Here is a 72,089-nt window from a genome sequence, read left to right on the forward strand (position 1 = left end):
GCTGTTGTTTAAAGGTGATTTGCAAGTCAGAGCTTGCAGCATGCCGTTGTGGATGTGCTTATGATATCAGTGTGCTGCACAGGAGCATGGTGGGTCTTACTGCTCTGGAAATTAGTCTGGAGAAGGTTGGTTCGTAGGGGTTCATTGCAGGCTGTCAGAGCCACCCCCGGGTTTTTCTTCTGTTGTAGGAACAGCTCACATGCAGAGGAGGGAGAGGGACCAGGCAAACTGGTGAGATTTTCTTCAGTGTGAGATCTTTGCCTGGCTCTGCTATGCTTTGGCTGTCCAGTGTTTCTGACATGAAATGGATATTTCATTACACACTACTCAGTCATGTAATACGTAATGCTGTGAAGAGCTTAAAAGCATATTTCATTATACTAAAATTTAGGTAGTTTCCACACTAATATTTAGAAAAGGATTTAGTTACTGTCATGTGAGAAACTCATTGCTGCTCATGTGAAGCTCATAACTCACCAGATGGGAAAAGCCAAAGAAGTGCCTGAAGGAGCATTAAACCAGCCAAAGCACGTTTAGCCAGCAGGCAGACTGCTCCTGCCACTCTTGACACTGAACCCTCTTTCCCTTGAGCTATTTGGTGATTTGTTCTTATCTTTTATCTCAGTTTTATTCCACCTCTCCTGTGTACCCTGGCTAGCAAAGGGGATTGAAATAAAAACTGAAGATGCTCCTGCTTTCTTCTCCCCCACCCTTTTCAGCTCTCTGAATGATGATGGTAGAGCAAACTGTCCTTCTGCCTATCTGTTATATTGGGTTTCTCTTACCTCCCTCTCTGTTCCATCCTGGAGAGTGCAAGCCCTTTGGGGAAGCTTTCTTTCTTATCCTCTGTTCTTCTTTATTCCTGGAACCACAGTGTCAGAAGGCTCCAGCCCTTGTAGGAACCAGTCCTAGGTACAAAGAAGACACAGAGATGCAAAGGGAAAAATGCTAAGCAGCCAGGAGCATTCTAGAAGAAAAATTCCTGGCTGCATTACCTATTTCTCTCTGCAGACTTGAGGTACCAGGATAGTTTTTGGCCAGTGCCTCACAGTGACTGAGGCCATGTTCAACCTTGATCAGAAACATGGCTTATTCTACCTAATCCCGAGTTTTGGAGTGGACTCCATGGCCAGTCTGTACATATTGCCCATGGCAGTGCTTGCCAGGTGTGTCTTTGCCACCAGCTTCTGTGGAAACATGCTCAGCAGAACAGGACTGGCAACCCCAGGGTGGATGCTTAGATATCCTGCCTGTGGAGATCTGAAGAAGACTTACAATGCAGCCTCTTTGGCTCTGTCCTTGTGCCTATGGAGTATGCAAAACACTGCCAGCAGCGTGGGGTGTTGGAGCTGTGGGAGGAAATCATCTCATGCTGATGGTGCACCAAGAAATCCTACAGCTCAGGTGATACTCTTGGTGCCCATCCCTCCTCTATGTGCCCTCAGTTAACCCCTGTGGGGTGTGTAAAGGAGAGTGAGGCAGAGAATAAGCTTCCACGAATGACTCTTGGGAAGCCCGTCTGGCTCCATCCTTCCCCAGCCCCTGGACCACCTGCTTTCCCCTTTCACTCCTGCTGCTGTAGGACAGACGCCAGCTCACCGGGCGATCCCAGCCCAAGGCTCCCTGCACACCCATGTCTTGTCCTTGGCACAGCTTCTGCTGTCTGGCCAGGGGGAGTGATGGCAGGGCTGCTGGCCATGCCTCGGTTGTCCATACTGGCCAGTCCATACTGCTTCCAGGTGACAACGTAAGCTGTCCAGTGGTATCATCTGCAGAGGTTTCCTTCCTCTTCAGTGTGTTCAGAGGTCTGTGCCTCTGCTGCTTGGAAACACCTGAGCTTGGAGGTGATGGAGTTCACCATTCATTGCTTGAGGCACTGATAAATATCTGAGAAGGGGCTAAATGTATCTGCCTGAGACCATCTCCAAAGCTGTCATGCTCATCGGCTCAGCTGTATAATGAGGGATGGAAACTGTGCAGCAAAGCTATCCCTTTCAGGGTTTCAGTGTAGGGGATGGGTTGTGTGCTCTTGCTCCCTACAAGTCAGTGAGTGCCTGGGAAAATGGACATCACTGTTGACTTGGGGGTAACCTGCAAGGATGCCCTGTGTGATGCAGAGCTGAATATAACTGAATGCTATTGCTCCTTGGGTTGTTTATGCAGGGGATTTCTAGGCAGCTGCCTGGAAGTGTTTATGCTTTTTCCATGAGGAAAGTGCCCCAAAGAGGGCACTTGCTGGGATAACTGGTGTGCATTACTTGGGTACTAGCTTTCAGTGTTCACTGGCCAGAACAGAACAGAAAATGGAGTAGCTAAGTGAGGATGTAGAGATGAGAAACTCCTCTGCTTGTCTGAGGATGTGTTCTGCCTGTTTCCTAGCAGAGCAGGCAGCTCCTGTGTGATACCCTCTGGTAACAACACAAACAGCACTTGCGTGAGCAAACTCATGCCACCTGATACGCATCTGAAACTTCGCACTTGGGTACTTGCTTTCGAGTGGTGGATCTTCTGTCTCTCTGTGTTGCCTCAAAGGTTTTTCACTTTAAGCAGTTGGCAAAATTAAGTCTAATTTTCTCTTTTACAACATGTGCCTTCTGTATGATTGTTAACTACTATCCCAATATAGAGGGTCTTCCTGACTGTATTTTAGTCAGGTACTAAATATGTTGTTTGCTAAAACTTGTCCAAGCTGCCTCAAACTTTTGCTCAGTTGTGCAGAGCCTCTCAGTCTTAGCCACTTTTACTGTCAAAGCCCAGCTACTGCTCTATATAGACTTCTTAGAATAGGAACATGCCTTTGGATGAAAACCCTTCAATTGCTTTGTAGAGCATATCCACATCCCTTCAACCTTATTATCTCAGCTGAGCTTCCAAGAGGTATCAGTGCCAATCACAAGGACAGGAAGGTGACTGGCAAGATGGAAAAAAAAAAAGAAAAAAAGCAAGGAAAAACTTGGTTTTGCTTATTTGAGATAAACAAAGCTAATACTGAAAACATGAAGGAATCATAACTGGGTTTTGGGATGAAGCAGAATTACAGCTAAGACCAGGTGTAACTGGCGTTGATGATTGCTATCATGTAGAGAGAGGCAGAAATGTCTCCCCCTTCCCAAGGTTTTTCCCCTCATATTTGTTAGTTTACATATGTCATGGAAGGGATTCATCCCAGATACAAGCTCTGACTCAGAGGTTTTATTAATCACTGTGTAAAAACATTACTGGGACTACATTTGTTGGAAAAGTGTGGCCTTATAGGCATTCCTTTTCCAAAAATAGACATTCCAGGTAAGGAGTTTGTTGGATTCAGGACCTTTGTTGAAAGCCTGACTTCAGATACCACTGTGTTTAATTTCCAGCCTAATGTCTCCACCAAAAAGACTTCCACCCAATCTTTGTTTGGTCTTCCTGGTCAATGCAGGACTTGTTCCTTCTGAGCAAAAGACTGTCCCCCAGCACAGGACACGGTCAGCCCAGCGCTGGCTTTCATACTGCACCCATGAGAGGTTGGCAAGTCCCCCCAGTGCAGAGCCAGAAGAAGGGCTGTCTGCAAACACAACCGTGGCAAGGCTGGAAATGAACCCCCCTCAGTTTGGGCATTTGATATCCAGATTCTGCACTGAGATTTTTTTTGGATGTGCTGTAAGAGCACAGCAAGTTCCTCCTGAGGGACACAAACTTCCTCTCTTCACAGGGAACTAATAACTGCTTGTACAGATATTTGAGCATCAGTTTCTATGCAGAATTTCAGGCCATTTATGCCCAGGATTGGAAGATGCTGGCGGGAGGCTGCAAAAAGAAGTGAAGCTGAATACCCTTAGAAATATTATGAAGAACACTGGCAGAAGAGCACTGCATGAGAGCAACTGATCAGAAACTGCTAGGGTAGGAGTCAGGGAGTAACAAAATGGCAAGAGATAGAGGAAGAAGGAAAAAAATACAGAAAATCTGCAAAGGGAAAATGAGAGAATAAACGGAAATATGCCATAAAAAGAGGAAGAGATAGAGGAATATAGCTTTTAAAGAAGCTGAGTCAAAAAAATGAAAAATGAGCTAAAAGCAAAGCAAAGAGCATAGGAGGTTAAAATTTCCAGCATTTAAAAACATATAAAATCAAAACATGATAGAGTATTCAAGGAGGTATGTATGCAAGTGAGCCTGCATGCACACAATGTTGTGTTCAGTCCTACACGTGTTTGTGTGCAGATTTTCATCTGGATCCAAAGGAAATGGAATTATTATTTTCTTGGCAAAAAAACTACCCATGAAGAACTTGTTCAGGAGAGCAGCTTCATTTATAATCGTCATAGTTTTTTGCTGCTATCGCACCAGTTTGCAGCAGAAGACAGGTTCTTGAAATTCTGGAGGTGGGATGGTGGCACCAGCAGAACTTTGCCCCGACAGCTGCCTTTGGGCACACAGCGAAGCCCTGCACCCAGGTAGCAGGCAGGGGCGGGGGCCTGGGGAAGCCCATTTTGCTACTATGCCAAAGCCACCTACAGTTCACTTACCAAAAACTGAGATTGAGGCTGTAAGTGTAATAGATAAATGTGAAGATTGGTTAACTATGAGACAGATTTTACCAGATCCAGATTTTCAAAAATCATGACTTTGTTTCCTTCCAGCTTTGCAAAAACAACTGTCATTATAATTAAAAATAAAATATTTTTTCCATCTGTTTCTCCATGCTTTTTACTCTTTATAAGCCTCTGGCCACCTGAGCCACCAAAGTCACATTTTCATACTTTTCCCCCCCATCACAAAGATGAAATATTTCCTGAAAGAGAACTAGAACAGCTAGAAAACAGATTTTGGGCCAAGTCAGGATCTAGCCAAGACTCTGGTTTTCATAGGGGTGCAAAAAAACCCCAACAACATGATAGCCAGTATTGTTGCAACAGCCTCTGCAAATGGCACTTCTAGACCCATATGCGTCCTGAGATGGGTTTATCAGCTGGGGCAGTCACTGCTGGTCTCTGTTCAAAATGTGGGATTCAGGTGCTTTCCTGGGAGAGCAGGTGCCCTGTGCCTCCTCCTGCTGCAGTCAGACCTGGGGGCTGGCCGCAGGCTGTGGCTCAGTGGCGAGGCTTTTCCCACCTCTTCTTCTCTCTCTCCTACCAAGTAAAACCTAAGATTAGCTCATGCACTGTTATTAATATTTCACTAGTACTCCTCATTGCAGCAAATGGATGGTTCTGCTCAATAATTCATGGCTGGGTGTAGCCTATTAAATTTGTAGTGGGGTGTACACTTTCCTGTTATTTATTTATCATTGTTTTCATTTTACAGGGTTTTCTTCCCCTGCTATTTCATTTTTCACTTGCTTAAATGACTCTCCTTCAAAGTTCAGACTGCTTGAGTAAATTAATCTTGTTCCTTACACCTTTTAAGTAAGCTCTTACTGCAAGGGCCTGCGACTGGGCCGTAAGGAAAACTTTCAGACAGAGTCACTTCAGTGTGAGAGATCTCTTTGAAGAAAATGACTCTGGGAATTTGGTACCAAGTCTGACAGCCCAAAGTTCATCCACAGCCTCCAAGCTTTCTGCTTTTTATTTCACAGGGATGTTTGGCTATTTCTGCTGAGGGAACAACCTGCTCCAAGACCAGTGATTGACTGTTGCCCCACCTCCTCCTCTGCCAGCAGACACTGTCTCTCCTAGGCCCCTGCACATATGTTTGGGGAGTGTAAATCTTTCTAGGCTGGTTGTGTGTTGTACCCCGTGCTTAGGAGTGATCTTTTGCTTTGCTTTGTGGAAACAGTCTAGTTTATTTGATCTTTGTGGCTCATTTTGGTCCCTAAATAAGACACTTTGATAATGAAACTGAAATACAGATTTCCTTAGAAGACTGACAAGACAGGTTTTCACAGTTAAGGGTTTGGAAACTGAAAGCTACACAAGCATGTAGATCATAAACCAGCTTCCCAGCCGAGATTTAATGGAGATATCATCCTCCTGGTCATACCTGTGCCCAGCTCCAGGGGAAAGGGTGAGGTTTGGAGACCCACTGCTTCTGAGACTGACCCCACCAAAACCATGCTTTTCAAGATGAAGGAACTTCTTTCTACATTCCTCTGTCTCCAGATGTGCCAATATACAAGCCTAGATGTCCCTCTCTGCCCAAGTGTAAATGCCTTGTTGCAGGTTCACACTCAAGGCTGCCAGCTCTGCTGTGTGGCAGAGGTTTCTCTTAATTTTCTTCGCATTTGGATAGGTATGGGCCATCACCCTCCTTGCTACTGTCTCTCTTCTCTGGCTCCATGCAGCAGCTGTGCAGGGTGTCACTGGCAACACCAGTACAAGAGGTCCATGGGGGTTGGTGGGTCCTGGCATGGAGGGCGGTGGTTGCATGGGGGTGGGAGATCCCGTGTCTCAGGGAGGGAGAGCACAGTGGCAGACTCCAGCTGGAGGTGAAGCCCTGTTGGGGTAGGTCTGCCCCACTCCTTCCTGCACAAACGGATTGAGACAAAGAGTGAGATGCTCTTGTTGCACCAACAGTTATTTCATGATACCATGATTCCAACCCCAGAAGACCTCAGTATCCATGTTAGGAAAGGTTCAATGTGGTCACCCACCGTTGCTTTGTATTCTCAGTGTTCTTTCTGGCAGATGTAATGCAGGAAGAATACAGCATAAAAGGTATTATTTTCACATGCGTTCTGCAAAGCCCCCAGTCTTTAGTATTATCTCTTCTGCAGAGATCACACGTGGCATTTCAGGATACATTGCTAATATAGACAGTCCCAGCAGTGGTTCAAATTACCTCCCCCCACCTGAGCACTTGTTATCACATCCTGCTTCACAAAGACTCATTTACCTTTCAACAGCATTTAAGTTCTCGGGGTCCACTTTCAGAAACAAGGCAGGGACTTTGGTACCTAAATCACTAGTGGCTACAGGAAGTGTCACTGGCTTTAAGAGGAATAAGAACAGGGTCACATGGAATAAAGGTGTGATTCAGATCTCATCAAACTAGTGGGAATTAGATCAGGTCCTCTGTACTTATACAGGAGCAATGTATTATTTGTTTAAATGAGATCAATTTGAAATAATTTCCATTAATTTTTATTTGCTCTAGTTTTTCATGGACCAGGAGGTTCCCCTCAAAGGGTTCCTTTAAAATTGTGCTGTCATTAAAAGAAAGCTTCTACTGTCAGCTTGGAAGATCTGGGCTGCTGTGTCTGCTCAGCTCTCCACCACACCCTTCCCATCCTTCCCATGTGTGTTCTTGGATGGAGGACATATCCACAACCCATGACTGTATCAGCAGTGGCAAGGAAAGCGTTGCATTATATGAATGTGATTTTGCAAAAATAATGTTTTTTGGAGAAACTCACACCCTGAAGCAGAAGCGGCCTGGAGGAAGGCAGAGGTCTTGGGAGTCTGCAGTGGGCAGTTACAAGTGCAAGAGCCAAGAGGTGATCATGCCAGAAAAGGCCACCGCAGGAATACCCTTCCCTAGTTCCCGCAAGTAAACTGTTCACCTACAACAGACCCCAACTCCCTCCTCAGTTTGGGATCTCTGCAAACCCCCTCCAGGCTGCCAGAACACAGTGCTGCCAAGCAATATGAAGCTGCTGTACCTCTTCTTAGGCAGATGCCCTAGTTCCCCTGAATATAATTCCCATTCATTGGCAGAAACTGGATCAATGGTTCCTGCAGGCTTTTTGAGTTGCTGCTTACCTTGCTAAGAAATTTCCAAGCTTGATGATGAGGGAAAGCAGGCAGTCACCACACTTCCTAAGGCTCCCCAAGACACCAAGGATGAAGGGGAGGCAGGTGAGAGGCCACCGGCAGGCAAGGAGGCAGGAGTGAAGGCGCGCAGCCTCTCTGAGCTGCGGGGCTGACCCAGAGGCAGAGGAGAGCTGAGGCTGCAGGGGAGGAGGAAAAAAGCGGTGAAAGGGTTTGAAGCCTGTGGTGACACGGTCTGGCTGGCTTGCAGTGAAGTGTGGCTGCGTTACAACGGCAGCAGGATGAGAGTGTCAGTGTTGCAAGTGTTAAGTGGAAAGAAAGGTCCCTCAGGCACAGGGACGATAAGAAGCAAAGCTTTTGAAGTATTTTAGTTGTGACAACAGAGGGGAAAGTATTGGTTTTGACCTGTTCAGCTGTGGCTCAGGGGCATGGTCTAATTATAATTATAGTCCTTCCTCTGTGAGAGATTAGACACGGTGGGTGTTAATTTATGGTACTTAATTTGCAGACAGTCATTTCAGCTGTTTCCTAATATCTTTTCCTGTAACTGGAGAAACACCCATTTCTAACACTTCTGCCTTTCATGCAAGTAAATCTCAAAGTAGCTGCACTGGGATTTTGGCCCCAAGAGTGGTCAAGTGTATTATAACTCGGTATCACAGTACATCCTATTGTAACACCAGCTAGCCCGTTGCTAACCCTAAGCAGACTTCATTGCAAAATGCAAGCTATTTATATTGAAGAATTAGGATTCAACACACTTCTAGGAAATTGCTGCTATAATGATTGCCTGAAGTATCCTGCCCCATGTAAGAAATGACATTAGAGAGATTGTTGTCATATAATTGTACACTGCCAGCAATACCATAAACGGACATGACCCAGGTACAAGTTAACCAGGTACAGGTAGGAGTTAACTATTGCACCAGACTAGTTAAATGTATTTCAATGCTGCCTAATAAAATTGTTAATTGTGTGGTGGTTCAAGGATGCACAGGGCAGAATTTAAATAGTGTGTGGTCATGACAAGACTTCAGCTGGAGTTGTATGTAAAGACTACTTCAGTTTAATAACATTTGGTGAGACGGCGGCGTTACTAGGTATACACAGTGACATTCCAGTAGGTCTTGAAATGAGTCAGAAAAAGGGAAGTGCATCCATGGTCTACATGGCAAATATATCAGAATCTTTTGTTTATATTTGCCTTATAAATCCATCATACTTTAATTCCCACTGTCCTTTTATTTCTAAGCTTGTTCAAGCACTGTTTTACCACAGCTGGTGCCTACTGGTATGAACAAGTGTACTGATGACACAGTATGGAGCTCAGTCTGAGATGAATACACTAGTGTGGAAAATCTGAGTCCCTTGCCTACCTTCTGCATAAGCTATAATAACTCAAGAGAGGACATTAAGAGTGCTTAGCAAACATCTCTGATAAGGAAACACCCACCCCTAGTTTTCCTGTGTAAGTAAGATGTTAGATGTAAGGCATGCCCTTACATCTATTTGGTGCCCTCTTCTCCATCACAGAAAAGATATTGCAGCATTCAAGGAGATGTGGAGAGAAACAGAAATAAATAGATCATAAAAAGTGCCTAGAACATGTTACAATGTAATTCTGAATACAGTGAATGTACAGTGCTTCAAGGATGGATCTTAACTCTGGAGTTGATGAGAAGGTTTTCCTGAAGCTTTCTACATCAGCATGTACTTGATGGTCCAGCAAGTCTGATGAATCATGAATGACAGCTTTTTCGTTAAAGCCATTCAGTTTGGTTATTTTTTCAGCTGCCTGTTTTCAGAGGTAAAAGAACAGAAGTTGTTAAAAAAGCTGAAGGTTGATTCTTCAGGCTGTGGAAAGTGGTGGGAATTTTGCTGTAGGGCAGGACATTTCTTAAAATCCCCATGGGGTTGATGAATCACTTTAATCTATTGATGCTGTGTTTTCAGTTCTGTTAAAGCTTCTGCAACTCTGCATTACCGGGGTTGAAAGACAGCTAATGTTTGCATCCATCGAGCACTTTTACACTTGACCCTCATCTTAGCTGGGAAACGTGTCCTTGAAATCAGTGTCAGTTGTGAGGCAGCGTGAGGAGCCCTGTGTCCTGTTTGAGGCTCCCCTGTACGAGAAAGGCTTTGTAGAGAGCCACCAGGATGGTCATGGGCTGGAGTACATGATATACGAGAAGAGGTGGAGAGGGCTGGACTTGTTCAGCCCGGAGAGAAGGCTGAGAGGGAACTTCTTGGTGTTTAGCTCTATCAGAGCTTGTAGAGATGATGGAGCCAGCCCTTTGTCAGAGGTGCACACTGAGAATAAAAAGGTTGCAAGTTGCATCAAGGGAAATTCCAACCACAACGCAAGGAAAAAAGTTTTCACAGCAAGGACAGAGGTTGCCTAGAGATGCTGAGGAGCCTCCATTTCTGGAGACACTGCTCCGAGCACCCCAGCCTGACTTTGCAACCACCCTTTCGTTGAGCTCGGAGCAGGACTGCAGACCTTGTTGTTATGCAATTTTAAAACATGGCTACTTTTATCACCGACGAGAGAAGGCGTTTTGTCTATGCCTTCATGCATGCCTGTGCTTAGTGAGAGAGAACGGAACCAAAGGGGGTAAAACTGAGAGGAAGTGGTACCCAGCAGTGGACCTATTGTAGGAGTAACAAGGTGAAGAGGGAGACCAGAGAATGCTAAATTTCCTTATAAAGACAAAATCTATTTCACTATGACGTTTTGTCACCAGTCACTTCCCTCTCTGAGCTCAGTCTTGGGCTCACAGTCTTGGGCTTGACTAGTTGCTCTACAGGAAAGGAAGATTTTCCTAGTCACGCAGCAACCTGTTTCGACATACTACTTTGCAGTTCCCCAACCTACAAAAAGTTTGGTTTTTTTAAGAAGTTCTTCCCTTTCTGTTGGATTTGCAGCTGTTGAGCTGTTGCTCTGGTAGTTTGGACCCACCGCTTGAGCCTGGGAGGTAAGATCACAGCACCTGCTGTTTTTTTAGCAAACCGCCCTCACTCACTGAGTGTACGAGCAGTTTAACTGCACAGGAAATTGTGGTCGCCATGAAAAAGCAGCGCAGGTTCTGTATTAGCATGAAGCATTTTCCAGTTGTCTTGTGCACAGCATTTCTACTAACCTTCAGGAAAGTGTTTGATGGATTTAATTGGGCAGAGTGGCCTTTGGCTGAGTGATAGTCTTTGAATTTGCATTAGTTTGGCAGGGTGTGATAAAGGAAGAAGCCATTATTTAGATTACAGAGTGGATACCTGTAAGAATGTAATTATAATTCCAGTGATGAAAAGCACTGATTCATAAAGCTAAAGTGGTTTGGCCTGTAGTGTTTACAATATACTCTGCTGACTTAGAACATTTATACTAGGCTTTTGTAAATGTAATTTTACTCACCGGAGAAAAAAATAAAACTGATTCGTGATGGAGCTTGATTGTAGTAGGGACTTTTGCTGTAAACTCAGTGATGTGGGATGGTCCTAACATTACATTTGCCTTTTAAGATCTTGACTGTTGAGGCTGGTCAGGCTTGTCCCTTGTTTTGGAGATTTCAGCTCAGGCTGCAGATGAACTGTGACTTACAAACGTCTACAGATATTTTAGCTGGTAGTGTTGTGAACAGGGACCTTTGGGATTAACTTTTTGCTCTGTAAGAGCAGTAGACTTGCTGGTTTTGTCAGATAGTGGTTTCAGTACGTGGGTTTAGTGTGAATGCTGTCTGTATAACTGACCCTTAAGCCTGTGAGCAACTTGATTTTTCAAGCGAGTGGGACCTCAGGTCTTTGTTAGAGTAGCCAAAGTCACAGACAACGTTGGCTGGCTGATTCTTTACTGCTGCAGATATCAAGTGAAGATAATCTCTAGCAAATGGCAAGCGAGATTGTGCCATCAGCAGTGCAGATGGGTGCTCAGGAGATGGTTGGTTGATTGTCTTGATAAAAGCAGATCACACCCTGAAACCTCTCATGTAGAGAAACTCCAGCATGTATCACCTTCCTCCCCCTTCCTGGTCACACAGGAGCAGTTTGCCCTCCCGAGATGGGGCCAGAGGTTCTGCAGGGGTTCAAGGATGAGGCCGGGGAAGCTCTCCTGAGCGGACAGAAGATGTGGAAACCCCCTCTGTGGTGGGAAACTCCATGGAGGAGGGATGCTCGAGCCAGGAGGGACTGGGAAATACCTGCCCGCCTGCTGGTAACAAGAGTGGGGATTTCTACTTCAGTCCTGACCATGAAGTCCAGATTTACTTCGCTCAGAAGCTGAAGATAGGGCTCACACAATAGATCAAAAAAATGTTGTATTGTTCCTGGTTTTGAATCTTCTTCCTTAGTTGAAACCAAGTAAGCATTTGGACTGAATGTTGTTATGGTTATAAAATATTTGGGAGTCTCTATGAAACTCATTATACTTAAACAAGTCTAGTGGTGTTGCTTCTCTCTCCCTGCTCACAGAACGTACCACACACTCCATCACGTTGTATTATGCTACCAATTTTTTTAATCCCATGTCCTTCTGATTTCAGTCATGAGCAGCTTAAAATGCAGCTGTGTAGCATGGAGCAGAGCTATCTTGATAGAAATCGTACAGTAAAAGTAATCACCATTTTTTTTTTATGAAGTGTGAAAGAACTTTAGAAAGAGATTGAGTAAAGGGGAAGGAAGGAGATGGTGAAGGTCAGGAGAGTACAGTGCATTCAGAAATGTAGCTGATTTTCATACTCTTAGCCATTTCATACAAAACAGCACACTCCAGTGAAATGCTGATACAAAAATGTAAAATATCTGTCAAAATGAAAAATACTTATTAAGAAAAATTAAATAGTACTTAGGACACTGAAACCAGCTGTGCTGCAAGATGAAGTAGGGGGCTTTGCATTGGTCACTCTGTGCATCTTTGCAGTTATCAAAAGGGAAAGCTGTAGGACAGGAGATAAATAGCCACCCCCAGGTGAGACAAGTAGGGTGTCCTGGACATGGAGGCAGTGCCCATGGGGAGAAGAGTGGCATGCGAGCCATGAGGGGTGCCCCGTGGCGGTGGCTAAGCAACCATGCTATTTATGGCTTTAGCCAAATTATTCTTCAGAGTAAAGGGGCACAGGAGGACTGTGTGTCCTGCTGCTCCAGTTCCTGCTTTGGTTCCCCATTGCACACCAGAGACCCTACAGCTCCCAGCATGGCACCACTGCAGGAGGGAGTCCCAAGCAGCAGGACAGTCAGTAAGGAGGGCTATGTTCAGATGTGTTCTCCACTTTCTGGTCTGGTTTGGTGGGTGGAAGGGCGTGATCACTCAGGGGCTTGCTAAGCCCCTATGAATCCCTGCTGAAATCAGTGAAGAGTCTTGCAAAGCTGAGGACAGAACACAACTCCTGGCATGGAAGCAACAGCAACAGATTCATAAATCCAGGTGGAATCAGTCAAATGCAAATATAATTTAATCTCTAAAAATAATATATCCACCTCCTTTTTACAGCTGGAACATGTTTTTAATATTTTCCATCTACAGAGGAACTGTTCTCCTGCTAACAAGCTGGAAACACAGGCCGTGTTCTCCTTTTCTTGTATCAGATACCAGCTTTCACAGGGTATTTGGGACTGAGTCAGTACTTCGTGACCCAACCTTCTGCTATCAGGATGCAGTACCATGACTACCTCACAGGAATAGCAACAGATGCTTTTACCTGTCTGCCCAGGGTTTTGTGTCCCATCTGCCACCCCAGTCATGATGGGAGAGAGGTGGGGTAGCTCCTCATGCCCATATCCAAAGCAGCCCCTGTAGATGCTCTCCTCTTCCCCCATCTTACTGAGCGAAGGTGGAACTGGGTGGGGCAGGGCTTTCCTCACCAAGTAGGACATCTGCCGCATGACTGAAGCTGTTTGTCAATTTGGCTTCGTTTGAAAACCAGCTTTGGCCAAAAAAGAAGAAAAAAAAATCACTGGAAAACATTTGAGAATCAAAATGTTCCTTTTTCTATGGGAAAATGTTTTTACTTTAAAACTAGCTAGCTTGTGTTGGTAAAGGGATAGAAAAGATAAGTGACTCAACAAAAAATGTAGTGTACTGGATAAATTTTTTCTTTTTAAAGAAAAATTCTACATACTCTGATTGAAAAATAATATGCACATATATACTGTGTCCCTTGTAGGATGTATGTGACAGATAAATGACAGGAGAGTATTTATGGGTTCACAGCTCTGCTTCTTCAGTGTCTTTGTTTCCTTGAAGGATTAGCACTCCCTGCCACTGTGAGGTATATTGGAAAGACATCTCCATTTCTTTACAAACTCTGTGGATTTTCCCATCCTAAACCTTGTTGGCTCATATTTGATTTAGGACTCGAGTATCACATTGACAAATAAGGTCTTTTATAAAACAGAACATTAAGAAAATAACTCATGGGCATCACCATGTTTCTGAACAGTGATAAATGTCTTTTTTCTGTGTTTCTTCAGATTGTATAGGAAATAAAATATGTGAAATGCAACAGTTTAGTAATGCCTGTGCCTGCATACACGATGAGATTTTGCTGTTGCAGGCACCAGTTTTAAAATGCCTTTGAGGCAAAGATTGTCATTTATTGTGGGCTAAACTGTGAATCTTTACCATGCACCAGGGAGGAACTATTTGCCATAACTTCAGAAAGGTTCCTCTCTGTGTTTTGTATGCTGATTTAAACAGGAAGATCCCACCCAGATTGAAGGTACTGTAATCCAAGTTACACCTTGCTAATAAAGCCAAGTATGTTTCTGTCTACTCTGGGATATAAAATTTAGCTCAGCATCTTTGAGGAAATTAGAAAAACCTCCTATTCATGTGTTATCTATAGCTGTTTAAATAGGGAAATAGTCATAACACTAAGTGCACAACTTGAAATACAAACTTTTTTTTATATGAACCACCTCACATGTTCAAAGATTTCACGATTTCTCCTTTTAAATTATTTTCAAAGTTGTTATGTAAGAAATGCATCAGGTTCAAAACCTGATGGTATTTGCTGATGCTGTCAGTCATGGTGAGTAGCTGCCTAGCTGAATAATGCAACAGGGAGGAAGATGCATATGGATATTAGTTTTTATCTTACATCATTAGCAGAAAAAAACCTGTCACAAAAAAAATGTCCACACAGTTTGCCTGGAATCTGTGACACCAGCCAAGAATAAAGAACATAGATGGGAATGATTGTTTGTTTGTATAAGATGGCTGGATATTGCCACTGCTCCAAACTGACAGTAAGGCTGGGGAAATTTAACATGAATGCTACTATCCTACTTTGCTCTGTGTGCACTATGCATCCCCCTGCTAATGCAGGGATACAAGCACGTAATTTTGATCAGAACTGTAGGAATAACAACAGAATTAAAATATATATGAGAGAAGCATGGTAATAGCAAGTCTGCTGAGAATATGAAGTTTGATTGGGAGATGAACTATTCTCGATTATGCAAAAGAATATGTTTGGCTGACTGTCAATAAGATGGCTTTGCCTATTGCATTTTAGTTGAAGTTTTTTGCCAATGAGCACAAGATGGAACTTTAAAATTGAGGAACTTCCAGGCCACACTGTTGTGGTTATAGCATTGATTCTTCTTTCAACATGAGATCCACTGAGTAATTTCTCTTTTTCTCACCCCTTAGTGACAAAAACTTGTCTCCAGAAGGAAAGTGTTTATCACAGTCTAACTCATACATTTTCTCTTTCCTGTCTCATCCTCAGCCCTTCCATACTGTAGAAAATCAGGTGACTGAGACACATAGTTTGAACAGAAATGCATATAGATATATGGACTTATGTGTGGAACCTTATGAGAGAAAGGTAGAGGGAAATATTTCTGAGGACGAATATCCTATCAGGGATATTCTGATGTGTGACCAGGAATAAGGAGGGCCCCAAAGGTGCAAGAAATATGGAAAGAAAGATTGCATATGCTCAGGATACTCCCTTTTCCTTTATATTTTTCTGGCATGCAAGACACTTCAGATCTATCACAAGAGTTTCTTCACAATTCTGAGGCCACTTCTCTTATTCCTGCATGCTGGTGTCATTGTCCCGGGCAGGCTGAGCATTGGGGGAAGATTGCTGGTGGTCCCTCTTTGATGTCAGCTAGGAAGGGAAGGCTAATGAGGAAAAGAGCTGGTATTTATTCAACTTTCTCAGCACCAAATTCACAGTTAAATTGTTCCTGATGACTTAAATATGTGTTTGTGAAATATAGTGTTGCCCCATGAAATTTGCTTTTTTTTTTGCTTTGGGGAAAGGTACAACTTTATGTCTAGCTGTAAAGTGCAGTTTCACATCTCTAAAGTTTTCATTGCCTTGCTTGCACCAGCTTAAACACCAGAGAAGTGGAGGAAAATATGAAACAAGGTAACAATTTAATACAAGTCCTGGAGACCTTTAGGTTTTAATGGCTTTGCCATTTATTATTTATATTGCATTGTGGGTGCACACTTTGCCAAGTAATACATAACCAGTCAGCTTCTCAGTCTATGGATTCAAAATCGAAAGGGACGAAAGAACATCAATATCTCTGTGTTTCAATTTAGCAGTAACATTCAGGTTTGTGATTATTTTAGATCTTCCTTTATATTTCAGACTGAAAGTAGTTTGTTATTACATCTCTTAAAACATCAGTGTGATAGTCAGGTTTCCTCTGAGGATAAGGTCAAATAAAAGGAGGCTTTATGGCATGGCCGTAATGCATTGGTTTGGAAATGACAGCAGGAAAGGGAGTGCTTTGTAGAGGCTCTTTTGATATCAGTTTGTTACAATTCTCAGCAGCTTAGGTTAGACCATTTTCCCTTTTTTACATTAATGTGTAACTCAACAGTCTTCTGGGGAGGAAGGAGAGTATTTGCACAACTTTATTTTTGCTTTTGCAATAGCAGGTTTATGCTGTTTGGCAAACAAGTATGAAGTGTCACTTCCAGGCAGTGTCTAATCCCAATGTCCTGATGCCTTCTGAAGCTCAGCCTTTATCATGGAGTGTTTTATTTTCCTTCTGAATTTTTATTACCTTCCATTTCTTTCTTGTTGGCAGTTCCCTGTCTTTCTTGCCCTGACCTGTGGAGCTGCCTTCCCCTCACTGTCCTGCCTCCACATCTGAGCATGTGCTGGCTTTCATCTTGTTCTCTCTAAGGAACATCAATTCTTTCACTGATCTTTGATCATGCCAAGTTCAAGACCTTTCCTCACAGCTGCTGCTGACTTTCAAAATCTTGGTTTTGCTGATAGCTAATCTATCAGAGAGTGGACTTTTAGTCAGTGATACCAGGTGATGTTAGGTACTGGAGCTGACAGGCTGAAATCAAGAGATGCTGCAGGGATGAAAATGCAGAAGAAACTCAGTTGCATGTTGGAATGGGCAGTCGTGATACCTCCATCACCCAAGTACAACTACTTCTAGGGTGACTGAGGAGCAGTTCTCATGCTTGGTGCAGAGATTCATTTGAATTCTCAGCTAAGCATAGCCATATTTACAAGAGTGGATAGTATTGACCTAAAAAAAATGTCAGAAGGGTTCATTACAGCAAAGCCCTTCAATACAAAAATGTATTATTTGTATAAATGCACACGTGGAAACAAATATGCTATTAAGAGGATTCTCTGTATTTAACAGATCAGTTAGTTACTCATCAGAGGTCACAACTTCTTATGCAATCAAGAAAAGTCCATTTTATGTTGGTGATATTTTTTTGTCAATGTTATAAATCTGTCTGCAAAAGTAATGTTATAGGCAACAACCTGTGGTGTTTCTTATCTGTTAGGCTTTCGAACAGTCTTAATGCTATTAAAAGTTTTGTTGCCAATTATATTGCTTGATCAAGTGACTGAACTGGAAGGGGTGATCTTCCAGTGGAATGTAGATTTTCTTGCTGGTAGTGTAAGATTTTCATGTGTCCAGGTGCATTTTAGGTAATCCACATGTTGCAAAAATATACAGCATGCAACAGAATAAGATTGGTAGTGAGGAATCAGAAACAAGAAAGATACCAGGATGAAGGAGGAAGACTATGGATCTAATTTTACCCTACATAACACACATTGCTAGTGGATCACAGGGATTTTTACAGGTAATCCTTGAAAGTATGGTGGCTAGATTCACTTTCAATATTTTATTAGTATTTCAGTAGAAACCACTGTCACTGTTGTGCTGAAAACTACACTTGGGTTCTCGTGCCCCAAAAGCGACTGTGTTATGGATTATGCTGCATTTCTCTATTTATGAAGGTTGGAGTGAATGAACAGATGTTTCTCTGGAAGCTGTTCTCACCCTAAAATCACAGTGATGAGGCAGAAAAAGGGTGCGTGATACTACAGGGAGACAGCAGACAAAAAGCTAACCCCATGAGATTGCCTTTGGACTGTTTCAAAGCCTCAAATCCATAGTGGTTCTCACAGACAGTTCAGGATAGCATTAATCTGAAGCCTGGAGAGGCTGTACACAACTCTGTGTTTTTGTAGAGGGCTAGAGAAAATCTGTAATTTTAAAAATTATCCCTATATATCTTTCTATATCCAAGAATCCAAGCCTCCAGGATGCCATGTTGGTTTTAGTCTGGGAATGAGGTATTTCTGATTTTTTTTTTTTCTCCTCATTTGAGCACTGTAGCTACAGCAACCACTTTCTAGGATCAACTCAGGTTTCCATTCTATTCTATTTAAATAGTTGCTTGGTTAATTAATACTTAAAGAGACATAGGACACTAGAGTCATTCTCACAAATATAGAATAATAGATACTCTGTTGCCTGAACAGTTTCCTCATGAATACATGCAAGGGACAGTAGGTGCGTGAAAAACAAGAGAGGTATAATGTACATCTTCTGGCAGTGTATTAAATGATGTGACAAATGGAAGTAAACTTTCTCTTTCTGATTATTAAGAAAAGTGCCTAGAAAGGGGAAGTCTAATCCTTTCTCCTGCTTTATATCTTTGATGAGACAAAAGTCAGGAAATCTCCTTCCAGCCACCCATTCCTAAAGTGTCACCCAACCTCAGGCACTGACTTAGGTACCTTGGGGGACAAGTCCCTAAACTCTCCCCATAGCCAGGAAGAGAAGTAGCCCTCTGGGAAGCCCAACCTGGTGCTCTGAACACTTTGTGAAGGAGCTTCTCTCCATCCATCCACCATAAGGGTGACCAGCCTCCTCATTAGGTAAGCAGAGGTAGGCAGTGCGAATATCCCTCCGGGCTCCAACTCCAGCCCAGAACCCCAGGAGCAGACAGGGCTGCTGCTTCTCTGCCAGCGCTGCTGAAAAGGCACGTGGTGAATTGTGTTTCCAAAGGGGGAACGAGAAGAACCAGCACAATTTTGTTTGTTTTCTCCATGAGAAACAAAAGTTAGCAGAGGTAAGATTTAATAGTTAAATTAGTATAAATAAAACTCGCAATTTTGAGCAGGGTGTGGCAAAACAACAGGAGGGACATGGATTTGTATCTCATGTACGCAGGATTTTACCCCTTCACTTGCTTTCGGGATGCTGAGAGGAACTAGGTTTTCAGCTATGGGGAGCTGCTCCGAGACGCTCAAAACCAAGTGAAACCCCCTCTTTTTCATCACAATTACAAACTCAAAAAAGGCACCAAAACCCCCAAATGCTTTCTTCTTGCAGACCTGCCACTTGGAGAAATAAGAAATGGCGTCAACAGCACACTTCTCGGAGGAGGAGATGGCAGAGCTACAAGAGGCTTTTGGCAAAGTCGGTGAGTACAGCAAACAGGAAAGACATGGCAGAAGTGTGAAGCGGTAGCAGGCTCTTTTCTTATGTACCAGTCAGCCATGAGGAAATGGTGTTTACTCCAGTGCTGATCTGCTGTGTCACAGAAACCACAGAAAGGCCTTTTCCTGCCACTGCAGGGCTCCTAGATGAAACCACATCAGCACGCAGCAGAGCAATGGCCTCTTACCGGAGAGACATGGCAGGGCAATGAGCAGAAGCATTTATGAGTTGACCTCAAAAGCTGTACAGAAAACAGAAAAACATGTTGGAAATATGTTTTCCTAAGAACTTTGTTTATTCCTAACAAATTATTTGGAAGGTAAAAAGTTTTTATTTTAATGTAAATTGATTACTTCTGAGGAGAAAGAGTCTGCAGAGGATAAATGTGCAAAGGGCTACAGAATTTGTAATCCCTTTACTATGACCTCTCAAGCCCATATATTTTTAAAGTGTGTGTTTCCTTTTCAAGCCTTTAAAGGTTTCATTTGATTTGTCTCCTTTAAAGTCATGCAGATCCATCACTTTCTACCCAAATTCTAAGAAAAGGTCCTTGTGCATCTCACAACTCAACTTTTATTAGCAGATCTGTCAGCCTTGTCGGCTTATGCGTTAGTCAGTTGTCCTTGCTGTTTCAGGTGATGGTGGTTTCACTTCTGAGCACACAGTAGTCCAGGCTGGAAATCTTAAAGCATCTGGTCATGGTGTGTGCTCTGTACACCTGGTGCACTGACAAGACAAATCCTGGAAGGAAGCTGTCCTTCCTCTCCCAGACATTTCTCTTTCCAAGTCCAGATCCGTCTGTTGCACAACTTCAGAAATGGATAGGGTGCTCTCTGCCATCTGTATTAGTCCATGCCACTGATGCGGAGAGCTGAGTTCCTTTGAAATCACCTCGGCATCTGGGCTGGGGAAAAAGAGCCTGCAGAACAAGAAATACACAGATATTTAAAAAACAAATATAAATATATAACCATATATAACTATATAATTATGTACATAACCGTAGTGTTATAACACAAACTCTCCACATGATAGATTCAGTTTCCTTTTTTATCTGTGGAGATTTACACAAACTGGTGTTGAAGAAAGGACGATTTAACCTGTGTTGATGATCTTCTCATAAAATCCTCCCCTGGATCTTGCAACAGGCTCAGCAAGACTATCCATGTTAGCATCATCACAGAGAAACACCCAAGTTTTTATTCTAAGGATGACCATATGCAGTTCCAAGCCTCTAAACTCATGACTTCTGATGATACTAGATGCAGAAAACAGGCCAAAATCACAAGTTATGAATACATGTGTAAGGTGTAACTCTGTATTGTGTCAACTCCATTTTCTTTAGCTGTTCTGTAGACAGGATGGTCCCTCTATAAATCACATTTGTCTACATGTTAAGCTTGGAAACTAAATTACATACATCTAAACCTAGCTTTGGTAGGATATTATTATATGTCTAAAACATATAAATTCACCGCTCTGAGGGTTTTTTTGATAAATAGTGGTCGTAACTTTTTTCTTGAGTGTGAATGACACCACAGTGGTTGAAAATACTGGATTTCAGGATAACAAATCTTTGTATATAATGTACCCTTCTCTGGTAAAATAAAAACAACAGCCTTTGTGTGCATAAAATTTCATTGGGCTGATGTAGAATCTAAATGTTTGCTTTAATCTTTGCAGATATCAGTGGGAACGGCTTCATCCATGCCAATGATTTAACAGATGTGTTGAAGGCAGCCAATCTCCCTCTCCCAGGATATAAAGCCAGAGAAATAATTCAGAATTTGACCACAGGGGATGGCAGGATCAGTTTTGATGAATTTATTTCAGTAAGTAATATGCCAAATGGGATACTCAAGGTGGTCCCCAGGGCACAGCAGAGGCACAAGAAAAGGGTCTCATGGGCACCTAGTTAATCACTGGAGAAGATGAGAATGAGAGCAGGGGGTAACCAAACTAGAAATCCTGCAATTAGGTGGGGCAAGTTACATGAATGCAGCTGCCTATTGAGTAGACATAATATCATCTAGCAGGATAAAGCTTTTCAGTAGTAAGATGCAAAAAGATTATGTTCTGGCTAGATGGTTATGAAAAATTTCAGCAGATTGAAACTGAAAAGTTATGGGGCATTTTTCCTATTAAAAAAGCTTCTTCTTTTTCTGGTCTTAACTGGGGCAAAAGCAAATGCTAAAATAGTGGAATTTCTCTTGAGATGGAGAAACTGATTTTTACTTGTCCTTTCTTCAAACAAAAACTCTTAAAGGCCCTCCTACTGCACATTTTAACTCATACTATATACATTTCTGTTACTTAGCTTATCTTTGTTCACTGCTTTGAAAACATAAAAGCTGTGTATGGTCCTGTTCTGCCATGGCAGATACACAGATTTTGCACAGAAACCTGCAGAATAATGCACAAGCTGTGCTTCCCTATGTATGAATCAGGCAGGACGTGGCTCCTGGCCCAAGAGCTCACTGTTTTGATTTGGTTTAATTTTCCAAAATTTAAAAATTGTCTCTCATGCTTGACAGATTTTCCAAAACCTGAAGAGTGACGATGTTGCTAAGTCGTTCCGAAAACAAATCAACAAAAAGGAGGGCATCTGTGCTATTGGTGGGACATCTGAGCAGTCCAGTGCTGGCACACAACACTCTTATTCAGGTAAGTATGGCTGTCCTACACTGATAGCAACTAGGAACAAGTGTGCCCTTGGAGATCTGCACCTTATCTTGATGCAAAACCAGGTGCTCTGGCCTTGGTGGGCTTTGGTAGCTGTTCAGGCAAGGCTGGTGCAAGGCAGAGTTGTAAAGGTAATGAACACCAGAGCAGCATCTCTCTTTGTCAGAAATAGTGTGAGCTGGTTTACTGGGGTGGACAGAGCTGTGGCTGCTGGAGGAAGCTCCATCCATCTTAGCTTCCCTTACCTTAAATGCATTGGAACTCTGCTGGCATGCAGCCTCCCGGCATGGCTGCAGCAGCACAAAGACTGGCCTGTTGCTGTCCCTGCTCACCAGTGAGGCAAGGCACAGGTTTCCCACTGTTGCTAACCTATTTCCTTTCATATTTTACTAGTCTGGTAGTCTCTCTGTAAACACCTGTAACCAAATGGTTCCAGATCTTTTTCTAAAGTACACATAACCCCACTGGGGCACTTCTCCCAGAATGTTTCTCCAAGCTGAAAGTTTGGGGCAGCCACGGTTACTTCTGCTGCCTCCTGAGCATAGCCCGCTCTGAAGCAACTCTACAGGGAGGAGGTACCACCCTTGGCTGTCTTCTCCAGGGGCAATGGTGGGGAACTGACTCTCTCTGGGGAAGGGAGAGTGAAGGATGCTTCCAAGGTCTCCACCCACTTGAGCACAGATGACAACTTCCCTGAGCTTCTGGGGCTGGTGTGAGCTGCTGCTGGTACAGGATAGCTACAGTACGTTATAGCCCTGTTGAACTATAGGGAACATTTGCCTATTACCCTCTGAATGCTCCTTGTCAGAGTGCAATCCTGGCCAGGATCTTCTAGATATTCCACATATGGAGAGTGTCTGGTGCAATACAGAATTCACTTACTTGAACTTATTTGAAGTTACATGGGATTTCTATTTAGCAGAGTGACAGCAACAATGCAAAATTATGGTGTAAGTACAGATTACTCTTAGCAGAGCATATCAACTGCAGCATACAGATGAATCGTGAACTTCATTACCAGTCTCTATAATATGCCTGTTCTCATGACACAGGACAACCCCAGTCAATGGGAAGAAATATGGAAGGAGTATTAATCAGCTCAAGCCCATTGCTGTCTTCAGCTCATTTGTCTGTCTCCTCAGAGCCTTCTTCCCTTGTGGGGGTTTGTTGATCAGTCACACTGATGGGAGACTCTTCTCCCCCAGGAGTTCTGCCTTTGTAAGTAATATTACGGTAGAGGTATTGCACAGCAAACTGATGGATTTGATGTTGTGTCCACAGAGGAAGAAAAGTATGCCTTTGTCAACTGGATTAATAAAGCCCTTGAGAAGGACCCTGACTGTAAGCACGTGGTCCCAATGAATCCAGAAACAGATGACCTCTTCCAGGCAGTTGGTGATGGCATAGTGCTTTGGTAAATAATACCTATCTTCCTCACAAATGGGAACCATGAGTCTGCAGAAACTCAAGTCTCTGCTTAAATGGAAGCTGCTGACTTTTACATTAAGCTCATGAATCTTTGCAGAATCAGGGCCTTAATAATGCTAGGTTTTTTGCTTCTTTTATCTTTAAAAATGCAATGCTTCTTTAATGTTAAATGAGGGTTTTTCCTTGCAATAAGATGAAGTCAGTGAAATTCAAAGAGTTACTTGGTTTTAGTTTTGTCCAAGGACTTTTGCGGATTCACATAAAGTGTCAGGAGATAGCTAGTTTTTTCACAGAAATTTTCTACACAATAAACTTCTCGCACAACTTCACCTTGTGGCATTCTTGACCTCACATCTATAGTACAATCTGCATGTGACCCAAAAGAATTGCTCAAGTATTGAGCATGTGCCTGTGTGTGTACATGTAAAATCAGAGGCTATCTATATTTGTTCAGTAGCTTTCCAGCTCTTTGACTTGTCCTACAGGATGACAAAAGTTATTTCTGTCTTTTGTGTGCACGTAGCTAGTAGTCTATTTCTTGCTATTTTTTCTTTTATTTCCAGTAAGATGATCAACTTTTCAGTGCCAGATACCATTGATGAGAGAACAATCAACAAAAAGAAACTCACACCCTTCACAATACAGGTACTAAAACACAGCAAGATTCTTTGCTTTTCCCCTTAGGATGCTTTGATATAATCACTTAGTGCAGAGGCTGGAGATACCAGCTGTTTGCTGTTTGTGTCAAAGTGAGATGCTCAGGTCTACATCATAAAAACATAAAGACATGTTTCTGTTTCTTTCCAAACGTATGAGCAATCTGAGTAAACAAACTGTGTTTGTATTTGCACTTAACCCAATGTATGTTTACCAGTTCAAAGTTTCAGATACTTTTGTGGTAGATGCCATACAAATGCAAGAGCAACTAGATAATACCTATTCCAGTTGGAGTAGCTCTCAGAAGGCAGAACTCAACATCCAAGGTCACACAGGCATGTTCATGGACTTGAATTCACAGCTGCTGTGTTGCAGTCTGATGTCCTCACCAAAATATTAACTGTGATCCAAGAAGTACTGTGGTATGCAGCATGTCTGAGATGGGACCATAGCCTTTGCCTGCCTTTTACAATCCATGTTATTTCACCTTGAATATTAAATCCATTCTTTATTTCCATTATGTGCACATGTATATGATTTAAAAACTGGACAAAAAAAGCTAATTTTCACCTATTTATTGTGTTTCTCACACAGCAGTGTGTAAAGCGATATTTTTATATGAACAGCATCTATGTATTTGGGTACAGAACATAAATAGATGTATGGAATAGATATGAACCTAACCCAGTTTAGCCCTCAGCTACTCTGATTTGATGGAACATTAGCCAGGCTCAAGTAAGCTCAGAAGCCATTAAATTGGATTTTAATGCTGTATACCACATTTTTCAGTTCTAATCGTTTTGGTCAGCAGCATAGCTTAGTGATGCAGCTCAGATCAATCCTTGTCACACATAGACATGATTTGATCAATATAGCTTCCACTTTAATGTAACCCTTTTACAGCTGTCTGGTGGAGAAAAGGTAATTAATTTGAAATGCTCCAATTTTTCTAGCTTATGAGAATTTACACTATATCTCTCTCTGCATTTAGTATCTAATCAAATCTCTCTGTCATGCCAGCAGTAATGAAATTCATGTGAAAGATTGCGGATCTGTGTGATAAATGATATTTTCCAGGCTTCTTTGCCTGCTTTACTTGCCCTCTGTTTACAAAGCCACCTTTTTGAATAGTGCAGACCAGTGGGTCAGATTTTCTTATACCTTTTGTTTTAAGTGGGAAAGAAGTAGCAAAAGAACATAACATTCCTGAAACATCACTTTCTTTCTGCCCCTCTCTGGAATCACAGAATCCCTCTGCTTCTATTGAACACTCCCAAGGCAGGACTCTCTACTCCACATTTCAAAAATAAAATATCCAGAATTGACTAGTTCTGACATTGACTGAACTGCAAGGTTAAGAACTCAACAGCTTTATTCATACTGATTCCTATGACTGTGTGTTTTTTGAATACATTGCCAGCTAGCAACTTACTTGTATCTTAGGTATTACGGCTTTTGCATAGAGCTTAGGGAGTGCTGAGCATGGAATATCTTCCAGTTGATTCGGTTGTAGCTCCCTTGTTCTTCCATGTGTGGAAGACTGAGTGGAGGAGAGTTTGCCCCATGCTGAAGTTATGTCTGCACTTGTGCTTGTGCATTAGCTATAGGTAGAGCCTGGCCTTGATAACCAGGATTGAGCCAGGACATCACTGTGGACGCAGACATATGCTCTGAGCTCCAGTGCCTTGTGATATGGTGTCCTTCAACTTTGACAAAGAGATCCTTTCTGTCTTCGTGTTGGGACCCAGAATTTACCTGTAATCCCAGGACACTCTGTGTTCCCCTGCTCCCTGTGATCAGACACATATCCTGGGCTGCATGAAAAGCAGCATGACCAGCAGGTCGAGGGAGATGATTCTCCCCCTCTACTCTGCTCTCATGAGACCCTACCTGGAGTGCTGTGTCCAGGTCTGGAGTCCTTAGTACAGGAAAGACCTGTTGAAGCGGTCCAGAGGAGGGACACAAAAACGTTCAGAGGGCCAGAATGCAACTTCTTTGAAGAAAAGTTGAGAGCTGGGGTTATTCAGCCTGGGGAAGAGAAGGCTCCAGGAAGACCTTATTGCAGCCTTTCAGTACTTAAAGGGGGCCTATAAGAAAGATGGGGTCAAACTTTTTTAGCAGGACCTGTTGCAATAGGACAAGGAGTAATGGTTTTAAAGTAAAAGAGGGTAGATTTAGCCTAGATATAAGGAAGAAATTTTTTACAGTGAGAAGGTGGTGAAACACTGGAACAGGTTGCCCAGAGAAGTGGTAGATGGCCCATCCCTGGAAACATTCAAGGTCAGATTGGATGGAGCTCTGAGCAACCTGATCTAGTTGAAGATGTCCCTGCTCACCACAGAGGCATTGGACTAGCTGACCTTTAAAGGTCCCTTCCAACCCAAACTGTTCCATGATTCTATGTATGTGAATGCATTCGTAGTGAAGCTGCTCACAGGTTTCACTAGTGTTGGCTGTGCTTCCTTCCTGTAACCTCAGCTGTCCGGTTACTGCATCATTTGTAAGTTCTCTTCTTTCCCTAGGAAAATCTGAACCTGGCCCTGAACTCTGCTTCAGCCATTGGGTGCCATGTTGTTAACATTGGAGCTGAAGACTTAAAAGAAGGGAAACCTTACCTGGTTTTGGGTCTTCTATGGCAAGTCATCAAAATTGGACTTTTTGCCGACATAGAGATCAGCAGGAATGAAGGTATGTATGGCTCTTTGTTTCAGTGCTCTACTGTTATCACTGAACAGTCTTTAGGATAAAGCTCTTCTAAAAAAAATAATCTTAATTCAACTTTTTATTCAAGTATTTGTTGCCTGTCTTTTTGACTGCTCTAATTTCCCTTGTTCTTCACAAGTTTCAGCACTCCAAAGTCCAAGGCTGTATGTAGGCTTATATGTGCAGAACCAGTTTCATGCTCACTGGGTCAGGAATAATGGTCTACACCCAGGTATATTGGTACTTTGGCACTAAATATGGGATAAGGAAATGCTACACTGCATTCGGGAAGATTTGCTCTTTTCTTGCTCTTGACTGCCAAACATCTCCTCTTTCTTTGTGAAATCAGAATCATAGAATAATTTAGTGTGGAAGGAACCTCTGGAGGTCCTCTGGTTCAGGCATCTAACTACCTCCTTACAGCAGAACCTGTCTTAAGCTTAGACAAGGTTGCTCAGGGCCTTTCGAGTGCTCTCCGGCAACCTGTTCCAGCGTCCAACCACTCTTGCTGTGGAATTTTTTTTCTTATATCTAGTTGGACTTTTCCTTCCTCCACCTTGTGACTGTAACATCTCATCCTTTTGCTGTGCGTACTGAGAAAATACAGCTCTGGCCCCTCTGCATTTGTTGAAGACAATACGTTTTCATCTCTCAAACCTCTTTCCAGGCTAAACAAACCCACTTTTCTCATTTTCTTGTCATATATCACATATGCCAGCCCAACCATCTTGGTCTCCCTCCATTAAATTTACTGCAGTTTGTTAATGTCTCTCTTGTTCTGGGGAGCTCCAAACTGCACACAGGACCCCAGATGTGCTTCGTCAATGCTGACATTATCTGTGAAATAGCTTCAGTGTGAGGCTGTGGGTGCGTACATGCAGTCCACGTGGCACCTCATCTTGCTGCTTTGTTCCCTGTGTCTCTGTTCACTCAACCAACAGTGACACTTCTTCAGTTACCGTGCAGGTGTTACCTTCATTGCTTCACCCCTTTCACATTTCTATCCCTTTCATAGTCAGAACCACCAGTTTCCAAAGTTCCCACTTCCCATTCCTTTGTAAGTAGCTGCTTAATAGCTAATTTTCCCTTTCTAGTATTTTCTCTTTCACTTCTCATCTCAGACTTCGGTTTGTCAGGGTCAAGCCAAGATCATTTTGATGTCTTTTCAGGCTCTCTCTGATAGCCCTTCTCCGCAGCTGTTCCAGGTGAAATTCCCTTTTCTTGAATATGGGACACTTTATTTCCAATGAGCATTCATAGCCACATGATATCAAGGCAGTAATACATCCCAAGCTCTATGAGAAATACCTGGGATGCACTGATATAGAGTCAACATAGCACGGAGGGATATGGTGTAGTTGGGAACTGTCAGTGTGAGGTAAATGGTTGGACTGGATGATCTTCAAGGTCTTTTCCAACCTAGACGATTCTGTGGTTCTGTGATTCTGTGATACCATGTTTGGTTTTCACCTGGTCATATCCCATGGTGGCTCACAGTAGCTCAGAAGACATCTAATACACTCAAGTTGTTCTCATCCTCTATTCATAGAAGCTTTTAGCTAATAGCAGTTATTCATATAAATCCCCTAGTGAATGTCTTTGAACATGGCGCTATTAAATTACGTTTCATATATATTACTGTCATCTAGTTCTTTCTGTCTGATTTCCCAATAATCCTCTGTATTGACTATGCCACCTAGTGAATATCATCATCAAACTTTTAGCACATTACTAGTATTTTTGCCAAGATAATTGATACCAAAAGAAATTAAAACATTAATCCAAAAACCAATCCATGATCAACTTCACAAGAATCCTTCTTCCAGCCTACTTCTCTCAGTGTTAACATTGTTCTTTTGATAAAATCCACTGTCTGTTTCAAATGATTCTATTATCCCCTTCTGGTTCATCTTAACCCCACAGCACCCTATGTCAAACTATCTATGGAACTCTGAGGAGACGGAGACATGGACTCTGTGTACAGTGTGAACAGACAGAGACCTTTATTGTTATTAACACTGAGGATTTATACTATCTTCAAAGCTATGTCAGTAAGCACGAGTTAGGCTGCATTATATAATTGGTTACAATGTATTGTGCATTTGCTGTCCGTGTGCTCTAGTCTATACACTGATTGGCTAAGCTAAAAGATTAACTCTACTGTCGGCATCCTGGTTATCAGTCCTTTAGTTCCTTAGTTCTACAACTCTGCATTTTTTTTGTTTACCAGCTTCCAACTTTCTTCAATCATTCTTTATTCTTCAATCAAGGATATCGTCAAGCCGAGATGTCCATTTTCTGCCAAAAAGCTCTCCACAGAACTCCAGATAAATTAGGTCTCCACTCTTTCCTTTATGTAGCGAATCCATATTTCTTTCAAAGAATGACTAAAGATATCAGAAGGAGATCAGACTAGTGTGGCACACTCTCATTCTATGATCATCTTTTCATTAAGATCTGAGGCAAGGAAATTGGGTGGTTTTTAGACCACACTGAAATTGTCTTGCATTTCTATATGACCCACTACTAGATCCACAACTAACAGCCTTATCTTTTTGTTGATGAGACCTTTTTTCTGTTTATGTATATCCTATCATGATAACCCAACTTGAATTTTGGCAACACTTTGGTTACTCACTTTTAGAAACTAGGGTAGCAAAATGTGTAAGAGAGAAACTATTTACACATTATCCTCTACAAGTATTCACAACATCATTAATTTTTTTTTCTTTTTACCCTGCTTAGCCTTGATCGCTCTTCTGAGAGAAGGAGAGAGCTTGGAGGATCTGATGAAGTTGTCTCCAGAGGAACTGCTCCTCAGGTGGGCAAACTATCACCTGGAGAATGCAGGATGCAACAAAGTTAACAACTTCAGCTCAGATATCAAGGTATGAGAAACACTGATGAACAATAGCAAAACAGCATCTCCACACCCAAATCCCTGTCCTCCAAACAAGGATTGTGCACTGAAACAATCCAAGCAGCTGAGACTGCTCTGCTGAACACATGGAGCTGGGTAACTTTTAGTGGGGTTTACCTTTATGCTCAGTAGTATTTCTCCTTCTGACCTCCCAGTCACCATTGCCAGCCCCAGCACACCAAATGTTTGGGAAAGGAATAGATTTTGGATCTGGACAGGGCATATGGATTCTACTGCTGCATTTTCAGTTCCCTGCCTCTATTGCTCTCTTCCTTCCTAAATGCCTCTTGACCTGGCTTTGGTTTGGAAAAGACTGGACCTTACCCAGACATGTAACTAAGTGTAGGGGAAGAAGATAGGGCTCACTTGATCTTTTCTTCAGTACAGCACCTGGGTTATGCTCCTCTGTCCCAACTTTTGCTACAACCCTGCATGCACTTACCTGCAATTTTTAATTCAGTGGGACTATCAAAAATAATATAGCTAGATGGGGAGGCACTTGCAAGGATGGCTCTCTAGTCCATGCAGCATATTTCCTGTACTTCGGAGTTCATGGGCAGATTTCAGCAGAACTTTTCTTTGTAGGACCTTCATTCTTCCTAGACAGATGTATTTGAACCTCAGTGGTGCACAGTGATGAGTTTCAGACACTAAAGTTACAGTGTGAGGCCCAGCCAGCATCCCAGGGCTGTAAGGGTATGTCAGGGCAGGTGTCTAAGCTGGTGTCCAAGATAGCATGAGAAAAGCCCTACTCCAGAGATGCCTGGTTGTAGGCTTCACCAGGGACTGAAGCATGAGAAGTTATTTACCATGACTTACTTGACATACAGTAAAAAACACCAGAGAAGGCAACAGGAGAGTCTGAGAGTCACAGTCAGTATGTGGAGGTGACTGGAGAATATCCATGGAGATGGAAGGGAATGCAGTATTTCCCATATTCCTGTAGGCTGACTGAGAGGACTATAATGCAACTGATTAAATCCTATCTGCAACTGAAAGAGAAATCGCACTTACTGCACTTACAGTTGGAAAATAAGGCTCATATTTACCTCTGAGGCCAAGACTTCTGATTTTACAGCCATTCTCTAATTGTGTCTCCCCACCTCACTTCTGTTATAAATAACCACTTTCTACACATGGTGGGTGGTAATGCAGATGTATAAGATTTACAATAATTCAGGTAATCTGCTTTATATTTTGAAGAGAATTCATTGAGTTAAGTCCCTAGACACTGACATGTAGCTTTATTTTCAATTCTTTGAGTTATTTCTGAAGTGAGATTATTATTTCCCATGCATGTACTGGGTCTGGCTGAGCTGGAATTGGTTTCCCCCTATAGCAGCCCTCACGGTGCTGTGTTTATGCTGGGAGCTGGCAGGGTGTTGGTAGCACCCTGGTGTTGTGGCTACTGCGGAGCAGGGCTTACACAGCACCAAGGCTCTCTCCGACATTTCCCCCCTGCCCCAGTGGGACGGGGTGGGCAAGATCTTGGGAGGGGACACAGCCAGGACAGCTGCCCCGAACGGACCAAAGGGATATTCCAGACCACATGACATCTGCTCGAGTATAAAGCTGGGAGAAAGGAGGAAGGGGGGAGGGGGCAGGGGGCAGGGTGACACCCTTGGTCCTCTGAGGCAACCACTACGTGTATTGGAGCTCTGCTTCCTGAAGGCCTGACATCGCCTGTTAATGGGAAGTAGAGAATAAATGTTTTATTTTTTGCTTCTGTGCACGGACCTTTGCTTTGTTTTGCTTACATTAAAACTGCTTTTTTTTTTTCTTTTTTTTTTTACCCCCAAGGACTGGGTTTTTTTCTATCTTATTTTCTTTCCCCCTTTTTGCCCTGTTGAGAAAAAATGGGGAAGGGGGAGAAGTGATAGAGTGACTTGGTGGGTACCTGGCATTTAGCCAAGGTCAAACCACAATTACATTTCACAAAAGATTAAAGACGCAACATGTTAAATCCTTGTCTTGTTCCTGCCCCTTTGCCTGAAAAATGCTGATACTGTTGTTGGTTTCAACTTCTGTCCTTGAAAACTATGCTTTCTCTTCCATAACTGTTCCAGCGTTGCTTTGAAATCCACTCTAAACATCTGCTTTCTTCTTCTGCATTTTCTTTTATTAAATGCTCAGCAGCTTGACTTCTACAGCATTATAAAGGTATGCATTTTCTTATCTCAATTTAATGTTCAGATTAAGTCAATTCTAATGTCTCTTTGTTGTTTCTGTCCTTTTTGTAAGTGCAACATACAGCATTCTGTCTTGTGTGTTGTGTGTCCTGCAGCATATATATTGGCTCAGGGAAGAAACATCTGGCAAATACAGGATAAAGTAGGAATTGCTAAGTGCTTCCAGTTTAATTAATTTAATTATGTAGACCAGTGATTGATGTAATAAAAACGAAGCATGCAGGCCCATTGTTCAGGCATGCAAAACCTGAGCTTTAGATGTGATTTTTTCTCCCTTTAATTTCTCTGTCTGTCACAGGACTCAAGAGCTTATTACCATTTGCTGAACCAAGTTGCCCCCAAGGGAGATGAAGAAGGCATTCCAGCTATTACTATTGACATGTCAGGATTAAGGGTAAGATGAGATAAGTTTAGAGTAAATGCCGATATTTTCTGTCTGTTACTTGCTTTGTTGGCCAACACACAGTTGCACCGGGATGCCAGAACAAGCAAACTCTTTTTAGCATTGCAACATGATCTTGTATTTCAGAAAACAAAGCTTTCAAATAATAAAATGATTTGCCTTCCGTTAGATATTATTGCTGAAACTAATAACCACTGAACCACACTGAACCAAACTACTAGCATGTAACAAGTATATTTAAATAGAATTATTGGGGAATTTCATCAAGCCATCCCCTTTTTTATGGAATATAACTGTAAAAGCAATATGGTGAGATGGCTGGATTGTAGGTAAAGCCCATTTGAAAACACAGACCTGCCGTTAGTAAAAGTGTGAAAGGAAATAGCTATAAATCCAACAAGGACCTGCTTTAACAGCCCCACACCTAGCTCCACACGTAGAGACCCTGAATGGGTCTTGCGTGCAGTGCCAGGCAGTGGGGTGAGGCTGATGGCCCCATTTTCTGCCGGCGCAGGAGAAGGACGACGTCCAGCGAGCAGAGTGCATGCTGCAGCAAGCAGAGCGGTTGGGCTGCCGGCAGTTCGTCACAGCCACTGATGTCGTCCGAGGGAACCCAAAGCTAAATTTGGCCTTCATTGCCAACTTGTTCAACAAATACCCTGCCCTGCATAAGCCAGAGAACCAGGACATCGACTGGAGCTCTATTGAAGGTAAGGAAAATGCAAATAAAGGATGTTTCTGGACACCTGTGCTACAGTATCCCCAGCTCTGAGTTGATCATTTGTTAACTTAACCTTATGTCGTTCAGACATATATTCACTGCAGCGTTAGCACAGGCACTCTTGAGAAAGGGAGGCAGCTCTTTACATTCAGGTAGCTTCTGGTATTGTGTATGTCTGTTCTGTGGATAGCACGTGTTAAAAGACAAAATTGTTTGTGGGATGTCTGAACCATTATGGACTATTGAATGTGCTTGTTAGTTGAAATTAGAGTTGACCTGGCATTCCCTTAATTGAGAATACAATTTAAAAATCAGATCTTGAATAAACTTGCCGCCTGCTTGCTCTGGGTTGTGGTCAGGGCCACAACTGTATGGATCATTTGCTGAGCTTCACGTTCTTCTTTCTCAGACTCATAGGGAAACTGTTCATGCTGGGGCACAGGCTGTTCTTGAATTCTTGAAGGCAGCCCAGCCTCTTCCATGTATAACATGTATAACTAGTGCAACTAAGAAAAGGTGACCGGTGATAGTAGTAGGCAACTCTCTTCTGAGAGATATGGAGCCATCCATCTGCTGACCTGACACACTCTCTAGAGACCTGTGCTGCTTAACAGGGGCTTATATCAGGGATGTCACAAAGAGACTACCAAGCCTCATACAGTCCACAGACTGTTATCCACAGCTGTTGTTTCACATGGGCAACAATGATAACAGCCAGGAGCAGTCTGAGGCGTAACAAAAAGGATTACAGAGCCCTGGGAGTGGAGGTAAGGGACTGGAGCACAGGTAGCTTTTTCATCAGTCCTCCCAGTCAAAGGGATGGGGTTTGAAAGGGCCAGTTGAATCTTGCTGATCAACAAATAGTTATGGGACTGGTGCCACAGCCAGGAGTTCAGCTACTTAGACCATGGGACTCACTTTGAGAAAACTGGTCTACCGGGGGCTAATGGGGCCCATCTGTCAGAGAAGGGGAAGAGCACATTTGATCATAGGCTTGTCAAGCTGGAGAAGAGGAATTTAAACTAAAGTTGCTAGGGGAGGGGAGCCTCAATCAATCCCACTCCTACCAGTTTGATACCAGGGCCAGCAATAGATGCCCAGAGCCTGGAGAGGGATCACAGGTCAGCAGGAGAGCACCTGAAGAGCAGCACAAAGGAATTTCATTCAGTAAATCAGCTTCATCAGGGACCAAACTTAAATGCCTCTATACAAACACATGTAGCACGGGGAATAAACAAGAGAAGTTAGAGACATGCACACGTCTGCAGGAATATGATCTTATTGGCATCACAGAGAGTGATGGGCTGACTCCTGTGACTGGTATGTTGGAAGGAAGGACACAGGCTCTTTAGGAAGGACAGGCAGGGGAGACAAGGTGGGGGTGTCACCCTCTATATCAGTGACCAGCTGGAGTGCAAGGAGCTCTGCCTGGGGATGGATCAGAAGCCAGCTGAGAGTTTATGGGCCAGGATTAAAGGGAAAGCAGAGACAAAAGACAGTGGGGGTCTGCTACAGGCCACTTGACCAGGTAGACCAAGCGGATGAGGCCCTCTATAGACGGATAGGAGTAGCTTCATGTTCACAAGCCCTGGTCCTCATGGGGGACTTCAACCACCCCAATATCTGTTGGAGGGACAACACAGCAGGGCATAAGCAATCCGGGAGGTTCCTGGAATGCACTGGTGATACCTTCCTTCTCCAGGTGATAGAGGAGCCAGTGAGGAGAGGTGCTGGGATGGACCTTGTTCTCACCAGCAAGGAGGGTCTGTTGGGGGATGTGAGGCTCAAGGGCAGCCTTGGCTGCAGTGCCCAGGAAATGTTGGAGTTCAATACCCTTAGGGCATCGAGGAGGGCGCACAGCAAGCTCACTATCCTGGGCTTCAGGAGAGCAGACTTTGGCATCTTCAGGGATCTGCTTGGCAGAGTAGCATGGGATAAAGCCCTGGAGGGAAGAGGGCCCCAAGAAAGTTGGTTAACATTCAAGGATCACCTTTTCCAAGCTCAGGAGCAATGCTTCCTGACAAAGAGGAAGTCACACAAAAATGCCAGGAGGCCTGCATGGATGAACAAAGAGCTCCTGGACAAACTCAAACACAAAAAAGGAAGCCTACAGAGGGTAGAAGCAAGGACAGATAGCCTGGGAGGAATACAGAGAAATTGTCTGAGCAGCCAGGGATCAGGTTAGGAAAACTAAGCCCTGATAGAATTAAATCTGGCCAGAGATGTCAAGGGCAACAAAAAAAAAGCTTCTGTATGTATTTCAGTGGTAAAAGGAAGACTATGGAAAATGTGGGTCCTCTCTGGAAGGAAATGGGAGACCTGGTTATGTGGAAAATGGAGAAGTCTGAGGTTACTCAATGACTTTTTTGCCTCACTCTTCACTGGCAAGGGCTCCCATCTTACTGCTCAAGTCATAGAAGGCAAAGGCAGAGTCTGGAAGAATGAAGAACCACCCGCTGTAGGAGGAGATCAGGTTTGAGTCCATCTAAGGAACATGAAGGTGCACAAATCCATGGGACCTGATGAAATACATCCATGGGTACTGGCAGATGAAGTAGCCAAGCCACTATCCATTCTATTTAAAAGTCATGACAGTCTGGTAAATTTCCCGCTGACTGGAAAAGGGTTGGAACTATATGATCCTGAAGGTCCCTTCCAACCCAAACCATTCTGTGAATCTATGATTTCAAGGCCAATCTGCATAAATACTACAACATATAGGGTATGAAGAAATACTACATGCTGCATCATGCTCTGTTATTTCACACGTCAACCAGTGTCTCCCTCTGTTTATGGCTCAGTGCACTGTAAATTCTGAGTTACGGTTTCAACACATGACACATTTTACTGGAGTGTTGTTTTTTGCAGGCCTGTTGACTGATGTATCTGTTGTTTTAGGTGAGACAAGGGAAGAGAGGACGTTCAGGAACTGGATGAACTCCCTGGGTGTCAATCCACGTGTAAATCACTTATATAGGTAAGAGGAGGTATTACACTTCCTTCAGATGATAAATACAGACAACAAATTGTTTACAAAACATTAAAACTTTTGGACCTTGTAAGAATACATGCTTCTTTTTCTTTTTTGGAAACTAAGTTTATCTCTACTAATAGTTTAGTTGGATTATTTTCCTTGGGTTTTTTTCAACAATGATATATTTTTTTATTGGTTTATTGTTTTCAGCGACTTGTCAGACGCCTTGGTTATCTTCCAGCTTTATGAAAAAATCAAAGTGCCAGTAGACTGGAACAGAGTGAACAAACCACCATATCCTAAACTGGGTGGCAACATGAAGAAGGTACAAAAAGCTGGAATAGCTCCAGTATCAATGCCTTATCCTCAAAGGATGTCTCTATCATTTCAAACAGCAATGTGGGCACTCGTGTTGCTCTCAAGACCCAAGTACAGCACATTAAATGATTTTTTCTATTCAGTGGATAATTTTTCATCCTGAAAAAAGAAACATATATTTGACTCACTGGCTCTGTTGACAGGTGAACAATATTTGTAAAGTAAAAAGACTTGACACCTTTTGTGTCAATATTTAAAAACTGTATTTGCAGACCACTTTTCCTACTGTATTAGTCACCAATTATAATGCATCTTCACCATGAGTCATTTGGTACCAGCTTAATTGCAGCCGTCTGGATCACTGCCCTCCACATCAAATGAAGACAGTGATGATAAGCATTCTTGACCAGATGCCTCAAGAACCGATCACAGAGTTGCTGCTAAATACAAAGCTTTCTCCCAGCTATCTGGATGAGTAGTTCCATCAAGTTAGGCCAGAGTGATTAACTGACCTAAAATATTGACTGAGACACTAATCCTTTGTCTCAGTGCAATGCCATGATGCTAGAGGTACCCATGAGCCATAGATTTGTATTTTCCAATGTAATCTGTTTTTCACGCCCTGGTGATATAACATTTCCTTCTATGTTAACTGTTTACCATGGTATTTTGGGGATGGAACTGGCTGCTGGTAGTCTAACAGCTGTATTATGAGAGAGCTCCAGTGCTCCTGTCTGCCCAGAAGGATCTGGGCTAAGCGATCCAAAGAATTTAAAGTAACAGTGTCTTGGTTTTTTTCTATATTATTGAACCGCACTAATTGACCCTGTCATTAACAGCTTGAAAACTGCAACTATGCAGTAGAACTGGGAAAGAATCAAGCCAAATTTTCCCTTGTTGGCATCGCTGGGCAAGATCTGAATGAAGGAAACCGTACGCTCACACTGGCCTTAATCTGGCAGTTGATGAGAAGGTATGGCAGTCAGACACAAACTTCGGAGTGTTTTGGTATACTCAGTTTGAATTGTAACAGTTTCCTGATGGTATCACTGAGAAGGCTCTACAGCTTTCTCGCTCCTCTGTTTATACTTATATGCAAAGACAGGGTAACCTTTTGCTCACTCCTAGTTAGGAGTGTGTTCTGGAAGCACATTATCGTGTGGGCAAGGCTCATGCAGAAGATTATTGTCACTATCTATATAGCATGAATAAATGTTCATTGCATGGAAGAGAGAAAAAGAAGTTGAAAGGTCTCTCTATCAGGGAATGGGGAGAATGTACTGGAAACAAGGAATTGATGCAGAAGTTTTGTAATCTGCTACCTGAAGCGGATGAAACTCAGTAGCTCTTCCCACTTTAATGTAATTGTGTGTGTATGTGTGTGTGTAAGAGCTTCCATAATTGGGTGTAAAGAGACCCAGTGGTTAGGAACCGAATACTGACTAAATTCAGTCTATAAAAGCAAAGTATAGGTTTATTAGGCAGGTAATTAATCTAGGGATGTGGTAATTACTTGCCATCAATTTGGGATGTCTTTCCAAGATGTACACTGACATATAAGCAAAATATTCCAGGCCCGGGTTTATGCAGAAGATCAATTTTAGATGAGCATAACAAGTCCCTTCTGGCCCTAAAGTCAGCGATTATTTTTTAAGCACTATGGGAATGAGTAATTTACACTGAGATCCACTAAGAGGGACCTTTTAGGAAATTTTGACACCCCAAAACAGTTATTAGGGAATCAGGGATGAATTAGATCCATTAGATCAATTATCATGTTATAATATAATTCATATACACTGTGAGTGTGTGGGAAGCAGGAGAATATCAGGTCTAAGAGGACTCTTGGGTGATCCCAGCCAAGCTGCACACATACAGGATGTTTCTGAGGTTATGGTAGACTTCAAGCAAATACAGGTATCCTGGCTTCCCTCTTAAGGTACACCCTGAATATCCTTGAAGACATTGGCGGTGGAGAGAAGGTCAATGATGAAATCATTGTCAGCTGGGTCAATGAAACACTGACTGCAGCCGGGAAGGATTCAACCATCTCCAGTTTCAAGGTATGTTTTTTTTGTTAGAAGTCTCTGCTTAGGGATCTCTTATTCAGTGTGTTTGTGTGTATGTTATATACATTGCCTGTATATAGATATATATACATGCACACACTACATTATGATACAACTAACTGCATAGTTTGATTTTTTTTCATTCCCTTTTAAAGGCATGTTCAGATACACAGATTTTATTTAAGGGGCTTTACTGGAAAAGGTAACAGAAACATGAGATGAACATAACAGAAAACATGTTGAATGCCAGTATGACATAGAAAATTCAAGTATAGAGCCAGGAATGATGACTGGAATTAAGCAAGAACTGCTTGTCCTGTTGATTATTAAACAACAGCAATTACAAATGATGGTATTAAAAAGAATAGCTATACATTTATAACCTGGTAGTACCATTCAGGGGAATGTTGCTCTATTTTGAAAAGTACCATGTAATCAGAGACAGACCAATTCCAGAGAGCTTCCGATTTTGCTAGTGCATTCACAACACCTCCCAAGCTGGAGAACAATCAGTGAATGCAAATCTGCAGTTTGCACCAGGTGAGGACAGATCCATCAGACTTCATGTAATGAGTTCAGGAGTCACCCATCTGGTCCCCCTCACACCTCTCATCAGTAGATGTGTCTCAGTGTCATCTCCCCATAGGAAGCAAGTTCACTAGCCCAGCACCCCATCTTTGCTTTAGTGATGTCTTATCCATTGGGGGGAGAAAAAAAAAATCAGTGAAAGCATTCTTAGTCTGCCTTAGATGAAAAATCCTAAGCAGGCCTTTGTGAAGATCTGAATGGTATATGACTGAGCTGTCCATTGCTCTTGAGCCTAGACTCTGGCTTTGTGGGAGATCTGTCACCCTGTTCTTGCATCTAATTGTATTTTTCATCTATGCAGGATAGCAAAATCAGCACCAGCATGCCAGTCCTGGATCTCATTGATGCCATTCAACCAGGATCAATCAAATATGACCTCTTGAAAACAGAGGACTTGAATGATGAGGAGAAACTAAATAATGCTAAGTACGTTTGTGCCAAGTGACACAACACAAGTTACTTGCTCAGGCTTGCCTGACTCTGTCTTTGAAAACTGCTCTGCTATTATTCTTATCTGGCACAACCTCCACTGAGAAATACCTCCAGAGTTAGAAGCATGAAGTCTAGGAGCTAGGCAGTAAAAAAGACTAGCAATGGAAATGAAGTGTGTAATGTTATAATTCCTGCTTTATAATTCCCTTGAAGGGATCAAAATCACTTAGCTTCACAAGCTCCTATTTTCTCTTATTAAATTTAAAATTCTTTCAGAGCTCAGGGAACAACGCCAACAATGGTGAGCCATGGAAACCAGTGATTAGAGGTCATGATACCTCTTTAGTCATATACAGGTGGAACAAGGGCATATTTAAGAGAGAAGGGAGAGCACAGGATTCACGCCTGCAAAACTGGTTTCATGGACATGGATATTTTATTTTTTCCTGAGTGCAAACCATTTCCTAGCAGAGAGCAAATCCTGGGTGCATCTCCCTTTCCTTTCAGAGTTATACTGAATACTGTATACTATACACCTCCCAGTCTGATCATCACTTTAGCTTCTCCTTCGCTATGTGACAACTAAAAAAGAGAATAGGGTGACTCTAAGGCAATCAGAGCTGCCATCATTTTTCCCACTGTTCTTTTTCCTTTCCATTTCATCCCATCTGTTATCTTTCTTTCCTTGAAATCCTACATGTGCTTAATTCCTTCATCCCCCTGCTGATGCTTTCCTCTTTTCCTCTCACTTTCTTCCTTTCTTCTCCACCCCCACCCCCCATGTTTCTCTGCAATTTTGGGAGAATTTCACAAATGTATGTGCTCTGCAGTGGGAAGAAACTGAGATTTTCTAGCTTTTTTCATTAAAAAATAGAAGAGACATACCCACTGGAGAACATCCAGTAGCCGTGCAACAGTGCATTCTGAGCAGGGAGGTGGGAAGGTCAGCTTGCAGATTCTGGGTTGTGACTCAAGTAGAAGAGAAGTCCCTGAATGTTGATTTCCAACAACACTGTTCTGCACCAACATAGCCTTCTGCTTTCCAATCGTGTGAATTTGTTTATGTGCAAAGACTGAGTTGCAGTGATTGAGGGAAGAGCAAGACCAGAATTTCTGGTTGTGAAGATAATCTTTCAGGGGATGGGAGACTAAATGTTTCATACTAGAGTTTGACCTGCAATCTTCCAAGCAGCAGGTAATCAGTGCTCTAACTATCATGGAATACTGTCTACCTTTATTAGAAATGTAGTTCTCTATGAACCTGTCTCATACATTCTTATAGAAAAGTTTAATTTTGATGAATCAGAAAGAAAGCTCAATCTGGTACTGATCATGTAAAAAACTGCTTAACAGAGGGAAAATCAATGCTACTGCACTAATTTATTTTTTATTTTATTTTATTTTTTCTTCATCCTTGCAATGCAGATATGCCATCTCTATGGCAAGAAAGATTGGAGCAAGAGTCTATGCCCTTCCAGAAGACCTGGTTGAAGTAAAACCCAAAATGGTTATGACAGTGTTTGCTTGCCTTATGGGAAAAGGCATGAAGAAAGTTTAAAGCACAAAAGACTTGTACTGATGCTTGGTATTCATCCCTTTGATTCCCTCAAACTGGATGCTCTTCTCTGTATAACAGAAGTATGCAGGGTGCTCATGATTTTAAGGCACGAATGTTACACAGTTCCAGATCATACAAAAGTTGTGTATCCACATGTATCCAGGAAACGTTTTGTTTTGAACAGTAATATGTGCTTGATTTCTTTGCCTTATTTTCCACTTTGCTAGATATAACCATTTCAGATTCCTGAATAAGTTTTCAATAGCGAGGCCTATACATGTCATTTTATTAATGGATACCAGGGTTTACTGTCTGAAGTCACCTGGAGATCTTTGTCTTGTGAAGAAGAGACAGCTTTTAGGATTATGAAATGTTATATACTGCTTCTGCCTGAAAATGTCTTCATGCTTTTGGTAGCCTTTCTGCCATACTTTCCTTCAGTTTGCACCTGGGATAACAAGAGGGGTTTCCCCAAGCCAATGCAAGTATTTATGACTATATTTTTGGAACAGTAGGATCCTCTTAGGAAATTCTTGTGAAAAGTGTTTGGGGTTTGCAATGTGTTGCTGATATGTGAAGTGAGCAGTACTTTTCCCTGCAAGTTATGCCTCTGCTGTCAGTGGCATTACTCACAGAGTACATTACTACTCACTGAAAAGAACATACCATAACTTGGTCCTCCAAGAACACCCAAACTCTGGAATCTTTGCAAGAAATGCTTTCCAAACGATAATTCATTTTTATGTCATATATGCTTAAAACATAATCAGATTGCAAAGCATGATAGAAATGAAAACCATGTTAAAGAAACTAAGGGGATATACTCAGCAGCAATATGATAAGTGAACCAAAGGGATGCAGAATGACATATTTATGTAGTGAATAAAAATTAAAAACTCTGTTTACTTCACAGACTTGCACTTGAAGGGCTGTGGCCCTGATTCAGGAGAGCATTTCAATCTGTGCTTGCATATGAAACACATACTAAAATGCTTTCCTGAACCCAGCCTGGGATCCTCAATGGAGCTAAATCAGCACAGCTTTGCGGCTAACAAGGTGCAGTCAGTTTGCCTCAGTTGAGGACCTAGCCCTGTCTATGGATAGTCAGTGGGATATATTTGCACTGAATCTCTTCCTTGGCATAAGTCATTTACTGTTCTGGCCTTTATGTGGATTTTACTGTGGTGAAATGCAGAAGGAGGGAATCTTGCCTTAATGCAATCCCATTGACACAGTCTCAGTTCCCTCCCTCTCCCCTTCCCTCCAACCCTTTCAGAATTGCCTTAATAAATAACCAATATTCAACGACATGAGAAGTGTCTCCAAATAAAATGTTCTATGAAGCCAAATGTGTATTCTTTGCTTTTAGTAATATATGTGTAATGGGGAAGTGTGTATCCTACAGCTGAAACAGGGAGAGATTTAAAAAAAGCCACTGTGGGCTCGCTAAGGATGTGTCTTCCACATTGTTATTGAAACCACAGACTGCAGAAAACAGGAAGAATCGTTTCCTAGGTCTTTTCTGAACATGCCGCTCTGAGACACTGCTGAAGACAGGACACTGTTCTGACTGGACCTGCAGCCTGACCCAGTATGATTTTGTCCATTCAGCACAATACCCATCATCCTCTTCCTTTGCTCATATACCCATAAACTTTGGTTCTTTAGGCATTCTCCAGTGCAAACATGCTACTTGGTTTCAGTACTAATGGTCAGATCCTGTTCCTGATCAGGTCTGGCTGCCCTGTTCCTCTCATGAACCTATGTGGGAAGGTTACAGTGTCCTAAGACCTACTCCATCTGGTCACAGTATTTCCCAGTGCTGGCAGAGGAGGAGAACATCTTGAGTGTTAGATGACAGAGACATCGCCCCAGATTATTGTCCATCAAAGGGGAGTTACCAGAGCATGACACCTATGCTGCTGCTCTTTTCAGGTGTAGGACGTGCTGTTGCCATACAAGACAGGTGGCACTGCAAAGGTGTCTGCCCCTCCCTTGTGTTGTTTGACTTGGGAGTCCTGCAGAGGTAAACCAGAGAGGAAACTGCAGGCAGGAACTGTGACCACAGCATTTCTGTCAGGTGGGATGACCATGTATCTTGTGTGAGTTGCATGCATGTGTGTATGTTTGCAAACTGCAGGGGCCATTTTCAGCTGGATAGACGGTGTAAATCTGAAGAGGCCAGGTGATCCTGCCTGAAGACTGCCCTGCTCCAGGTTCTGTGTCTCAGGGAGATGCCCTCACCCCAGACATAGGGGTGGATGTGAGGGATGAAGTAGATGACAGGTGGGAGATGGTGAGAGGGGGGCTCTTCCCTTGGTCCCAAATGAATGCAGGCACTTGCTCTCCCCAGGGAGAAGAAGGGATTTCCAGGCATTTTTCATTCACCAGCCCTTGGCAACTCAGTTCTTCACAGGGGGTTAGGATTTTTAGAGGATCCTGCCGAGAGAGGAAGGCAGAGGAGGCTTTCACACATTATGCATTGCCCAGGGGCCATGGAGATCGAAACCTGCCTCTGGCTCAGGCTCTGGAAAGCGGCCAGGTGATGTACGCTGTTATTTGAAGCACGTTTTATGAAGGGCGCTGCTTTTCTGCCTCCTCCTCAGCATCCCAGCACTGAAGCCAGGCACCCTGCCATACAGCCCTCCCCGTTGCTAGTCCCCTGCCCCCAAGCTGCGTTTTGGGACACTATCACTGAGCCCCAACCTGCAGCTGTGCAGCCGCGGTGAGCCCTGGCACCAGCCCTGGCACCAGTGCAGCAGGGAGAGCTAACCACGAGATGGCACTCACTCTATCTGGAGTTTGAGAGACTGGCATGCATGAACTCCGAAAATGCTCTCCTCTGGGAAATGGAGAAAAACCGGGATATTTAACCCTAGGCAAAAAACTAGCACCTGCCAGTGTGCAAATGGGAGTAAGTGCTGTTGGCAGGGATACTACAGTAAATGTCTTACTAGATCTTCATCCCTATCTCTATAATCTCCCTTGAAAAATAAAGCTGTCATGGACCCGATCGTGCAGGAATAGCTGCATTCTGGTACAGGAGTAAAAACAGTTTCACTTTTCAATGCACCTCTGTTTAGCTGGGTATTCTTGTTTATTTGGTAGACTTGAGGTTCTGCTTTCATGAACTGGTAATAAGAGCTGGTAATAAAGCTCCCAGCAGATGCTGAAGGGGTTAAACTCACGACAAACATCGCAAAAAAACACAGGATCTGGAATTTTTGCTGTTGCTTTTCTCCAACTTTTTCCATCATTCTTAGAGGAAGCAGCTGTCATTGGGATTCACTCCCAAATCAAGCCGGCTTTGTAGGCACTTCCATTATTGATTTTCATTGCACAATTAATCATAATTTTCAAAGCTTTAAAAAGGCTTAGACATTCACATGAATAAAAATAAAGCATCAGCAGTTAGACTGACTAGGAGAAAAATCCTTGAGGGCAATCAATCCGCATGCTTCAGGGTACAGTCTGATCACCAGATGGACTCAGAAGGAAATATCCCCCCATAGTGTAGTAATGCATAATTAGGTGCATGATGAGGATTTTACACCTTCTTGTAAATCATCTATCTTGGCTAGAAATCATCTATTCTGGCCTTAGAAAGGGTATAGCAAGTAGTACAACTGGCTGCTGTGCTCTTGTGCAGATAAAGTCATGTTTCTAATTTCTTCAGAGATGGATTTGAACCAAAACCCCAAGCTGACATCATGCCTCCTTCCAAGTGCAGTTTAATACTGCTGTGCGCCTGATTACAGACTTCAGGCCTTGGTGTCACTGCTGCCTAACTGAGCAGCAGCTTCAATCTGGCTCCCACTTGGAAAACAGCACCCTACCTCTGGCAGATAGCTGCAAAAAGCACATGAGCAGCACCAGTCCTACAGCAAGTGCTCAGCTACCACTGCTTTCACCTTGATGGGGAATGGATCCCGGTGCCTCTGATCTTGCAAACCCATGTGTTGATTTGCTACTGTGACTCTCCAGATCTCCAACTTCTGCCATTTCTGGCAGCCTTCCCCACCATCTGGAGAACGGACTTGTCAAGAATTTGGAAGCGTTTTCCTCCAGGCTGCTCAGCCACTTTAAGTTCAGTACTTTTCAGGCAAGCAGACAAGGCGAGCAGCAGAGAGTAGCACCACTGAATGCCTGAGCCTCATTGCCTGCTGTATCATGAGCAACGTCACAGTTAAAATTTATCCACAAACCTAAGAAGATGTTCATTAAGCAAGACATTAAATAGAGAAGCTCTGTGTACTGGTAGAGGTGATAATCTGTGGACTTTATATAACTTAGTGTGGTGAAACTCTGAACTGGGACCAACATCACTTGATAATGTTCTCATTTTGTTCTTATTTTTTACATGAATCAGTGCTCGGTGGCAGTTCTCTTCTGCCACCAGGAAAACTGTCATTCCGCTGATGGTTCTTTTGCTGCGCTGAAAGTAACACACAGCTCTTAGTTCTCATTACAGAAAATTACTGTATTTTTCAACCATTGGCTTTTGTTTCATTGCTCCTTATTTACTTTTCATGCCCTGATCACTTTTTAAAGGCCACAGTGTGTTATAAAAAAACCTATTTTTTGCCCAGGGTGAAAGCTACTATTGCTTTTACAGATCCATGATAAATTGTCCAAAGCTGAGAAAGACCAGAATTCACACAGGTCACGTGCTCACAGGTAATGATAAGTCTGAAAAGAGCAGAAACCTACAGAACCAATCATGCATAGGAGCACTGAACTCCCTCAGGGCAGGCACTCATTAAGTGTATGAGTTAAGGATCTAAAGGAATACAGCAATGAATATCTGTAAGCACACAAACCATGTAGAGGAACCCCACACATCCACTCAGGAAATCTCCTACCGGGTGATTGACATGCATGATGCTGCTTTGATTCACACCGGGAGAGAAACAACTTCCCATTGCCAGGCACCTCTGGCAGCCTATGAAGTTGTCCTGGCTCTTCACTGCAGTTAAGCAAACTGCACACCTCAGAGCACGTGTCAGTTTGTCACTGAGGTGGGGAGATGTCTTCTGACCAGCCCCTCAGTAGGGTAGCATGCCCTCTCTTGTTGCAGCCTTGAAGGAGAACACCCTGCACATCTGAGAGGTGGTCAAAACAGTCCCATGGTTAAATAACATGCCAGTGGAAGGCTCAATCAGCCACATCAGTGAAAAGTAATAGAGATCTCTGAGCATGGATGCAGGCCCTCACCACCAGCCCTACCTCCACTGCTTGCTGCACTGTTACATTTCATGTCAGGGAAATGTGGCCATAGTGCCCCATTGTGCTTCAGTCACAATCTTTCTCAGACCAACATGGGGCGATGATGCCCATGTGGTGATCAGACCTTGCAGAACAGTCAAATGCCTCTAGAAACTTCACAAAGTCACTGTTGGAGCCAAATGCTAGGAATATAGGGTTTGCTAATTTCAGAGGTTGTGAACTGTGCTAATGAGACCTGCACTGTCAGGAACCTCCTTGGCTTGCCAAGATTTACAGCACATGGGAACAACCTACTAAGCCCCTGCTGACCTGGTAGCATCCATTCAGGAGCACCCAGAGGCTTTGAGCTTAGTAGAGGAGCAAATTCTCATAAGGTTATTTCACAGTACACTTCTTGTACAGGCTCTGGGCAGGGGAATACCCAGCACCGTGACAGAAAGCCCTCTCTAGCCTGCAGTGATCTCCTAAAGGTTTGGAAATGACACCCCAAACAGGAATCATGGGGCTTTCAGAGCATGGTTCTTAGATGCAGATTGCAGGAACTTTCAGCACAGTTGCCTTTAGTTGACAGAGCAGCCGCACCATGCTGGGCTGGAGCAGCCACACAACCGTGTCACTGCTTTGCTGGGGGGCTGCAACTGCAACACTGGTAGCGCACTGTAGGAAAGCTCATCTCTTCCCTTTCCCATTCCTCAATGGACAGAAATGTTGGATGCATCCATCTGGATACATTTGTACAGGAGCTGTTCTGCTGAGACAGTGATGGGTCTCTGCAATGTGTATCTGCTTGTGCAGACTGATGGTCGGCACGAGCTGAGAGTGAGATGTGCCTCTCTGAGACAGGGACCACACCAGCTGAGAGGGGTCAGTGGAAGGGGGCAGAAGCTTTGCTTCATGGAGCTTCTCTTCACCAGCCTCCTCAAACAGCTCCTGGCATCCTCCAAACAGTCCCCAGAATCCTCCAAAAGCCCAAAGGAAGGGCTCACTCTTCTAACCTCTGACAGATGCCATGCAAGCAATGCGAGCAAGTACAAGCAGTGCAGAGAAGAGTAGCAAATACGGTTGATGCACTCAGAGACAGGCAGAACACATCACTACTCCAGGGCTAATTGCCTTCCTGATATGTACACACAAACCTGTGTACAGAGAGAGGAGGACAGATGTGCACCCATTCTCTTGCACCTTAGCCTAAGCGTGGTCTCTGTAGGTGGTGCTTGAAGCACCTTTCTCAAGTGCTCAAGAGCTCTGCCTGCAGTGCTCCTGTGGCTCCCTTTGATATCCTTTGTTTAGCAAGTGATCCTTGTTAAGACACTGGCAAATAAATCAGTATCTACCAAGAATAAGAAAACATGAGTCACAACGTGTTGTTTGGGTGGGAGTTGATTATGGACCTTCAGGAAACAGAGCTTATGAGGAAAGTGTTTACCCAGTACAGACACTTCAACTCCCCAAAAAAACACATACACTACAGTGTCTTTCTCTCTGATGACCCTGGAAAGCTAAACAGCAAGGATAGTAGAATAAAACCTGAATAAAATAGGCTGGCATAACTGCGTACTCAAAACCACAAAGTGAACATGTATTTTCATTCTGCCTCTGCTCATACCTATCAACCATGACTGAAACATACTGTCTGTACAGCACTCATCTAGAGATGAGAAGTCTGTTTCCTCCTAGGTTTATGCATCATTTTTCTAGCACAGGTAGCATTTGATTTTTATATTTGGGAATGACATGAGGGACAAATGCCAGAACCACAGAAATTTAGATATAGTCCAGATTTTCCCCTCCTGGTGGTTTCATGGGCTGCAAAATTGTTTCCAGAATGAAATGATAGAGGTTGGTGACATTGGCCATGTATGTAAATGATCACAGTGTCCTACAGAGATTAATTGGTTCATGAATAAAGATGAGGAGCTGAGGTGTGCAGGGAGAAATCATTTATCAATTATATGCCTTGGAAAACTGAAAGATGATGCGGCCTTAATGGCTGAATGGGTTTGAAAGGGAGACTTGTAAATTGAGTTCTAATTCTGTTCTGCCGCATTCATAATAAAGAGCTGTTAAACTAATTGCATCCTTGTGTGGTTCATGAGCAATGGCACTCAGCTGCATCACACAGGAGGCAAAGAGATCAGAGTTTAGTTAGATTTTAGTTGTCCTTTGCCTCATGTAGGAAGGATGCTAAGCGGTTACCTTTGACCTCATCAACAGTGATAACACACACCAAAAAAAGGGCAAGAGCCTGTAAGTATTTTTCAGGAGATTAATTTTGCATTCGAATCTGAATTTAAAGAACCAAGAAGGGCAGCACAGACTCACTTGGCTTTTGTGTCCCGCCTCAGTCACACGGATCCATTGGTGTGATTACCCATCCATGGAGAGACTCATTGCCGATTAACTGGCAACAAGAGGATTCTAGAGGATCAAAACAATAGTAGAATATGCTAATCTCAAACAGGGAAAAGGATGTGAGGGATTCAGCTGCTGATAACAGCTGACCTCTGGTCCTCCTGCCCCTTCTGTGTGCTTGTTAACAGGTTTACTCTTACAAACAGACAGTACCAACCTAGCATGGGCTCTGGTACATGCTGAAATACAGACGCAGATCTGAGAATCTCGATGCAGGATGAGGCTTGTTATTTAAAATCTTGCTGCTGGATACCGTTCAAGCAGCAGGATCAAAGAGGATAGCTATACTTAAGTCCTGTTTGAGTTTAAAGGAAATCTCATGACACTTGGTTACTGAAAGCCAAGGGTACCACTGATGGGAATCACTGGATATTACTCAGTGGCACTGCTGCAACTGCTTGAGACCATCTGGCTGTAGCAGTTCAAGCAGTTCCTCCTTTGACTTGTTTTATCTGACCACTTTCTGGAGTCTGGCTCTCCTTCACCAGCAAGAGCAGCTGCAGGAGCCCAGCATGATGCTGGTGCAGACTCCAGAATGTATGAGTGCTCTCATACCAGTGTATGCTAGTGCAGAGGGTGATTGAGCAATGATAGATACCCTGGCTTGGCTGAGACAGGGATGCCTGGCCTCTTCTGCTGCCACCTTTTTGGGCACTGGCATCTTAAAACCACCACACAAAGATGTGCCAAAGCTTGGTCTGGGTGAGGTACAACACCTATGCAGCATCCAGAGGCCACTGGTGTTACTACATGTGAATGTGGAGAGGTTCATCCAAAAGAGTGGAAATATCTCTTTAGAATTGCCTTCAAAGTGTGATTATACTTAAAGAAGCAATATAGTAATGGCACCAGGAGGCTTTATATATTACCAGTCCTAATTCCCACACATGTAATTTTGAACAAAGAAATCAGAGACTACTTTGTTAATTATCTGCTCTGAAAACTAGGACCTGATCATCCCTTTTTAAATAAAAGCCTGTGAATGTCTGAAAGCTACTCTGAAAGTTAACAGAAACCAACACAGATCAAACTGTCCCCCATTACTGCAAGGCTTCTGGTCACATCTGCTACGGTAACACCTGCAGGCACCAGTTGAGCATAGCCCATGGTCCACCTACCCAGTGTAGAAGGAATGACTAATCCAGGTGCAGCAAAACCTTTGAACTCAGCCAGAATTTCTGACCGACCAGCTCCTCATCAGGGAATGCTGATTCATCCGAAGCAAAGAGGGTTGCTGGAAAGGATCAGTTTTGATGAATTTCTCAATTAGAGAAAAATATATTTGTTCAAGAAAGAAAGCTTTCAAATGGCTGAAATCTACCTTTGGTACAGTTCCTAAATTCAACTTTATTTCCTCCAGGTCTTAAAAAAAGGATCACAGGAATGTGAGTTAATTTTCAATAAAATTATGAAAAAGCCTTGAAATTGAGTAAAAATCAAACAACGGTTGAAATGAACAAAATTAAAGGTTTGATTAACTCAATTGTTTTTATAGTTGCCCTTCACAGTATTTTTTAAGACTGCATTTTTCTTCCCATTTTATCTGGGAAATACTTTCCAGATTCAGAAATTCTTGAAGGTTAATAATTTACTGTTGTAGGTAGAGCAAGTATATCTTAATTTATGACTTTTGTAGCTCAGAACACCATATATTGCTTCTGAAGTGTCCAAGCTGAGGGAGGGAGATATACAGAATCAATGGGATACACTGAAACAAATGTCGCCTCCTACCTGCAAGTGAGTCACCCCAGGTCCAGTGGCCATGAATAGGACCAGGCATTTTATCACCCTCTCAGATGTCCACAGGACGCCACCGATGAGTTGCTCCCGAAAAGCGCCCACTTCTCTGCAGTGCCTATGCAAGTGGCACGAGATGGCTCACTCAGCTATAGCAGTCTGAAGCGGGAAGGGCTAACGTTAGAGGAGATGATTCTCTCTTCCTAAGCAGATGAGATGAGCAGATAGGGGGAATGTCAACATAAGTCAGAGGACAAATGATAAACCCTAACAACTGGATGGAAGCAGGGAAGTTAATGCTTAAGTTTGGTGTCTAAATACATCCCCATCCCTTTCTATCATGTCAGTAGTTTTTTTCCTGATGTTCTGCCCGGGTATTGCTACAGCCCTCCTCAGCAGCTCACAAGGCTTTAGGGGTAATCAATGTATAGCTGGTATAAATTACACAGTATAAATAGATTATATCAGGAAAGGAAATCTGACCTGCTCAGAGACTGAACTGTCACAGAAATTGTCTTTGTGTGTGACATGTGCCTCAGCACAAATATCTTTGCAATGGGAACCTCCACACTTTCAAAAATCAGCCCACTTTGTGGAGGTGCTTACTGACCAGGAACATCATTTTAGGCACCCAGATTCAAACAGTTTGGCTGCTGCTGGTGGGGTGGTGGTGCCGGGATGGAGTTAGGGGCTGCAGTGCGTGTGGTGCTGCCATTTAGTCACCCAAGGTTGGTGACTGAAGACAGCAGGGAGGATGTTATCTGCATTGTTTGAATACTAATGGAAAGAAAAATAAGCAGAAAGACAATTGATCCAAATAAGCAATATCCAGCACACACTTGAGTCAATGGGTTTGTGTCCTACCTTGGGTCATGAGACCTCTGAGGATTTCAGACAAGCAAGAGGCATGGGGATATACACTTTTGCTTCCTGGTCAGTCACATCTTCTATTTTATTTCTGTTTATTTTTGGATCTTTCATCCTACATTTACTTTTCTATTTACTGTGTTTTAACCTGTGCAGTGCCTTAACCACCACAAGACTCCAGTTTGTCCTTTCCTCAGAATTTCCTCTAGTGCTTAGTCCTCTAGTGCTCAAACACCCATTTTTTTCTTTTTTTTTTTTTTTTGTGAAATATTTCCACTGCACACCAGAGACCAAAAAGCTAGTAGGAAAACAGCAGCTTTCAAACAATGTGTGAACTAAGTCTTTGCAACAAGATGGAGAATCCAAAGAAAAAGCAACCAACATACAAAAATGTCTGACACCTACCACTTGCCCAAAACGTTCTTCTAAGGTAGATAGCAGAAAGTGTTCCCTTTTCCCACTTAACTAACACTTTAAGACATAGTGAAGTATGTGCCTTTTCTTTTTTTTTGTTACCAGCAACCCCACTCCATTGGCTTTTCCACCTCCTCTGTTAACACCTATATCAGCAGATCAAATTTTTCTTTAAATTCATATCTGTACATCAGACATTTCCAGGTGAAAGTGTGCCTGAGTGACCAGGTTTTGTCTCCTGTATTTTATGATCTGTTGGCAGCTTCCTTTTGCCTACATGAGGAAAGAGCACCTGAACCGCTGGTTTAAAAATCAATCCCTGTGGCAGAGCGCTGTCCACTCCCCTTGCTGGGAATGGCCTCTGTACCTTGCCAGAACTCCCTATTTGTTTGAACAACATCTAGAAAAGATAAAATAGGAACTACAAAATCTAGGTAAGGTGTCAGGGGTTTAACTTCCTGTGAGCTTTTTTTTTCTTTCCCTTTGGTGTTCAGTTTGTACTCAACTCCAGTTTAGGGATTTTCAGTGTTGGTATATTTTCACAAAGATACTAGCCCCAGGGTACTCACTGGGGAGTGTGATTCACCTCTGCTGACTTCAGCCATCTAAAACTTACCTGTCTGGCTTCTTAGGGCTGATCTGCCCTCCTAAATGAAAATGAGCGAGGACTGAATTTGAGCTCCAAAGCCCTGATTGCCTGCCCAACTGGAGCACTGGCTCTGATCTGGACCACTCCAGACATGTTTTAGAGGAGGCTGGTGGGTGCAATCTAGTCCATGTTACATAACCTTAGCTCCAGAGCTTGCTCCCAGGCATTTTTCACCCAGTTGTACAGCTATAACCCTAAGCTACACCTACAGCATCAAATAATTTAGTTCCCCCATTCACATCCAGGCCTTGGCTCTCTGGTTTCCCCATTTCATGTATGATGATTCACTCCTCAGTCCTCTTCTAGAATTAATTCCCTCCAGAAGAAAACCATGTTCTGTTTCTGGGGACCGCTCACCTGAAAAACCTTTTATTTCAGACAGCAGGTTTAGTTCCTTCATTCTGCACCTTTATGACATACTCAGCCAAGAGCTAATATTAGGGTGGCTCTGTTGCTGGAGATGTAAATGAGCACTTCTCCTCTGCATGAGGCTGTCATTGGGATGTTCTCTAACCAGTGTCAAGACTGGAACTCTTACGTTGGTGCATGGTAAAAGAGGATTTGGACCATGACAATAAACTGTGCCCTAGCCCAGTTAGATTTACTGTTCAAGCACAGAATGTAGATGGAGATCATCTACTCTGGTTGTGTTAAATTCATTCAGCTTTTTGACATGTCCTTTCTGGACAACTGTGCATAGAAATATGGGAGACAAATCTTGGGGCATGCAAAAATTAATAATAATGAGATTAAGAGTCATTGGTACTTTTTCTTGAAAAGCTAACCCAGTATGACATATGGAAAATACATGGATGTCAGAACATCACAAAAAAGAGGACATGGACCAGCACAAGCAATCTGAAATCCTTGGGTGAATCAGGCTTTAACCAAAGCGGTAGAAGCCAGCTGCAGAAGATGGAGACCCAGTTGATATGCTCTGTCCTGAGCTAGAGGAACTGCCCTCAATAGCAGGTAGGCATCATATCCCACTTGCTCCTTCTTTTTTCTGCTAACAAATGCCATCAAAAGAAGCTTTCCTGCTTAGGATTTTTCCATTTGGACTTAATAATCTCACTCCCACTCCTCTCACCCACCTTCATGCTTGGCTGTGACACGCTATAGGAGTGCTGAATGCAGAGCACGCTGCTGGACCTCCGTAAATACTAGATCACAAAAACTTTGTGTTTGGTGTTCTTTCTTATGTCTGTGGTTCATAGCTGCAGTGAAATGACACAAAGGCTGAGATGACAAAGTGACTTGCCAATATGAAAATTTCCAAAATGTACTTTATCCTTTCATAGATGGAGGACAGCAATACAAGCAGGACCTCCCAAGGGAGCTCTGTCATATTAACTTAGCCACCAGTAGCTTGGGGTTGAGGTGAGAGACAGTATTAAATTTTAACCACTCTTTAAATAACATTTTTGAAATCAGTAATGTGGATCCTGAACCCTTGACTTTCCAATTGCATTTGGTTTCATTGTGGATACCAGAAAGATGAAGTCTTACCTGTTCTTTTCTGTCCTACTTATTTGGATTCAACAGAAGCCTGTCTTCACTCTTCCAAGGTAAATATCTGCTGGTGCTACTGAGCTTTTAGTGTGGGGTGAGTGGGAGAGGGAAAGTATTGAGGAAAAAAAACTCTAAGTCACATAAGAAAACATTTGGCAAAGGTTGACATTTATTTATTGCTCTTGTAATTGGATATGTGGTTCAATTTAACATATAGATGGTGGAGGAAATGAAATTATTCTAAGTCTTCTTTGCATCCATAAATCCTATGTTTTTAATCATATTAAAACTATTCTTTTTGGTCTAAGTGCAAATCAATTCTGTTCATTCAGTGCTTCTGAATGCCAATAAAGGGCATTCTGAAACTTAATGGGAAAAAATAATTTGCTTCATTTGCCTTAAAACAAGATCTTAAATGAATTACTTCTTGAGGTAGAAACAGAAACCATTTCAGAAAGTGCTAACAATCTGTTTTCTTTCTAAAGCATCTTTTATGATTGTTTTTCCAGTCATAAATCATTTTTGAATAACCATTTGGTATTTGTACAATGTTTCAGAAGCAGCTTTATTGTTACCTATCGATAAATTTCAGAAATGCCCTGAAACCAAATGCTTTCTTAAAACATGAGAACATATGTCAGAGATGAAGACACGCAAAATGCTTTTATTTTCTACATGTACAGCAAGTTTAAAAACCTGAAATATTTTAATAGGTAGAACTAAAAGGATAAGCCCCTCATATGGTGATATTAAGCAAGATGAACAAGGAATCACAACGAAACACAACATGCTCCCAGGACTGAAATACCTACACAAATAATAGTGAATTATGTCTCACAGCCCTTCAGTGGCTCTGCACCACACACCAGTGGCAGACCTGTGACAGGTGAAGACCACTGAGTTCATGCCTTAAAAGAGAGAATCTTTCATCTCCATTTGTGTTGCAATCATATTTTCTTGTGGATTGCTATGGAAGGGTAAGGATTATAATAGGGGTACAGTTAAAGAAGTTTCTAGGTGAATTCAGTGGAGCAATATTGCTCTGTGCTACTTGAAGGTTAATTTATTTAATGTTTAAATAAAATTCTGAATATCTGACCCTTACAGAACAATATGGCATTTCCTACTGCAAAGCACAAGTCTAATCCTCTCAGCCCCAGTTATGAAAATAGCTAATGTAATGAGATTTTAAAGGTGATATATTATATATGACTTTTTACTTTTATTTGAGCACTATGTTGGAGGATTTAACGGTCATGTATTAAAGCTTCCCTTTGCAAGGCTATAGTGTGATTACTGCATCAGGACTTCTAAAAAAAATACCTAATATTGTGAGACTTGTGAAAGAGCTTATGGCACTGGAAAGACACCTATCTCACTTGTAGGGAAAGAGGAAGGCTAGAAGCTGTTGGAGAGCCAGCAAGGTGAGAGAAAAGAGGCAGACATCTGTGTTCCAGGCAGATGAACAGTTTACATAGTCCAGGAGGACAGAAGATGCTAGCAGTACTATTCTAATGACACTACCTGCTGAGAGCCAGGGTGAGACATTCAGCTGGAGGTAAGCAGGGAGGCCTCTCTTGTGGAGAGATTAGTCAGAAAGAACATGCAAGGTTTAAATGCCTTGAGGCTATGAGGACAGGGAGACACATCCATGCTGATGCCTTGGTTTTGTGGGCCTGTGTGATATATGATGCTGACAGCTCTCCTAGTGACTGAGAAATGCAATAGAGAGGAGAGGTGAAGAGACTGAGATGCCAGCAGAGAAATGGCACTGATTTATGTCTATCTGTGAGATGGTGGCCAGGGGCCCTGGATGGGATTCATCTGACTATACAGGCTTTCTGCACATTTCTGCATAGGCACAAGGTTCCTTCATCTTCCTGTATAGCTAGTGGAGAAAAAAAAATAAAAAAATCGAGGTTATAATTCATTCCAGTTTAGAGTACACATCTAAATTAACTCAACCAGACCCTGAAAGTGCCTGTTTCTTTATTAAGATGAAGATATCAAAACCATCTAAAATGAACTCTAATGCATCCCACTCACTCTGTCATAGCTACAGGATAAGACCTGAGCATTCTAGTATGAGAACGGCAGCTGGACTTCTATTTACCCAGAAACAAAAGGAAGAGGAAAAAGACATGGGTAACAGTGATAGAGTCCAGCGGGACCCGGGCAGAAAGTTGGAGGGGAGTGAGAGGGATCCTCTCAAGTACAAACTCAAAGAGCAACCAGGGAAGCAAAGCATGATAACAGAAAGTGAAAGAAAAGAGGTGTGTTCAAGATTAACATGTTCAGCCGTACCAGGGCAGCAAACAGGGCAACAAAGTTGGGGGTGGAGGGTTGTTTCTGAGATTGGTATAAAGGCAATAATTAGAGCTTTTGGTGGGTGTTTTCTAACAGGAGTGTTGCAGAAGACAGATGAAGGAGGGTGTAATGCTAAATCAAAGCAGAGGAACTGAGAAGCCAAATGACCACAATTCTGGCTGTTAACACTCCCCATGTTAAACATGACTACAAAAGCAAGGGCAGAACTTGGATCAGCTTGTTCAGTGTATTCAGGTCCTATCAATGATATCTACAGAGGAATCGCTGATGGCTACCACCTGTCCAGTACTTACCACACTCAGCTGAAGCATTTGTGCAACAAGTACACACCAGCTTCCTCATTATGGTACTCTCAAGCTGTGGGAATCACAGAACAAAACCAGATGCAGCAGCCCTTTTCTGATCTCCCCTGTGAAAAGACTTCCCCAGATATAAGAAGACAAATTCACTTCTAAAGTAACCCCAAACACATACTTTGGAGTGCATTTGCCTGAAGAAATAGGCAAACTGCCAACCCTGCCTATCTCTGATTGCTTTTTGATGCTCTGTCAAATGATGCTGGAGGCAAAAATAGTGTTGGCATATTGTTGGTTCTGCATGAGAAACAACAGTGATTGCTTGGAGCCTGGCTAAAAGTAGAAAAGATGAATCACCTGGTTGCCAGATGCTGTCAGGTCTCTGTTTGAAATCAGTCACAACAACGAGTTGTGACAATCATGTTATACAGCTTCAAAATACTAGTTTTGAGAGCCCTGCCTGTTTTCTTTTCAGAACAGTCTTTGCAGACAGAGCTGGCAGGAACTTCCACAGTGGCTGGATTATGCACTGCCACCAACTTCACACAATTAGAGGGCCAAGAGCCACCCCTGTCCAGAAAATGAAAACAGGTCTGACATTCCCCTGAGTCTCCTCCTCCTACACATAGAGATTATTTTAATTATCTATCCAATGTAATTTTGAACTAAATGGCTTGCAGGGCACTGAAGATCAGGGCTGGATTTACAATGCAAAGTGGTATTTTTTCTTTCTGGAAAGTGAACTTCACTTCTGTTACTGATGGTGGGGTCAGGCATGGGGTAGCTGCGAAGATCCATCACATCCACAATGTGTCCAGACCATGGGTTTCAAGTAAAAAGGAAATATAAATTACTGGGCAAAAAGGGGGAGAATAGTGGTATAGACCAGCTGAAACCATACCTGGCAAAGGGACAGAAATGAGGAGATCAGAAAAACTGGACTGGAGTAGGAATGATGATGGTAGTAGCTTCTGTGCATCTACAAAACACCATGTTTGGCTTTTGCCAAACTGTGAGGGCTTTCGCCAGACTGGGAGGGCTCATGACTCTACTGAACAGTGACTGAGACCAAGAAACTCAGGGGAGAACAGGAGAGATGCCTTCCTAGTCAAAGCTAGTTTTCCACTGGTGCTGCTGCACTCTGGATTAGCTGAGGCTGGTTGCTGTTGTGCTTGTGCCAGTTCCCAGGAACCATCTCAAGAGAACAGCAGTAGGTATCGGCTACCAAAGCCCTGAACCACTTCTTTCACAAATTTTACTGACTGGCAGAAACAGAGGCTGGAACAGGGCTCAGCATCTTCATTACTGAATCTTCATGGGGAATGTCAGTTCATGGCAGCAAAGCCAAGGAAGACAAGAAAGGTCAAGTCTGCTTCTCTGCTTTTGTGTAACCTAGAGTAGTTTCAAGTACCTGTGCTTTACCTAAATACCCTTATTTTTCAGGGATGAAGTTCTGTGGGCTCTCCCACAAACAGACAGACAGGTTGAAGCCCTTCAGGATTTACTGAACACCACTGAGGTAAATAGATCCCTCTGTCTTTCTGATCTCTAGGCCAAATTTTTCCCCAAAGTACAGTAATACTGTTCCACTCACCTCAATCCCTGAGAAGGATTTAGCCCACCTTCATTCATCCTAATACAGCAACTGAGAAAATGCTTGGTTTTCATTGCTCCTCTACCCTCTGATTTACATGAAGTGACCCCTCCTTCATAACATTAAAGTAGTGCGTTATAGGAGAGCTTAGATTTCTTCAACTGATTTTGTGTGTTAAGACACTGCAAAATTGGCAAAGCACCAACACACAGTAAGTAGAAATACATTTCTAGGGAACATAACCACTGTAGACCAATGCAATCTTGAACTATGTGACCTGCACAGCTTTGAAGATCAGAACTGGACTTTTGTGGTGTTTTTCTTAAAGGAGTATTTAGAAAATTAAAATCTCTTAAGCAACACTTCTTTTTATTAGTTGAATCTTTCATTAAAGAATAGAGTATTTAATTAAAATAAGGCATCTCTTCCTCTTCAAAAGCATTTGCTCAATCATACCAACTCCCAGTTTGAAGCCAACACTCTGCAACAAAGGTGTAACCATTCCCTTGACCAACATAATTTACAGGATGATTGAAGATGTGTCTCAGATGACTGAGAGCTTTTAATGGTGCCTATGTCCAGTCTTTCTCTGTCTTTCTTGGCTCCTACACATTTTACATCCACCCCAAAAATCCACTAGTTTTCTGCTGTCCCTACTAGCATCTTCTGATACTTCCCTTCAGTTCTCACAAACCTTGATAACTTTCTTTGCTTTTTTCCACTTCCACAAGTCAACTCACATATCCATCTACCTTGCTCTACCAAAATCAATCTCCCCTCCTTCATCTCTTCCTCACCACTGTCATTCTTCACTTTTTTGTAGACAGGACCCCCAAGAAGTCATGAAGAACAACTGCAGTACATTCAGTGCAGAGAGAGCATGCAGTGGTTTCTACCAAGTCACTTATGTGAATATGCAAACTAAACATTTTTCAAGGGTTATAAGTTGACAATTTTTTTCCCATGGTTATAAATTGGGCAAGTTATAAGATGAAAAGGGAAAGGGAAAGGGAAAGGGAAAGGGAAGACACAAATAGTAACTCCTAAAAATTTTTCATGGTTACAATCTAGCAAAAAAGAAGCAACTGAAAATCAGCATCTTACAAGAAGAATAATCATGCTATTTATAGGTGCTACTCCTGCAACAAGTTGGAAGGTAAAAACCGAAATCAAAGGAAATGCTTTGTTCTTACAGCACATATATTGAATGTAGCATCCATCAGAAGACCTGGACATAGGAACACCTACAACTGTCTTCTATAGCTGCCCCTAGGGCAGTACTGACCATTGCTGATGCTGGGTAAAGAGACCCATAATCATATGCATTATCAAAGTTTCTGATTTACCCCCATTCATTGTTCCTCTGCCACCTCAGTTGTGTCAATCCAGAGTTCCTTAGTCTCCTTACTCTCAATTCAAAGAACGTCTACACCAAAGAGAAACTAAATCTGAACTGGTGCACATCAGTGCAGACAGCAGGCTAGCAAGGGCAACAGGGAAACTGGTGCTGGGGAGCTAAGCATCCAGATTGCTTCTTGGATGGGTCTTCAGAACAATGCTGAGCCATGTGATGCTGTTGCTACCCTGCCAATAATGTCTGAGATGATTACACTGAGACTAGCTCAGCCATTTGTATAGCACATTGCAGTAATATATCTGGGGGCCAAATGTTTTTACATTTATTGTTCCAAAGTCTTGATTAAAAGCATGGATGAGTTTTCTGCATGATTTTTCAGACATTTTCTCTCTGAGAAATGAGTGAGGTAACCAGTTGACAGCTGATACATGCCTGGAAACATGGTGCCTAAGTTTAACGGCACCATGTATTATACATGAGAAATATAATATTCCTGGTGCAATTGCACCAGAAAGGAAAAAAAATCCTATTGTCTGGTGACTCCCTGCTGTATGTCTTCAAAAATGCATTCAAGACTTATGTTGATCTTTGTCACATTGTAAATTCATGCCTAATTTTCTGCTTACTGTCACCCCTAGATCTTTTGGTATTATTGGTTTTTAAATTGCAGTGTTTTATTGAATGTGTTGGCTTCTGATTTTAGTATTGTAAAAAATTTAATTTGATCAAGAAGAATCTAATTTTCTTATTTTCCTCCCATTTCTAATCTCTGTATTGCTGCTTCAGTTTGACTTATATTCAAACCCCTTCTGGCATTTATTTCTTCCCTGGTCAAAGTCATCAGCAAATACAATAACTACAAAGACTGGCATGATCTTCATTAATTCTCCAAATACCCTCAGGGAAAATAACTCTCAGCAGACTTGAGAACATGTAACATAATAACCAGCTAAACATATATATTATACTAGAAATACTATCTCAGAAAAGGTTATGTTCCTGTCTTTGTTCTTGATTTATCAATTTATGTGCAGAAGTCATTATAAACATTTCTTAAATATGCACGTTTTATTTCCAGCAGCAGCAGAATAGTATAACACAACACAGGGAACATTAAATTGCTTGTTACAAGTGGTGTCTTAAATTGAAAGCATATGCTTTGGTTGTTTTCAAAATACTTATTAAATGTTAGTAAGAATAGTTCTTCTTTTCCCAGTAAAAAAAAAAAATAATATTTTTTTAATTTGCAGGTTATTCTCTGGCAACCTGTTGTGGTTGAAAACATCAGGAAGGACAGAGAAGTCCATTTCTATGTCAGGGCATCCAGCATAAATAGCATAAAAGCTCAGTTACGGCAACTGACCATCCAGTACAAGTATGTATTTTTTATTTGTTGTCATGAATGTTTCTGTAAAGTTGTTTGTCATTTATTTAACAGGAGGTCGTGCTCTTTCTTTGTTATTCAGAGTCTCAATGGAAGATGTTCAAGGACTTATTGAAAAACAGACTATCAATGACACAGTCAACCCACGCAGGTCTTCATCATATTATGAAAACTACCATTCGATGAAAGAAGTAAGATATTTTTGTTGTAATCTTCTGTAGATTCAAGAGGTGAAATTTGTCTCATGGTTGAGAATGGACATAGGGAAAGAAATCATCAACAGGTAAATAATTACCATTGTATTGCTCAACCACTGAGAGTTGTATTTACTGTAATGCCTTCATAGAGAAAGAAACACCGGACAAAATCTCTCATACATGTATTGCCTCGAACTGCCATTCAAATGCAGTCCATAGAAAAGCACAATGAAGTAGCAAAACAACGCATAAATATTTAAACCATGAAATGAATAATAATTTAACCAAACAGAAGGAAAGAGGAATTTCAGGGTTATTCTTGGACTGTGTTGTGACTGTATCTTAGTTTATTTTAAGAGAAATTAGAGTCAGACAAGTGATAAGTGAGCTGAATTGCTAGTTTTTCTTTCCCATCAACTAAGAGACAGGATTTTGGGAGGAAGAATGAATTTAAGTCTAAACCATTTTCAGGGATGAAGGAAAACAATGGAGAGAAGATCTATTTATTAATTTCATCCTTGCAGATATATAATTGGATGGAAGAAGTAGTGAAAGTCCATTCTGACCTCCTCCAGAAAATATATATCGGATCATCATATGAAAAACGACCACTTTATGTTCTGAAGGTACAGCTATGACTTAATGCAAAAACTTTCCAAGTACTAATGAAAGCAAGTGATGAGGCTTGGCCAGAACACTTTTAAAAATCTATACTTACACACATTTTATTGTTTTAGAAGTTTCCTATGTTCTTCTAGTAAGGTGCATTACCTTTGTAAAGGCACATGACCACATTAGGTTCCTTGTTGGGTCATGAAGAAGTTATTACATCTAGGCCATCATCCAAGTCATGAAATACTGGTATGGTAGATACCCTCCTCTGTTGACAGTGAAGCCATTCTAGTTTGTTGCTCTGCATAGTTGGTGATCTTGGCCTCAGGTCTTGCTGTAGTCTTGGTGTCTATAGTAGAAGCTTTCTGCAAGCAGTCTGAATATGGCGCTCTGTATGTGAACTTAACTGAGAACAGTATCCTGGCCCAGGATCAGTCTAAGCTCTCCCTACAAGACAGGTGATTCTTCTTCCATCTTGGTTACCCTTTTCACTTCCATTTTTATGTGGTACACTTTACAATGGTGACATTTTAATACAATTTCTCTTTTGTCAGCTTTCTAAAAGCCAGGAAAAACCCAAAAGTGCCATATGGATTGATTGTGGTATCCATGCTAGAGAATGGATTTCTCCTGCTTTTTGCCTGTGGTTCATAGGCCATGTGAGTAGATAATCACATCTGATTAGCATTTTCAAAGCAAAGCAAAAAATCTTGATGTCATTTACCTTCTCTGTACAACTGAGCTCTAAGCTCCATGGTCTTAATCTATTTAATTCCACAACACTAAGATATGAGATCTGTGTCTAACCTGCATATGTAGCAGTGAGTGTGTGTGTGTATGTGTCAGTAGATGGAGAGGCATGTGTGAGAGAGAGACAGAAAGTCATACAGATTGAATGTAAAAGAGCTCAGATGTCAAGTATGAAAGAAACTTCAAAGTATGTGCAGCAAATACAAGAAAGACATTTACAATTATGAACAGTCAGGGATGGAGAGGGCGCACCAGGAAAAGCAAGTATTTGGTAATCTACTAGGGCTATAACTATACTTCCACACGGGTCCAACGAATTATCTTGGTTCTGGGTCATGCAGCACATGATGGCTCATGCCCATATTACTCCAGCTGGCACTGGCTGGAGTAGATCAGAGGACACCCAAAGTGAGCTCAAGCTGTCCTACAACCCATGGCTCTTCTCTACGTGCCTTCCTAGAGCAATAGGTACACCACACTGGCCTGCTCCAGGCATGGCATAGCTCCACAGCAGCATGCACACCAGCAATCTCCACTCAGCACTTGCTGTGATGTGTCACCTGCTGCTGTGTCTGCTGCTACAGCTCCTCCACCTCCTGCCTCTGCATTTTCTACTTGTGCTCCTGCTTTTTCTGGATCTGCCTCATTCAGAGAATGAGGCCATATAAGCCACCTTTTTCTGAAAGTACCATCCCTGCTAGAGACACTCTAATTTCAGACCTCCAGAACATGACCAACAACTGCCAGCCACATGCACAGTTCATGGAAATCAGTAAATCACAGATGGGATGAGACTGTCGTATGGGCTTGGCCTGACCAGCCTTGATGTGCAGCCGCAGACTGATGGTCACATCTGATCTTTAATATCTTTAATATCTACACTGCTCAGGATAGTGAACAGAGGTATGCCAAAAGATACATCATCCATGGTTTGTACCTGCATTTTAACATATGTTGACTGTTTTGGAATTTAAGGCACCTCTGGTCAAGGCATTATACCGAGCTGCTGGCCCAGTTCCTAGTATGGACCACAAAAAGGCTCCTAAGGGCTTTCTGGCTCAGACAAGGTTGCCCAGCTTGCTCAGTTATATCCTGAGATATTATTTATTGTTCTTTTTTCACAAAAGCAAAGTTCACAGTAAAAATAAACTAGATGAGATTGAGACTTCACAATAACCAGTACTGTAGCTAGAGAAACAGTGTAGATGACTCCTTGAAACATGAATTATGGTTTGGCCATGATCGAACTAATGATGGTGATAATAATAATAATAATAATAATAATAATAATAATAATAATAATAATAATAATAATAATAATAATAATAATAGTGTTTATTTCTGTCCTCAGACACAACTATAAAAGCTCAATGTCTATAACATCTGAAAGGAGATTGCAGGAGTTAGGGACAGATACAGCTGAATGTACCTTGTGACTCACTGATAATCCTAGACTTCAAGGTTCCCTTGGAGAGAAATGCATTTGCCCTTTTCATGCTGCTCCAAGTAATTACCAGCTGTGCTGTCACTTTGCCAGTGACATGTCCCTGCAGCATTTTTCAGAAGTAACGAGCTGAACATTTAGGTTCTCCATCCCCTTGATCTAATCTCTGTGTTTTAAATTCAAATTTTATTTCTATATCACTTCATGAAATAACATTTTAAAATCTGACATCAATACACATCCACACACACACATATTAAAATCACTACCTCTCTCTAGCAAATCCTAGGCATCCTTTATAATGGGTCCACTCTTTATCACTTAATTTTGTTGTTAAGATTGCAGAAAGATTGACATTTCTCATTTAGTCAGAGAAAGTCCATTGCCTGAGGAAAACTAGGAAGGTTTAAAATGAAAGAAGGTGATTTAAGTAAGGCATAAAGAAAAAATATATGATTAAGGACTTAGTCTATTCTAGTAGTAACAAAACCACTTGTCTAGGTTAAAATTTATCCCTGTGTCATGAACCAACAACCAGGTTAGGTATCACTAAAGCCTTCAAAATAGGCTGTGAGGCAAAATTAGCAATGCAGATCTTATCAATTCTTGGCCGACAAGTGCACTGAACCTACAATGCAATCAGAAAAAAGAATGTCATGTATAGCAGCCATTTTAAATGTTCCTTGTTATTTTGGGCTTGTTTTATTTTATGCCACTTCTGTAGTGTTTTGGGTGGGAGGGATGGTTCCTATTATTTATACAAACAGCAAAAGCTCAAACCTTCCTATTAATAGGCTTCAACTCCATCTCATGACCACCCATTAACATTAAAGGACTGCAGTGTATCTGATTGACTGTATCAGCTTGATCCCTACCCTCTCACTGGCAATTCTAACTAAAGAGCTACTTTGCTATTTAGCAATTTCTGTGGTGTGATGCGCATCTGTCAGGAGGTAGACTGGTCTGATAACTGCCCAATGATTATACATCTGCCATCAGGTGCCTTTCTAGGAAGGTAAGAAAACCACTATGACAAATGCTTTTAATAAGTTTCCCCTGTGCTTTATAGGCAATCCATGTGCGTGAACGAGATCAGACAATGACAACACTTCTGGAGCACTTTGATTTCTACGTCATGCCTGTGATAAATGTGGATGGCTATGAGTACACATGGAGCCATCCCTCTGTACGTAGAGCTTTTTTGACATTGAACAGGCTGTGTAATGTACTGCTGTGCTATTTATGGGAACTATCATTGTGCATGCTGAGGGCATCATTTCCATCCTGGAACTGCACGCCCCAAACTCTTTATGCTTGGAATTTCTGCATTTCTGCCTTATTCAAACCACAACAAACACTGCAGCTAATTGACATTTGGCCCACAGTATCTTTGTGTCTTCCAAGATGCTGGAGATGCCTTTGGAAATGACAGAATCTCATTCTGGGATTTTTATAGTTCCAGATGTCAGGGAATGGCTGTGTCAACCTTCAGCAGTAAGGTTACAAATACTGGCCCAATCTAGCACAAGCTGAAGAGCGTGCTGCATCATGTAGAGCACAACCAGTAACTCACTCCTGCCTCCTTTTTATTTCAGATAAATGGAAGGTACAACAGGTATCTTTTGTCCAGGATTTTATTTATTCGTTGGAAATTCCAAGCCGTTGAGATGGTTCTTTGATTTTTAGATCCTTCACTCAAGTTAAAAAAAAAACAAAAACCAACCTCCACTCTTTTACTCATTCAATCTTCAACCTAGCTTGGCTTATATTTGGATAACTATACATAGACACCTCAACAGCCACACCCCAAATTTCCAACTTTCCACATGCTGTCAGCAATGCCTACAGAAAAGTTGGACTTGGACTCCTAAACTCACATACCTGGCCAAACTGTATGCCTTCTCTCCTCCTTCCACAGTCCAGATTCATTGAAATAGATGAGATGTGACCACTACTTATCCTACACAACACTTCCTTTCATCATCTTGCCTCGCTTGTGATCAGACTGTGGTTTCATAATCTTCCTTGCTCTTTTGCCTCTCCATTGGCACACGACCTGTAGAGGCACAAGTGGGATGTCACATTTAACTAACCAGTGAGATGGTGCATCAGTTTTAACAGCATTTTCCCTGAACACGGCTTGTGTGTCTCTTTCCATAGAATCGGCTATGGAGAAAGAGCCGCTCCTCACACGGTAACAGCAAGTGCATCGGTACTGACATGAACAGGAATTTTGATGCGCACTGGTGTGGTATGAAATTATTTCCTTCCTACTGTATCTCTGCCTCACTTTTAACCTTTAAGATTCTTTATTTTGAAAACATTATCATTTACCATTTCACAAAGTTGATATAAAGACATATGCAGCTGACTATCTGTTATGAACCAGTGAACACCTCCCCAGCTTGAGCTACTTTTGTTGGGACTCAGGATTCTTCCTCCCCAGATGCCACACTGAGGACTTTTCCCAGCATGATGACAAGAGAGAGGGGGACCAGGACCCTGGATCCTGCCTCTTGCATCCCACCATGTTACATCTGGTGCAGGTTGTTAGTGGGAAGGAGGAAAGAGTGAATAAGTGGCCCTTGCCATGTCACCCAAGGCCTGTTGTACCACATAGCTGATGCTCCACCATGTTGTATGAATTGCCCACCTCAGTCATCCTTCAGTAATGCCTACCTGACCAAAATTTTTTGGCTCTCAGTGTTTGTTATCAAGACTATATCACATTCACTTACTTACACAGGCACTTTAGTACTTGACAAGTTTTAATAGTCTGCAGAATAGCTATCAGATCTGGCTTCACTCAGTACTGACAGTAACACCTTGTATGACTTTCTATCATTTTAGTCCATTGCTAAACTGGGAGTAAAGATGTTTATTTGCCATCCATGTTTTTTTAGATGAAGAAAAACATACATTTTTTTCAAGCATAAAATTATTAAGATGGTGACCAAATACACAGATTTAAAAGTGATATTCAGTATAACTATGTCATAAGACCAGAACTTGAAGTCTGAAGGAATAAGAACAAAAACCTATGTGATACATATACTAGTTTCAGGGAAAGGTTATGTAATGTAGTGCTTTCAACATGTAAAGCACTTTTGGTGGCGAACAACTTCTGAAGCAGAAAAATTATTCTACTTTACAGAAAGCAGAAGAATACAGGTAGATTAGAAAGTGCTTCCTCTCTAAGTAAGTCTTTGGACAAAATGTACACCTTCTTAGAGGGCAAAACCAGAACATCTTACTTGAATAACTAGGGAAGTATTCATACAGTTTTCAGCCATGCTATGTTCCTCTCTTAGACATGGTTGAAAACATAGAAGAGAGAAACCTTAGCACCTTGCAGAGTCATTTGAGACAAAAAACTGTACAGATGAGTCTAAGCACAAAAATCAGGTGCTTACAATAACTTAAACAGATGATGGTAAGGATGTCCCTAGGTTTCTACTTCTTTTAATTATACAGTCAGTAAAATGCTGAAAAACAAAATCCTATTTTTCTTAAGTAGCATAAAAATATTGTTTATACTGATTCAGATACATTAGCAACTGATAGAAATGGCTGAACAGATTTGATCCAAATCATATTAACTGCAGAATCTCCATTACTGCTATAGCTGTGTGAAACACCAGAAGTTCAGCAGGATCCTCAGAAGAACCAAGCTGGACTTTTGTCACTTTATAATACTATTGTAATTATTATTAGCTGTGCCAATTGAATACTATAACGCGACTGTGTTCATGGGAAATGACCACAAATTAACGGGAATGGGAGATTTAATCTTTACTCACATACTTCTAAAGAGAGAAGAGTTCTTGCAAGGGGTGCCAAACATTCAGAATTTCACTGGCTTCAGATTTGTTTGTGAACACATTGAGCCACCACAAAATTTCAGGTTTTAGATCTATGCGTTTAATTAGAAGTTTACTGCCATGTTTATCTGTTCTTTCTCTTCAGCTGCTCAGATAACAACTTTACAAACTTTATGAACAGGCCCTCATGCTTTTTATGAAGAGCAAAATATACTAAATGCACTGATACATTATATTTTTCTTTTATACCAATAAAAAGCAAAATTACTCCACTAAAAGCAATGCACTACTTGGAATTTAATCTGTGGAAATAAATTTGACTGCAACCTGGATTTAAACTTTTCTCCACATTTTCCACATTATTTCCTTAGCTGGTTGTTCTTAGTATGATCAAGAATTTAGGAAAGCAAACAGAACATTTATGCAAGATTGCCAGCTAACAAATTCTTCATTGCCTTTTTCTTTGGACAGTACTTTTGCGCAAAACAGAACAGTGTAAAATTTAACATTCTCATTTGCCACTTTTGCATGATTACACATAGATACCAGGAACTGTTTGTATTCTCATGTGCATGAATTTTCATGGATTGTCTGTGAAATCCCCCTCAACTCAGAAACATTAAGGCTTATAAATATATCCCAGAGCATAAATGTACCACAGGTCTCTGCCCCAGTACCTTTCTTTCTGACCTCCTAGCCTGCATCTCCCAGACACAGTGTCTCTGTTGCCACTTCTCCCACACAGCCTGCTCTCTTCACTGTATTATTTCTGCTTCTTCTGCTGTGTCATACAAGAGTGTAGGTCATCTGAGGATTTATTTTAAGCTACTGATATTATAAAGGGGCTTGCAGTATCTGTGGAACAGTTGAATGCATGAAAATACAGGTTTATTCTTAACATCAACCAGGTACCTCCATATCATCTAGTCTTCCTGTCTATCACAACTACATTTCACCCAAATACACCTGTACAGAGACTTAAAACTTTTAATTAACATAGATTTTTTTTTAATAAAAAACAGTGTTTTGGGGATCCAGATATGCTCCCCACTACTTTGTGGTGTGCTATAGATTTCCCTAGATATCACTGGCACCAGAAGATGTTTCCTTCTCTCCTGTATGTATGATAATACCTTGCATTGCTTCTACAGGGCTGCTACTCTGCAGATGTAACTGGCATTATTGATTTCTGGAAGATGGACATCTGTTAGTATGCCCAGGGATGAAGAAAGTCTTATGGTTGTTACTCACTGAGATTTATTTCAGCATAAGATTTAAGGATAAAATGTCCATTTAAATTACAGATAGGGGAAAATTTATAAAATTTATTGAAGCATAAAGACCTGACATTAACACTAAAGAACCTGGCTGCTTCCAGAAAGTTATTTGGTCTTACTGTGAAAATAGCAAAAACGGTGAATCCTAGTTGTCTTCTTGGTAACTTGTTCCAGTGCCTAGTTTTCCTTATTCTTAAAAACTTTCATTCTGATTTGTATTTCTTCAACTTTTAATTGGCAGTTTGCTTTCTCCTAAGATTAAATAATCAATTAGAACTGTCTTTCTTCCTGTAGTACTTCTAGATTTCAACAAGGGATCTCACAATCCTGTTCTTGATGAATTTAAACGGAGCATATTCATCCTGTCCTCTAAGACTTTTCAGACAGTCTTTGAATCATTTTTGTTTTCTTCACTCCAATTTTTTTCAAGAGTATAGTAGGTGAAAAATCCTAGTAGGCTCACACTGATTTCTACAAGCATGAGAGTTATTTCCATAGCATGGCAGAGTCTCCAGTTTCTTGCATATTTGCATCATGCTCTGCTCTTTCATTAGATGAACAGAAATGCAGAAGGGAAGAAGGAGTAAAACTGTGTGCTTTTTTGTTACAGGAGAAGGAGCATCTCCCTATGAATGTCAGGAGACATATTGTGGACCCTACCCTGAGTCTGAGCCTGAAGTGAAAGCAGTGGCTCGCTTTGTCAGAGATCACAAAGACATCATTAAAGCCTACATAACCATGCACTCTTACTCCCAGTTGGTATTGTTTCCATATTCTTACACTATGGACAGAAGCAAAGACCATGATGAGCTGGTAAGTGTTTTCATGTCCTGAAGTTTCACATTTATTTCAGAACTTCTTACCTTGCTTGGTTAGGCTTGTAATGAGGGAGTCACAGTGCTCTGAGGATCGAGAATTACAAAATGAGATTTCTCTTGAAGTTCTCAAGAACTTAAAGAAGTATGGGCTGGTCTAGCAGTATCAGCAAGCTTCTACTGAAAACTATGGGAAAACAAAAATATTTATTTGAGATTGATAACACATCAACAACCCCTCATATGTTCAAGTTGCTGCTAAAAGAGCAGAGTCTCTCTTTTTTTTTTTTTTTTCTTGGACACCTCAAAAAACTACTTGTGCAAATTCCTGATTATGTTGTATGGCTTACACAAACTCTGAAATGATGTGGGTGTGTAACTCTAAAAAATACTCTCCACATACTAAGCAATGACACCTGTGGACACTGGATACTTTTTATTAAGTTTTTACTAGGGATACTTATTTAAAATGGTCCTAATAGTAGGATGGAAAACATATCCTGCTTATGTAGAATTTTAGATTCCTGAGCCATCAAATCACACAGTAAAAACTCTCCTAGAAGACAGAGTTCAAAACAGAAAAAGTAGCTGCTGCTTTTTCCCCACTGACCATAAAGCTCCGTGTTTGTCTTGATCTGGAAAGGATATCCAGGCTAAAATGGGATTTGCTAATACAGACTGATCAAGCCATAAGAGTAGGTGGACAGCTTAGTCATATTCTTTTCATGTAAAGATATCAAACTTCCTAGAGCAAGGAATTTCCTTACCTGCAGTTCCTGGCCCACTTTTTGGTGTTTCCTAAGCTCCAAGTGCTAAGGCGACAAATTATTTGCAGCAAGACCTCCTGCCTAGCAGTAAGAAAGGAGAAGAAATCATATCAAGGTGAACAGCAAGCAGGTTTGCAGGCTTTGGGATTTGTCATATGGGAAGACAGTGCATCTCTGAGGTGGACAGGTCATTTCATATACTATATGACATAAGGACAGACAGTAAGTGCATTTATAAAGACACAGGATTTACATTTGTAAACACTGCTGTCATTTTACTGCTTGTCAAGGTCATGCATCTCCCATGTCACTTAACATATTTATTTTTAAAAAACGTATTTCAAAAAACAAATGTTGTATAGATAAGAGGACTGTAAAAAGTACACAATTAATGCATTGGAATCACCCTACTTTGTTGGACAAAACCCCAGTCTGATATAGCATTTCCATTGGTAACTAGTGCTAGTATGTACAGAAGAAGAAACAGAAAAAATCCAGAAATGTAAACAATGTATATTCTTATGCTGTGTTGGTTACTCTTTAATTTCCTGAAACAAACTGTTTTATACACTGCAATAAAAAAATGCAGTTGTGAGTGAACAGCAATAATGTATTTGTGACTCCTCTGTAAAGCAGAAAGAGATGCACTGATTCAGGGCATTTAAGTCTTCTTCATGGCTTAAGAGTAGAATTGCCTTAATGAAAATATTTTCCTGCTGGTTTTGTCAATGCTGCACAAATCAGCTTAGACTTAATATGACTTAAATATTTGATTTAAATACTGTGGCGGAAAAGGAAAAATAAGACAAGTGCGAACAAATGGTTTGCTAATAATTTGCTGCCTGAAGTGGTGGTAAGGTCCCATCTATATTTTTTAACTAGCTACAGCAGAAAGGCTATCTGTAGCATGGGCATATGCCAAAAATTTGAATCACATTCTGTGGGTTTTCTAGAGCCTTTTCTAAGAGTATTTAACTTACGCAAGATCCAGAGCACAGTGTAAGTAAAGCCTAACTGCATACATGTTAACTATTATCACGAGGTTATAAGGCTAATAGTGTTTTGTTTAATTTCAGGAAAGTCTGGCAAAGAAAGCAGCTAAAGCTATAAAGAGGACAACAAAGAAAACTTATAGACTTGGTGCTGGAGCACAAACGATTTGTAAGTATGACTTTACTACAACAATAGGCATGACAGCACATTCTTGCTAGCGCCAGAAGACTGCTTTTGAACAGAAAACTGAAGTTCTGGTTTCAAGTAATTTATCTATTTTCCTTTCCTCACATAGATTTAGCTCCTGGAGGTTCAGATGACTGGGCTTATGATCTTGGCATTAAATATTCTTTTACCTTTGAGCTTCGGGACACAGGAACTTACGGATTTTTGCTTCCTCCTCAAGAAATTAAACCAACTTGCTTAGAAGCACTTTCTGCTGTCAAAGAGATATCTCAGCATGTTCTTCAAAATTTGTGATGTTGAATATAATTTATTCCAGTATGACTGTACTTAGCTCAAATAACAATTAAAAAGCTTGCTGACTTATTAAAATTATTTATATATAGGTAAAAAAAAA

General features: G+C 41.8%; 2 protein-coding genes across 6 annotated transcripts; both read left to right on the forward strand.

Moving 5' to 3' along the window:
• The first annotated feature begins 7,886 nt into the window (after nt 1–7,886).
• On the forward strand, nt 7,887–42,398 carry LCP1 (lymphocyte cytosolic protein 1). 5 transcript variants are annotated; one of them, XM_026856924.1, is made up of 19 exons: nt 7,900–7,990; nt 9,368–9,370; nt 14,309–14,395; nt 19,308–19,398; nt 21,099–21,247; nt 21,950–22,079; nt 23,379–23,511; nt 24,089–24,170; nt 26,705–26,870; nt 29,631–29,773; nt 31,939–31,965; nt 32,293–32,388; nt 32,912–33,107; nt 36,017–36,095; nt 36,303–36,417; nt 37,250–37,383; nt 38,350–38,473; nt 39,369–39,493; nt 40,925–42,398. In XM_026856924.1, the coding sequence occupies exons 4-19, from the start codon at nt 19,332–19,334 to the stop codon at nt 41,055–41,057; spliced, it is 1,899 nt and encodes a 632-aa protein (XP_026712725.1). In that variant the 5' UTR covers nt 7,900–7,990; nt 9,368–9,370; nt 14,309–14,395; nt 19,308–19,331; the 3' UTR covers nt 41,058–42,398. The 5 variants fall into 5 exon arrangements, with proteins under 5 accessions (XP_026712716.1, XP_026712725.1, XP_026712708.1 ...); XM_026856915.1 differs by lacking the exon at nt 14,309–14,395 and having other exon boundaries at nt 7,887–7,990; XM_026856907.1 differs by lacking the exons at nt 7,900–7,990; nt 9,368–9,370; nt 14,309–14,395 and adding an exon at nt 10,453–10,663.
• Nucleotides 42,399–53,859: 11,461 nt separating this feature from the next.
• CPB2 (carboxypeptidase B2) lies at nt 53,860–71,989 on the forward strand. The gene is made up of 11 exons (XM_026851602.1): nt 53,860–53,930; nt 57,942–58,017; nt 60,700–60,824; nt 60,916–61,024; nt 61,555–61,656; nt 62,197–62,301; nt 64,906–65,022; nt 65,997–66,087; nt 69,545–69,747; nt 71,593–71,677; nt 71,805–71,989. Exons 1-11 carry the CDS (start codon nt 53,860–53,862, stop codon nt 71,987–71,989), a joined length of 1,269 nt encoding a protein of 422 aa, XP_026707403.1.
• Nucleotides 71,990–72,089: the final 100 nt, after the last annotated feature.

This window comes from Athene cunicularia (assembly GCF_003259725.1).
Source record: "Athene cunicularia isolate RWA chromosome 1 unlocalized genomic scaffold, athCun1 chr1_part1, whole genome shotgun sequence".
NCBI classification, from domain to species: Eukaryota; Metazoa; Chordata; class Aves; order Strigiformes; family Strigidae; genus Athene; species Athene cunicularia.

Coding starts and splice junctions, on each gene's coding strand:
- LCP1 (XM_026856915.1), top strand. CDS start 19,332: ATGGCGTCAACAGCACACTTCTCGGAGGAGGAGATGGCAGAGCTACAA. Junction 26,871..29,630: donor AGAGATCAGCAGGAATGAAG/GTATGTATGGCT, acceptor TACCCTGCTTAG/CCTTGATCGCTCTTCTGAGA. Junction 32,389..32,911: donor TTGACATGTCAGGATTAAGG/GTAAGATGAGAT, acceptor CTGCCGGCGCAG/GAGAAGGACGACGTCCAGCG.
- CPB2 (XM_026851602.1), top strand. CDS start 53,860: ATGAAGTCTTACCTGTTCTTTTCTGTCCTACTTATTTGGATTCAACAG. Junction 65,023..65,996: donor ACACATGGAGCCATCCCTCT/GTACGTAGAGCT, acceptor CTCTTTCCATAG/AATCGGCTATGGAGAAAGAG. Junction 69,748..71,592: donor GCAAAGACCATGATGAGCTG/GTAAGTGTTTTC, acceptor GTTTAATTTCAG/GAAAGTCTGGCAAAGAAAGC.